We start from the raw sequence: 69,757 nt of genomic DNA, 5'->3' as shown, positions 1-69,757 counted from the left end.
TTAGGATGGGGCTATTTACAAATGCTGAGGATGACGAGGGAATTTGGGATGATAGAGTATACGGCCCACCAAGAGACACCCCTGGATTCTCATCACAAACTGCCTGGGAATATTTGACACATGCTAGGAGCGGGATTTTCAAAACCAGCGTATCAAAAGGGATCCACATCACCGACCATCTCCTCCGTTTCGCCCAGGAATTCATCGGGTACAATCTGATGGGCACGACCAGCTCCAGCATCACCACCACCGAGCTCTACTTTACATGGTGCATGTCTAAACACATCAAAGTTCACCTTGAGTATTGGTTAGCCCAGGCCTGCCATCAGATGACTGCCAACCCTTCCCGCCACATGTACACCTACCACCTTCTACGCGCCTATATAGAGCGCAACTTCGTAATGAAGATGGGGAAGGCAGAGCCGAGTGTTACAATGTGTGAGCCCCCGGAGCTATTCAGCATGGAGTACTTTTTCAACAAGGGGCTCCTACACATGGAAGGGCGGGAGTTGTGCTTCTACAACATAGGGGCCAATGTGGACAAAGTAAAGCGTGAACCAGAGCTGGTGGAAGATGTGGTGACTGTGGACGTGGCAGGGCTTCGGAAGGAGATGGCTGAGGTGAGAGAAGAAATTGGGGGAGTCAAGAAGGCGCTACAAGAGATTAAGGGGAGTCTGGATACCCTGGCTGAACGATCATCTGCCCAGAATGAGAGGATGACCGATGCGGTCAAGCTTATGAAGAGAATGACAGAAAGGTTGGGAGAGGTACTTCCCCAGACCCAGCAAAAGCTGCCCTCTGGACCCAGCAAAATGGTCCGGCAGCCGGGTCCAAGAAGTTCCTCCCAGCAGCAGCTTCCACCCTCCTCCAAGCCTTCGGTAGCCCTGCTTGTATCTCCAGCCCTGGCGTCTGTCTCTGTGAGAAAACCCCTGTCAAAACCCCCTGTAATGTCTAAAGAGGAAGTGCCGGTGTCGCCGACGAAGAAGAAAGTGAAGGTGAACCGCCCCAACGTATCACCTAAGTCTGTCTCCCAAGGGAGCCGGACCCAAAATTGAATTCCCCCAGTTGACCAAGTAAATTTTATATTTGAGTCATTTCATTTTATTTTTTTATATATCCATGTTGCTTGTGCTGAGCATGTGTAATTGTTTTCCTGTGTGTTCTCCCACTTAGCCCAATCTTTGGTCTAAGTGTGAGAAGTTTGTGTGTTTCATTCGGCATGTTTTTCTTGTCTCTGTGATAAGGTGGTTATCTCCCACTTAGCCCAATTCTTGGTCTAAGTATGAGAAGTTGTTGTTTAGATTCTGCATGTTATTTCATGTTTTATGTCTTTGTTTTCTCCCACTTAGCCCGTTGTTCGGTCTAAGTGTGAGAAGTTTTATTGTTTTTTTTTTTTATTGTGTGCACCAACTCCCTCATTTTTCCCCTTCACTAGGATAGCTTGGGAACAAGTTGGAGTGAAGTGGGAGGGGGTGGGAGAGTCAGTGCAGTGTGTGCTCAGCATGTGTTAGAGTCTTTAAGTCTAGGAATTAGTTTTTTTTAGGATCTATGTGTTAGCATGAACTGGTGATAATAATAAGGCAAGATTCCCTTAGTAAAAGTAATTGAGAATAGGATGCACGCAACTTTGAGGTCTCTCCTTTTAAAAGAATGAAATCGGTTTGGAGAAGGCAAGAACGATAGAAGGTGCCTTAGCTGACCTAATTGTGAAGCCCCACTACTGATGTGAGTTAAAAGCCTTAACATTGAGTGCTAACATTATAAAAGGGGCTGCTACCTGATGCTTAGGGAGAAGAATTTAGAAAGGAGATAAAAAAAAAAAAAAAAAAAGGGGGTTGCAAACCTGGAGGTATAAGCTGGACAAAGTCCAGAGGAAAAAATTAAAAATAAATAAATAATAATAAAAATAATCTGGAGGTATAAGCTAGACGAAGTCCGGGAAAAGATGAGGTATAAGCAGGACGAAGTCCAGGGGAAAAAGAGAAAAAAAATAGGAAAGGAGGATAGAAGGAGAAATTCTCATAACCCGAAGCATCAGTAGCAGGAGCTAACTAAGAGCAATCGATCCTAACATCCCTGGTGAGGAATGAGTGATCGAGCGAATCCAACAATTAGCAAGCTATAGGCCATCTTGACAAGCTGACAAACCGACTAGGTAGATAAAGGGAAGGGGAGGAATTGGAGTGTTTAGACTATTTGATCGACCTTAAGCTTGTGCGGACGAATGCTTTGAAAATTTGAACTAGTTCATGCCTATGTGTTTTATTTTCTTAAGTGTTGTTTTTCTTTTCCTTTTTCTTTCGTAGGTTAGTGTCTAGGTCTAGGAGTTTTCTTTGGTCAGGGAATATCCATGCATTGAAATTCGCCTTATTTCTCTTTTTCTTGTCTTTATACTTGAGGACAAGTATGTTTTAAGTGTGAACAGTTTGATAAGGCTAATTTCATGCATTGATTATGGAATAAAATTATGTGATTTCATGGGTCTAACAAGGTTTTGTAAGCCAGGTGTGTAGAGAAATCGCTAGCCCCAGGAAGAAGATGAAGATTGCCGAGGAGAAGAAGCTAGCAGGAAAAATGAGCGGAAAAAGGAAGAGCCACTAGACTGAAGAGCATCAAATTGGAGGGTAAAATGGAGATCACAGGAACAGTCTAGAAGCTCTATCCACTATAAATAAGAGCATGTGCTTAACATAAAGGATCATGACTTTTCGGCTCTATCCACTTCTCTACACACACTATCACGGGGAATTGGTGCGGGGGTTCACGTTTCAGTTTGATTGTGGGGCAACACCGTCTCTACGGAGGCGAAGAAACAATTATCTTTTGCTTTCCTGTTTACTTTCGTATTTTCCGAGTCCTCGCTGTTCGAGGCTCGGCTCTGTTTAGTTACTATCGTTGAATACTTAGTATTTTGCAATGGATATCACTACTTTTGTTTCGCTTATCTTATTGTGGTGTTGTTGGTTTGATTTGCTGATTATTGTTGGTTGATTTGAGTTTGGAGTTGGATTTTGAGGAATTTGTTGTTGATCGGTTGAATTTGTTGTTGATCGGTTGAATCTACGTAAACTTGTGAGGATCGGAGATGGAAATGATGTTTGATTGTTGTGGATGGCTTGAATCCGGAGTGGATTAAGCGTCCCGTGGATGGATCTGCTTGTTTTCGCTTGATTTTGTTGTTTAAGTTTTGCATTCTTGTTTTTCCTCGTCTAGTAGTCGTAGATCTGCTTTAGTTTTACCCGTTCTTCGTTTCTATCGGTTTAATTTCGTTCACTTTGCTTCGAACTTCGTTTTGCTCTGTTTTTCACTGGTTGTTTCATGATAAAAGTTGGAGAAGATGGTGTCGCTGTTAGTTAGTCCTTAGGTTAGTTATTTTGCAGCTTTTTCAGTCGTACTCTGCCGTTTTAGGGAATGGTCCCCACGTTTAATTTTTCCCAAGTCTAGGTTAATTTAGGAAGTTGTTCGCTCGGTCTAGTAATTGTCCTGCTCATTTCTGGTTTATACATGCTTAAAGGATCCCGTCTAGATCTAGCTGTTAGGATAAGTTCTTTAAATTCCCAAGTCTAGGAAGTAAATCTCAACCCCAAAAATTGCGTGGCGGCAGCCAAAAATAGTTTCCGGGTCTTTGAACATGTTTACTTACGCATTCATCTCTGTAGATTCGATCTCTGCTTCCCTGTACTAATTTTCTTAGCTAAAGCGGGTTGAGGGTTTTTGAAGGGGGAGTTAAGGAAGCGATTGTGTGCCCAATGACAGGTAGCTCAAGGTTCTCTGAATTCCTAGACTGAGTGTCTAGAGGATTTTCTGGATCGAGGATTTTCTTTATTAATCTTGAACACTCTTTCGCTGACCATTAAACTCTTAAGCTACTTCAGAAAACTTAACATATCTATACATATATAAAATGCATTTTGGGAGGATTTGAATAATTATTTTTTGCAAAGGATGTAAATCCAATAAATAAAAACTACTATTAAATTCTTTGACTAATTTTTAAAGCAATATAATGAGTAAGCAGTTATAAATTTTTATATAAGATAATAACCATTTAATAAAAGGCATAGAGTTGTTGATGAATTACACACCAACAAAAGCATTCTCCATTCTCTCTCATGCTCTCAACATTTTATTGTATATTTTAGGAATATTTTATTGCTCAATTTTTGGAGCTCCATCAAGTTCATCGGTGCCTAGCGGGTTTGAGATGTTATATACGTTAGGAGGAAGTCATTTTGTCTTTGGGGATAATACGTCAATTCGAGGAGCACTAACCGTGATGTAATTTGTCTTGCGGAAAGAGGGTTTTTCTCGACTAGATTTATGGTTCGGTTTATTTTATAATTTTGAATGTAGTTTCCATTTCATTTGTTGTTGTTTTTATTTTCTTTGATTACAATAGTTAGAGTACCGCGTGTATATGGTTCAAGAATTTTAACTTAATATTTCTTACAATTCTTATAGATAGAAGAATTGTAACATCCTTAACTTGAAATATGCATAATATTTATCTTCATATTTACACAATTTATTATTTTTGTATATTTATATTATCACTGGCGCTATAATTATATTAAGTGGTGTTACACAAAAAATAATATTTTTATCACTTATGATGAATTAATAAGTGGTGCATAATATATATGTATATTTGCAGTGAGATAATTAAACCTATCAAAATCGAGTTGATCAATTCATTAATATAATGGTGTTAATTCAACCAATTAATGTCATGTTTTTTGTGTAGTTTATCATTAGAATTTTTTTTATGGTCATAATTTTGACGTTTTGAATATTATGAGTTTCCGATTTTTATTTTATTAATAGTGTGATTTACATTATATTTAGTAGAGAAATATGAAGGATTGTTTAAACATATTTTCCAAAAGTGTCAATACTTGATATAGTCTCTTTATTGTTGTCCAAATAATTGTGTTTGTCTTGATTCCATTTCAAATATGTTTAATTTTATGTCTTTAGGTGTAAAATGAATTGGGGAGCATATATTTATTGAATTATTATTATATAGTATAATTTTTTATTTTTAAATATTATATAGTTATATTATTTCTTATTTTATTTAACCAATTAACGATTTAAAACTGTATGACGAAAACATATTTCGTCGTGCATCGCACGTGGGTTAACACTAGTATGTTAAAAATACGAAAATGTAAAATATATACAGTATATTATATGATCATAATTCACATATATTGCAATTAAAACGAGTCCATAATATAAAGTTCTTCGATAATGATTCGTAGAAATACTACTCTCTCCGTCCCACAAAAGATGTCACACTTTCCTTTTTAGTTTGTCCCACAAAAGATGTCACATTTCCTTTTTTGGAAAAAGTTCTCTCTCACATGAATATAAAAATTATATTTTCTCTCTCCATTTAACACACAAAACAAAACCTCCTAAAATCTCGTGTCGTCCCACAAGTATGACATCTTTTGTGGGACGGAGGGAGTATGTAATACTCCATCTGTCCTAGCTAAGATGACATATTTCTTTTTCGCACTTGTTTTGAAAAAATCATGCTAATAAATAGTTAAAGTGAAGAGAAATTAAAGTAGGAGAGAGAATAATGTAGAAGAGATTCTCCTCCATATTATTCACTCTATTATTTTATTTCTCTCCACTTTAACTATTTATTAGTATCATTTTTCTAAAATACGTGTAAAAGAAAAGTGTCTTCTTAACTGGACTGGAGAGAGCACATCCAATAGTTCTTCTAGTAGTCCACTTATTTAATTTGAAGTACTTCTATAATGATTTGTACGGTGTTAAGCATGTTCCAAAAAGAGAAATAAAATAATTAAAATTCACAGAATGATTATAGATCCAACTATAGTGCAACGCTCAAAATCATGGAAATCCTCAATTTTTGAAGTTCGATGGTTGAAATATTGTACGGATAATATATTATATAAAAATGATAAGGTAAAGCATGCAAATATGTAGGTTGATTGTCTCCTAAAACTCAAAATGAGAATAAAACTGGCTGCTATAATGGTAGACACATATGGTTATGGTGAAATACCCTTTTCAGTACCTTCGTAACATTTAGAATGATTTATTTCTTTTTGGATATCCATTTTAAAATGATTATGGTGAAATAGTATATTTTTCAAATGGTAGACACATATGGTTATGGTGAAATAGTATATCTTTTAAAATAAAAAATTATTATCTTTACTTTATTTTCTTTCACTAAATTTATAAAATACATAAAATTTTATGTCAAAAAAAATACGTTTCACTTTATGCGGACGGATGAAAAACTGAAATAGTAATGCTCCTATATGATTTCATCTTTTATGATCAATTTTTGAGGCCAAAGTTTTCAACATTTGACAATTTCAATGATTCTTTGGTATGAGACTGACCCCAGAGTCTCAAATTCATTGTGGCTGAAGTTGGTGGTTGTGTTTTCAATTCACGTGTGAGTTAAATGATGAGACAAACCTCAATTATTTTTATAATCAAAGAAATCTTTATTAGTACTCACAATATTTAGTTAATTAGTTCAAAAAACACGATAACACGAATGTGGTTGATTTTGCACATACTTACAAATAGGGATATCAATGTAACTCGAAATCTGCAAGTCGATCCAAATAATTCAATAAAATATTATGGTTAGAGGCTTAGAGCTATATTTTTGCAACCCGGATATAAAACGGGCTATATGAGCTAGTCCGAATGGGTTGACCTGTTAGGCGGGCTAACCCGATAGGATTGCGGGTCGGCCAGATGGGGTTACACTTTCCAATTAATATAGTAACAAATTTAAAATGTGTTTTCAATATAGATCCTACTTTCATAATTTCATTAGTTCTTCCTTTCATAAATTTTATGTATATAACATTTCAATATAAAATTTTTTTTAGAAATCTTAATGAAGACACAAGAGTTTGTTGACTTAAATATATGATTATACTTTTTAGAATACATTAGCTTTGAAATTATTCTTTTCCAAAGGTCATGAGATTATATTTAAAATTATTCTTCCTCATATGTTATTTGCTCTTTACATTTTCGGCTCTTTTCGAAACTACTTGCACTATTTATATTTTAATTACTTATAATACTCTCTTTGTCCCACTGAAGATGATCCATTTTTTTTTTGTCTTAACCAAGATGACTTATTGCTAAAAATGGAAACGTTTTTCTCTCTACTTTATTCTCTATCTCTTACTTTCCTCTCTCCACTTCACACATAAAATAAAATTGCCTAAGAGCATCTCCGGTGGCGGACTTCCCACAAAAACTTCCTGCCACGTCATCACCAGGACTTCTCATCCCACTGCCACATCACTAGGACTTCCCCTGCACTAGGACTTCCCACTTGGACTTCCACTAGGACATCCCGCAATAAAATTAAATTCACAATTATTCAATTTATGGAATTAAAATTTACGGAATTAAAATTTCGACACGAATACGAACAGGGAAATGCGAATATTTCATTAAAAAAAATATATATTATTCAAAAAAAAAATTATATAGTCAATAAAAAAAATTAACCACATCAACGTCCATCCCTCCGCGTCCAAACTTCTTCGATGATATCCTCCTGAAGTCGAATATGGGCATCTCTTTGCCGCATGTTGGCAAATGCGCGCAACCGCTCAACCTCTCCATGAGGTACCCCCATGTTCACATTCGCGCTGGCCACGTCGTGGCTTGGACCGACACCCGTATCATCTTTGTTGGTCCACTGAGTCATTTCGTCACCTTCACTTTCGACAATCATGTTGTGCAAAATGATACATGCGTACATGATGTCGCCGATGTGGGGAATATACCACATCCGTAAAGGACCCTTCACCATCTCCCATCGACTCTGGAGCACACCAAATGCCCGCTCAACATCCTTGCGCGCTGCCTCCTGACGGCTTGCAAAGTAGGACTTCTTTTGTCCGACCGCATGCTTGATCGTCTTCACAAAGACGGGCCAGTTTGGGTATATCCCATCCGCCAAATAGTATCCCATATTGTGTTGGTTTCCGTTGGCGACGAAACTGATGGCGGGACCAACGCCATTGCACTGATCGTTGAACAAGGGCGACGACTGGAGGACGTTGATGTCGTTGTTCGACCCGGCGAATCCAAAATAAGCATGCCATATCCATAGCCAGTAGTCAGCTACAGCTTCAAGGATCATCGTGGGATGCTTGGCTTTGAAGCCGGAAGTGTGTATCCCCTTCCAGGCGGCGGGGCAGTTATTCCATTCCCAATGCACACAATCTATGCTGCCCAACATCCCAGACAACCCGTGCACCGACCCGTGCATATTTATCAGCTGCTGGCAGTCTTCGGGGCTCGGACTCCGAAGATAGTGATCCCCGAATATCTCTCTAACGCCCGCGCAAAAATTCTGCAGACACTCGGCGGCTGACGACTCGCCAATGTGGAGGTACTCGTCGAACATGTCGGTCGGGCCTCCGTACGCCAGTTGCCTGATTGCGGCAGTGCACTACTGTAAGGGCGTGTGTCCGGGTTTGCCAGACGCATCCTCCCCGATCCTGAAATACTCGTATCTTCTCTCTAAAGCACCCACGATATGCATAAACAGCGGACGATGTATCCTAAAACGTCGCCGGAATAAGGCATCCCCAAAACGCGGCTGCGGAGCGAAGTAGTCCTGATACAACCGAATATGTGCAGCAATGTGGTCCCAGGGTACATGATGTCGCTGATGGATCGGCCGAGGTACCGCCGCCTGCTGCCGCCTCTGCTGCCTCTGCTGTAGCAATCGATCAATCGCCCCTTCCACAACGACATCCAATTCATTCTCACTATCACTATCACTAGCGCCCCCGCCACTACCACCCGCTGACTTGATTTATTTTAAACACGAGAATTACCCACAAGTGTACGGAGCTAGTGTAGCAATAAACAAGTACGAGTATCGTATCCACGGAGACAAATTGTGCAACTCAAGTACCACGAACCGATTTTGACTACTATCTAGAGAATCCGGAAATGTTGGTTTTGGTTTTGAAAAACAATTAAACATAAATGTGAATATTCAACAACTTCGATTACCCAATTGAAGTCTCTAGGATCACTAGGAAAGCCGCTAGTCTAGACTAAACCCTCTCTCGAGTGCACTTAACCTGTTGATTAATCATTAATATTGAAGTCTCCTTCTAATACGTCACAATTAACTCCTTAAAACGAAAGGCTCAAGCCCTCACTCTAGAATTCCTTCTCTCGAATGCAAATTATCTAGGTGTTGTTCATTCTTTTATCAATCATAATTAAGTATCTCTCGATTACTCAAAACTAGCTAAGCAATTGGATTGAAAAACCACAAGAATGAAACAAAGAAATCACAAGAGCAAAGGTAATCAAAAGTCCTTGAATTACTCAAAAGCATTCATTGTAGTCTTCACCAAAACTCTACAATAGATTTAGCTACTCGTATTCAACACAAATCCACAAAAGAAATCCATAGGAAGTGAATTGAACATAGGAAAACTAATAAAGATACTCCCAAAGGTGAATTGAATGGACAAATCGTCTTCGTCTTCAAACTTGTTGATGAATCGGACTCTTCATCACTTCAATCTGCTCTTAAACGTGGAAACTACTTCTGGGGCGTGTGGAAAGTATACTGGAGTCGAACCCTAGGTCCTATTTATACCCGGGGCGAAAAATAGAAGAAAATTAGCATACGAGTAAATCGCCCGGCCGGGCGATTTTAAGTAACAAAACGCCCGACGGGGCGTTTTTCTTGAATCGCGACATTACACAAAACGCACGGCCACAGTGGATACGCCCGGCCTGAGGGGCCAAACGCCCGGCTTCCTTCAACAGAACGCCCGGTCTTGTGCACTGAAACGCCCGACCTACGGTTTTTGGTGCCGTTTTCGTCCGTTTCCACCTGCTGTGACTACAAAAACTCGACAAACTTATCAGAACACTAAAATAAGGGATCATAGATGAAAACTCAAGTAATGTGCTATAAAACACTGAAATCTGCACTGTTAACTATCCTAAACACTTGCTAAACTACGAGTTTATCACCCGCACGACTACTAGCCATTCTAGATATACTTGAAAATAGAGTTTAGAGAGAGAAACTTGTCAACACAAGTGGTGTGAATGAAATGAAGTTCAACGAGCCGTATTTATAGAGTTTAAAAAAAATTAAATTTTAAGTCGGACGTCTGACCCTCGCCACAATGGCGGACGTCCGCCCGCCCGTCGCGCGGATATCCGACGTCCTCACGGGACGTCCGTGTCTGACGTTTTCCTTCTCAATGGTGGACGTCCGGTCGGACTTCCGCGACGTCCTACCGGGACGTCCGCCGGTGGAGATGCTCTAAATTCTCATGCTGCCCAAGGAAAGTGTCATCTTCCTTGGGACGGAGGGAGTATTAGAGTTAATTAAGTGTCTCTTATAAAGTGTTCCCTTATTTCATTTAAATTATTAATTTATTTACACTAATTACTCAATTCTTAATTTACGACCCAAAAAGAAAAATGTGCAAGTAGCATGGGACGGAGGGAGTACAATAATTGTATTGTTTACAAGATAAAGAAGATTAAGTAGATCAATTACTTTATTATATGAAGTAGTGGAAATGAATTCTAAGTTTTAATGAAACAAAAATTAGAAACAAATTAATGTCAAATTTTCTTTGGCCCGATTAGCCCGGCGGGTAGTCTCGAAATCAAAAGGATTAGGGTTAGGATTGAAAAATTATAACCGGAAAAGTCCACGTCAATAACTTGACAATCCGAACAAATTGGCCTGAATCTGAGAAAGTTGGCCCGATTGAAATCCCTACAAATCTTGTTTTCAAACATTTGTTATACTTATATTTTGTTAATTTTTTTCATAATTTCATTTTTTTATAAAATCAAAACAACTTGAAAATAAATGAATTAGTTGAAACACAAAACTATGCAATAAAAGTATGCCCGAAGCCAGGATGGCGTGTATACGACAATTCCAATCTTAAAATCAGTATATTTAAAACAAAAGTATTGATATAGTTTAACAACCGTTTAAATGTATAGTTAGAGAATGTGAATTTAATTAATTATAAGAATGATTTAATTTATTATAAAAGTTTTTTAGTTCACTATATAATTTTAGAATATAGAGTGAATTAAATATTTCATGGAGTAAATACTTAACTGTAAATTATAGTGAATTAAATTGCTTTTATAATGAACTAAAATCGTTGTTATAGTAAATTAAATTTGTGTGATCTTTAATTATACATTTAAGAGTAGTTATACATTAAACATCTTATTTAAAAATCATGTAAAAATCAAAATCGTAACAAGTTTGTATATGTCAAACCAACTGACTCAGTAATGAAAGTTGAAGATGATGGTTAGTGTATGAAGCAATTTTTGAGAATTTAAAAGCGTATATTGCAAGAAAGAAACCCTGCAAAAGCAAATAAATACTAATCCCTGCGTCTTACAAGAATAGGCACTCTTTTTTTTTTTTTGTCAATTCCATAAGAATGTTCACTTTCTAATTTTGGAAATTATTTTCTCTCTAATGAGGTGAGACTCATTCTCCACTAACAATACTTTAATTAAAAAAAAATTCTACCTCTCTCTTACGTTGCCAATATGCATTAAAATTTGTGTCAAACCAAAAGTGCATATCCGTGTGGGATGGAGGGAGAGTATAATATATTACGCCATTTGGCGATAAATAGGAAATTTAAAAGTGGGGTTCATTGATTAACTCATTTACGACGAGATATCGTCATACTGGCTTGAGGCAAACTGACTTGATGCGGGTTGAACAACGACAAAAAATCAGAGGTAAAGTGGTGGCGAGTTGAGCACATACTAAGCTATCTAAGAGAACTCCGAACTTAATATTGAAAGCCTTAATATAGAGTCTCCTAAAGCATGGAGAGAACCCTTTCTTCATTTTCATTTCTTCTATTTATAGTGCGGCTCCACTTCAATCCCTAGGGTTGATCTTCTCTGGTTTGACATATGTGGCATCCAAAAAAGCTTTCTATTCGAAGCCCGTCCTTCCTCTTGGCTGACCTCTTACTTGTGTCTCCTTCTAGTCAGTTTGGGCCACTTTTCTCCATTTTTGCATGTTTTCCTCTCGACACCTCTTAGAATATAGATCTCCATTTTCCCATGTTTTCCTCTCGACACCTCTTCGTCATCATTTCCTCTCTTTTCCTGCAAACTTAGCAACTTTTTGGTGCATAATACCCGTGAAAGCCGGTCAAACTGACCAGTAACCAATACACTAAATATGATTAATCAATTACCAAAAGTAGTAAAAAATAGGTTTGACAATTATAGTCGGACGAATAGAAAATGAAACTAGTGACAAGTACTTACGGATGAAGGAAGTAATCATTTTCACACCTCTCAAATATTCTTTCTCGGTTTTCCTTTATTCATTTAAAATGAATTCGGGTGTCAGAGGCCACTCAATCCGAATACGGAGACGAATATTGTCACATATGCTCGTACTCTGGGCTAGGATCCAAGATTACAGTACTTGGAACATGGCGCAAATGCAAATGGCACACAAATAGGCACACCAGATACTCACGGGTGCGGAATACATGTAGATGGCTACAAACCTTAAATGTGGTTCTATCACATCCGATGCAACCATCTACTCCAAAAGTTGGATCTGCTTCGAAAGCGGCTAGGATGGGCAAGGACAAAGTTCGATTCAAAGAACGAAAAATGTACAATCAAAAGGAGATGAATGTGCTTACGATGTACTCATGTTTCTGATGATCTGATGATAGAGAATCAACATATATGATCTGAGTATTTTGAGAGAAAATTGCTTCCATTTACAATGCAAAAAAAAAAAAGGAGACCATCTTCAGAAACATTGGGCTCATGTCCAGACAACGTTGCCAAAATTATGAAGAATAGTCGATAATCTACAAAAGAATTGGTCGAGTGGTTCAAGTTAGGGACGATATTTGTAGCATGGCTCACACGATGTTCTACAAGGACACAAAGACTTTTGCACCTGACCATAGTTTAAATATAAAAGTGAGGTGTTTTTAAAAAGACAATAGGAAAGGTCTAAAAATTTGAAAATTCGTTTACAATAATAAAAATCATTTAGTAGGAAATGTTGAAAGAAATTTATCGATCATAAGTACACTGGTTTTACTGAAAATGATTGTACTGTGACTGAAAAAAGCGGACATGCCTGTCCAAGATGCCAACAATAAAGTCAAGATGCTAACACAACATAGCTCCACAATTTCCATATCAAATTAATTTTCTCGACTCCCCACACTACAAAAATTCAAAATCATGAAATATCAACGTACCCCACTTTTTAAAATTAGTGCAACTTATAAATTGAAATTTTTTTTTTTTTCCCAATCTACTCCCTAAAATAATGTTTTATTTTGGCTATTTTGAGATGTGTAATTTAAAGTCTCATTTATTTTTATTTTTTTCATTTTAATTAAGGGATCCACCATTTACTTAATTTATATTCATATTTTATTATAAAATTAAAATTGTGCTAAGTCAAAATGAGATTATGCACCACGGAAGAAGGGATCATGAAAAAAGGAAAAAGTGAGACGAAAATTAAAGACGGATGATGCCAATATAGCTCAAGAAAAAGGCAGTTTGGGAGGAAGATATTTGAGGGGAAAATAGTGTTGTTTCTTTTATGCGAAGCAAGGGAGAGAGAAAGGAAAAATTATAAAGAAAACAAGTAAAGCTGTAGTAAGAGGTCGCTTTCAAAAAGGGAGGGGTTGTGGTGCCATTTTGGAGGGATCTATATTCTAATCTAACCCTTCACACACAAACACGCACACAAATTAAAAAATTAGGGTTCTAACCTAATTCAGTAAAAGAAAATGAAAAAGGAAAAGGGGGAAAATCTTGGAAACCACCCAATGGTATGGGACAGAGTGGAATTGAGTGGGAAATTTTGAAACAAGTAGCCATGAATGAATTGTAATAATAATAAAAATATGATCTTTTCATTTTATTTTATGTTGGTTAAGTTGGTATATGTGTTTTGTGTAGACTGTACAAAAACAGCAGTGTTAATATCACAGAGATCTTTAATCTCCTTTCAGACCCAAACACTGCCACCCTCTTCCCTGCCATCCAGCCCTCTTATAGCATAGAGAGAGAGAAAGAAAGAAAAGAAAGTTTTGATTTTTCTCAGATTTCTTGAATTGTATCAAAAGGTTTGAAGATGGGTTAGAGGCTTTGGTGGTGATGGAATTGCTCAAGATTGCAAAAGCTGAGAGGAAAAACACAAGGGTCTGAGTCTGGATCCTCAGAGGAATCATCACCTTCATCTTTCTCCAAATCCAAATCCAAATCAAGAACAGCAACAACATCACAATTATGTAGCGGAGCACTCCTCCAATGTGCAATTTCACCAGCTTTTCCACCAGAACCAGCTCCTCTACGGCGGCGCCGCCCGACTAGACTCCAATCCCCCGCCGCCGCAGCAGCCCAGGAAGAGGGCGCCGCCGCCGGAGGAGGAGGAGCATGCGAGATTGCGGGGGAAGGTGGGGGAGAGCAGCAGCCGCCAGCAGCAGAGGGTGTTAGGGGAGGTGGTGGAGGTGCAGGGCGGCCACATTGTCCGCGCCACCGGCCGGAAAGACCGCCACAGCAAAGTCTGCACGGCGAAGGGACCCAGAGACCGGCGAGTCCGCCTCGCCGCCCACACGGCCATCCAATTCTACGACGTCCAAGACCGCCTCGGCTACGACCGCCCCAGCAAAGCGGTGGATTGGCTCATCAAGAAGGCTAAATCCTCCATCGACGAGCTCGACCACCTCCCCTCCTGGCACCCCACCGCCGCCGCCGCCCCCTCCCAAGACTCCGACTTTAAGCAAAACCACCCCAATTCCACCGCTCCCAGCTCCTCCACCAAACCGCCCACCTCCCAAAATCAAGTCTCCAGCTTCCTCCCTCCGTCCCTAGACTCCGACGCCATCGCCGACACCATCAAGTCCTTTTTCCCGGTCGCCGTCGAGCCCAGCCACACCCAAGACCTCCGTCTCTCGCTGCAATCACTCCAAGATCCAATCTTGCACCACACCCAGGCGCCGCCGCCGCGCCAGATCCTGCTTAGCGGCACCCCATTGGGATTCGACGGCGGCAATTGGGTCGACCAGGCGGCGGATCTCAGCCGGCTCCAGCGATTCGCCGACGCTGGATACTTCTTCAACCCGCCGCCGCCGCTGCCTCAGCAGCTGCTCGGCCACAACCACCAAATGGTTTCAGTTTCACAGAGGGGACCCCTTCAGTCCAGTAACACGCCTTCAATCCGTGCTTGGATCGACCCAACCGTCGACCACCACCCGCCTTTCTTCTCCGGCTACGGCGGATTCCACATCCCTGCACGGATTCAAGGTGAAGAAGAGGAGCACGACGGCTACTCCGACAAGCCGTCCTCTGCCTCCTCCGATTCCCGCCATTGACCTCTCTCACTACTCACCTTCACCACACCAAAACCCCCAAGTGACTTCTCTCACTCTCTCATTTCTGTTGATTAAAAAAAAACTCAATTTCAATGTAAAATTAAATGGCATTTGATAATTGATATGTGTAGGTGATGGTGGAGGGAGTTTGAGGAGGGCTCGATGGCGAGGCAACCGCGGCCGTGAGACGAAGAACGAGCCAGGTTTCTCGTTGTTTCCGGTTCGCTACTACTTGAATTATTACTATTGTGTGTGTTGTTTTTATGTACCATGCCTGAATGAGCCACCTGAGCTCCTCACCAGATTGTTTTGCTTTGTTTTGTTTTGTTCTCCCTTTGCTTTGTGTTGATGGATTGACTGACTCTACCTTGTTTAGTTTAATCCCTTTCTCTGTTGTTATGTGATTCAAGATGTTTGTTTAATGATGTTTGCACATTGTTAGTTAGATAGTGTGTATTAGAGAGCTCGGGTAGAGTAGTAGGGATCGGTTTTGGTGTGTGGAGTGCATCGAGCACTATGCACATGACGTGTACTGATGAAGCGAAACCCAAGCCGATATTCGAAAGGGAAGGAGGAGGAGGAGAAATAGCCTTTGGATCTACCAAAAATTGGGCATCATCAATTTTGATGTTGGTCCCCTCTCCTCTCCTACAAAATGCCTCTGCTTCTTAACAATTCCCAGTCTAGCTGGAAAATATTCTTCTACATAACCCACAGATGCAATAAAAGGAAATACACCACCAAAACATTTAATCCAAGATGTTGACAACTGCTTCACGGTTGTTGTTGCTTATTTATGGCTCAACCTCAACCATTTCTACCTTTTTACCACCATATTTTTCAAACACTTCTCCCTGAATCAATTTCAAAACTACAATCTAGGGTAATTCCATTTGAAATACTTCCAAGCCAACAACTAAAAGACAAAAGATACATTGATTCATAGTAGTAGGTTTTGTTTATTGTTAAGATAGTGAGAAAATGAGTTCATTATATATTTAAACTTTCGTTTTCAGATTAAGTAGAGATTGTGATCTTTCTGTAGAATAGATACAAAGTATACCAACAAACTGCATAAATCCAAGCAACAGTAGATTCAAATATTATACAAAAAAGCAATATTTCATCATATTATTAGCTTCCCTCATGCCTCCTCTTGGGAGACTTTGGACGACTTTCTCGCATGAGGCAGGGCCACCTTAACGTCACCTGTCTTCTGTTTTGTCTCGGCTTTCTTGATAGGGGAAGGGCTCGTCTGGCACGGCTTCTCCCATGGCCGGACAGCCACCCATCTCTCCTTCCAGCTCCAACCCCAGCTCTCTTTGCTCAGATCATAGTAAGACTGCCCGAAATACTGATTCGTATTCGCCCTCCACTGCCAAAAATCAAACCCAATGAATAAACAGAAAGGACTTAAAGAGCTGAAAATATCTATCCACATGCCTGGTGGGAGAAAGCATAAGCCATCGTTCGTTCTCGTTTAGCTGATGCTGCCTCTCTCTGCTGTATTCTGTTGAGGATATCGTCCATGGTTTCTGGGCCGCTGCTCCATTCCACCTGCGTAATCAACCAAACGAAACCGAACTAAACATCTCTCACAGTTTCACATTCAATATCTTTAGAAACATAGGGATCTTTGTTTAGTCAGATACCTCTAGTTCATGGAGCTTAGCATCTAGTTTGAGCTGGTTATCGAGCTTTTTCTGACGCGCCCGGCTCTCAACCACCATGCCAAGCCATCGAGCTCGGATCTCCCCCTGAATCCTGCTCCAGAAATGGATGTGATTCAGAGCAGAAATTGTTTGATTCCCAATACAAAAAGTGCCTCGTACAACTCCCTTGAATCTATCAACGCCTTTTAGGCCACGCAGTGCCTTCCTCGCCTACACAAAAACCAGATTCAACCATGAAAATTTCCATCTCGGTGAACAAGATTCTAACTCTAACCTTGTACGCTCGAAAAGCAGTCTGAATTCGTGTAGCTGCAGAGTCTCGTGTTAGCTCCCGGAAGTTGCCTTTCTTCTTCCACGAATCGCCACTAGTGAGAATGCTGCCTTCCCTGATGGAGTGCTTGCTTCTCCTCCCATTTAACTTCAAAACCAGATTTTGCATGATTATTACCAAAGATTTATGTTCAAAGATTTGGTTAATTTAGTCTACCTTTGGCCTGTTTAGGCTAAATATGTTCTTGAAGCAACCCATCTCTGCTGCAGTTTAAGGATTCAATCAAAATGAATGTTATATAGTGGAAAGTGTAATTACTAGAAAATATTAGTAGTATCTAAATAATTAAGCCCCAGAAACCAATCAAGACTCATTTTTTCAGTGCCCAATAAATGCAAGTAGAGAAACAAAAGATTTGAGAGAGACCAAATTGGAAGAGCTTTTATTTTGGTAAATGAAATCAGCAACATAAATATGCAGTGAGAAAAGGGCCCATTATCACAATTGATAGTACCAATATACATAGGCTGCAATATATAGTCACAATTAATTCAGAGGAAAATGGGAAAAAAAATTGATTACCTGATAAAGCTAGGGAAGAGAATAATGCATGAACCTTCAAATCTGAGATTTGTGAATAAGCAATTGACAAAGCAACAGAAGAGAAGGTGAGGTGGTGGGAGTGTGATATTTGATCAAACCATCAAACACAAGATGGGATTCAACTATCAATCTCCAACTCATCATAACTTTATAATTAAGCTAATTCTTTCTTTCGGTTTAAATTCCCCAAGAATAGTGATCGTGTAACTATAAATGAAATCAATTTGGCTAAATAAAAAATGATAAATAAAAAATAAAACTAATAGGAATTTAATAATGGTCCCAGCGGGGCTCGAAGCCGCGACCTTCGGCTCATAAGACCAACGCTCTAACCAACTGAGCTACGGGACCTTTTCCACCCATCATAATTCACATAGTAAAGACTATATTTAAGAAATAGTTTATTAAGATATGACTTTAGAAATTTTATATTAGTCCAACATTAGCCTTATGCAATTATAACACTCCCAATATCTTTATGGATATAGAAACACATATTCTATGAGATTAGGGATGAAGGGACAAATCGGTGAGGATAGGGTCATTATTATCGAGTTAACCTGATTATAATCCAATCCAATAAAGTTTAATTCGAATGTGATCTGTTAAGGAAATTATCAACTCGAACATAAGAGCATCCACAATGAATGCCCGATCTCACGCCCGATCACCCGAGATCGGGCTCGGGCGTCCTCGGGCATCCACTGCAGGCACCCGAGATCGGAATGACCGAAAGATCGGTCATCCCGATCTCGCGCCCGATCCATCGGGTGCTTGATCGGGCATCCATTGCAGCCCAGCGCCCGAGCCCGATATCTTCGGTTTTTGCGTTTTTAATTTATTTTTTATTTTTTAAGTTCTTTAAACCCTATTTAAACCACTATAAATGTCCAATCCTCATTCATTTTTCACACACCAATACTCTCTCTACTCTACTCACTTTCTCTTCTCTTTTCTCATTTTCACACTTTCAAGAATGGATCCGAGTCAATTCCTAAACCCCTATAGTGTCGAGACGATATGCTGATGTTTGGCGGCGGAGGCGGTGACATTTGTGTTGTTTAATATAGTAATATATTTGTATTTTAGTAATGTAGTTTTTTTTAATTAAGTAATGTAGTTTTTTTTAGCGTTTGTGGTGTTTAATATAATATATTTTGGTATTTTAGTAATTAAAACCAAAATTAAAAAATAATAATATTAAAAATTAAAAGCAAATAGAGTTTAATTGATAGGGCACCACTAGGGCTCTACCATTGCAGAAAGAAGGGGCATGCTGATGTGGCAACCACTGGGGCATCCATTGTGTATGCTCTAAACCCGACTGGATACCTTCAAACTTGAATAAGACCCAATACTCGACATGAACCCGTTAACGACACGGTATAATACGTGTTGACACGCCACGATAGCAACGCTAAGCTGATTCTACATAATTAAAACCATATATATTACAAGATCATACATAATTTACCTATTAAAAATCTAATAGTACACGATTAAATGTAATTTTTTAACCTAATTCACATGATAAAAACTCAATCTACATGAACATAGAGAATAAAATTAAAGTATAATACTCCCAATGCGACTAGAGTGAACCAAACTCATTAATTTTGTGCGTATTCGTGTTGGATTTTCGTGTCGTGTCGAAAATTGTTAATCCTATATGGGATTAGTGTAACATTTTACTCCCTCCATCATTATGTAATAGAGACATGTCTTTTGGCATGATATATAAGAAAATTGTGTATTTGTGTTGAATGAATTAAATTAAGAGACAATAATGTAAAGAAAATAATACGGTAAAAAGATTAGTTGTTTTTAAAAAAATATATAATAAAATGACTCCATAGTCAAGAAAAAATACTAACTCTAACTATACATATATGTAATTTACACATGAATAATGGTGGTGAATTGAACAAATTGATATAGTTAGGTGGGTTTATGAGTATAATTTAGTAGTAATAGTAATATTTTTTTTATCTCCATCATGAACTATAGTCTATATAGTAAATGTGAAAAATATGGATGGCGTCATGGTGGGCCCACCGTCCTTGCAGTGTTGATAGGGGTTTGTTAGAGAGTTAGGGCAAAAGTGGACCCAATCTTGAAAGCCAAATCCATTACCATAACATTTGAAAGATTTTATTTTCATAGGAATTAATCTTTTCTCACCCCCTCTTTTAATTTTTCGTTTTGCCTTTCGGTTTTGTCTGTGTTAGTTGGATCAAACCTTTCCATTTCTGGCTTTTAAATGTTTTTTTCGAACAAATTCGATTTCCTGTGGTCCATACAATATTTCCAAAGATTTCAGAATTTAATACACAAATTCTATTTGCTATTTTTATTCGGTTCACACCTTCAATTCATTACATATCAAATTCGGCTGCCTCCCAATTTTTTAATTATGGTACTAAATCTTCTTCACTTCATATGATCTTTTAAATTATTTATAGACATATATATCACTTTGGAACAATAATGGTAATATACTTCACACAAAATTTCAAACTAGCAACAGCTGTGCGTAATGTTTACTATACTACTTATAATTTTTTTTAAAAAAAACTTGGGATTTTACAGTAGTAGATTTTAAAATGTAGTAGAATCTATTAAAATGAGTAAATGACTTATACATATAAAAATAATTGTAGTGTTGCAGTGCCAAATTGAGCTATAATCCCAATTTAGTGGACCACGGTATACCTATATTAGGTGAATATTTTTTGGTTTTATTGTTGAACAATTTTCTTTTCGAATTGCTAATATAGTAGTAGCCCAGTTTTAATCAAAATTCTGTCTTATCTGTTTTATATTTGATCTTATTTCATTATGCATTTAAAAAAAAAAAATGTAAATGTAGGATTCCAATTTTTTGAAAAATGCCTGAAGCCATATGTATCGGGTTTGAGTTTTCTTTAAATATATGTTCATTCATTTATTTATAAAAAAAAGCATTTGACATAAATACATGGACAAGGACAGAAATTATATCCTTAAAAGCTACAAACAAGCCCTTTGTCTTACTCCACACACATTTTTCTCGTTTGGGAAAATCCCATTTTTACTGTCACACAATTCAAAACTCCTATAAATAAAGTGTTGAAAAGTTAAAAAATATTTAAATAAATAAAAAGAGAGAGATCCGGTCAGGAAGGGAAAGAGGAGTGGAGCGAGGATTTGGGCGATAAATTTGATTGAGATAGAGAGACACAACATTGTCTTAGATTTGCATTTTAAAGTTTGAATTTTGAGCAAGAAAAATAATTATAAAAAAAAAAAAGTTTTAAAGGTAATTTTAGTTTTCCTTATGTTTCGGTTATGTGAAATAAGTGATCTGATCTGACAGCTTTGAGCAAAAATCTCACTTACTTATTTCTGAGTTGTGTGTGGAGATATATAAATGAAGAAATAATAAAGTTGCAATCTTTGTTGAAATTATGCGAGGGGTGTGTTTCTATATGAGAAAAAGTTGTGCAATCTTGACCTCATGAGTGCGGAGATTTTGTGTAATCTAAAGGATGGAAATCTTGGTTGTTTAAATTCTTTCCAATTAGGCCTCAGATTTTATGTTTTACAGATTTCGGGTATCTCAAGAATTTGATAGGGGATATGGAGGATGACTTGCCAATTATGATCATCACTACTCCTTTAAATCCCAAGATTTATTCTTGATTTTCATGGATACAAGGGAGGATGGCTCAAGAGGAAAATGCTTTTGGGTGCACCTATAGTGGCAGCAGTGGAGGAGGAGGCGGCCGGGGTGGCGGTAGTGGTAGTGGTGGTGGTGAGAGTAATTGTAGGTTTAAAAAGAGTAAGCCCAAAAAAGTGCCTCAGAGAGGATTAGGTGTGGCTCAGCTTGAAAAGATTAGAATTGAGGAAGAGCAAAAGAAAGTGATTGCTAATTCTTCTTCACTTAGTGATGGAGCTTTTTTTGGGGTTGAGAAATTTACAAGGCCAAATCTTGCACCTTTTCACAACTCACCACCACCTCCATCACCAAATTCAATGTTTAGGCACACCCAATCTGCCCCCAACATTGAGATTCTTCAAGATAGTTGCTCTGTCTCAAATGGGGAGATTGGTTTAAGGCCTATGTTGTGGCCTGGTGACTACAACCATCATCATCATCCTTTTGTGGCCTATGAGGCCCCCGCTTCCGCGGTTTTGCATCAGAGATCACACCATTTTCAGCCACCATCTTCTTCAATGGTTAGTAAAGTTACCATACATGATGTATTGTTGTTGAATGTGTGTGTGTTTATGGTTTTTTTTTTGTGGTTATGAATTATTGCAGGTGAATTCCATTTCACCATCATCAGTTCTAACTTGTCATTTGGAGCCCCCTTCAAGCCAAAGTTCACTTCCTAGCAACTATGCACCTCAATGGGAAGAGGATGGCAAGGTATTAGTACTATTAATTTTGGTTCAAGAAAATGATGTTTGGATTTTGAGTTACATTGTTTCCAATTCATAATGTTTGTAGATGGTTGGAATGAAGAGGTCTTACCCCTTGTCTCTACAAAGCCCCCCGCCTCCTTGTTTGCCTGCGCCACAGCACGACTTAGTCTTACATAGTAGCGGTTACACACAACCAAGAAAGAAATGCATCATAAGGTTCATAAATCATACTAATATTAATTAGTCCTTTTTTATGTTGTCAAAACTCGTCCTAATTCTTGATTTATCGTCTCAGAGGAAGCGACTGGAGTAGGCCAATTGAAGTGGTCGGAGATGGTGAGGCCCTAAACGGGGATTTCCTAACGTTGGCTCCTCCGTCCTCCTCCCATCCCAGCCAGGTGCGATCAACGATCAATCTCAACTCATCGTCTCATTTACTAGTTGTTCTTGCCTTTTGGTAGAGTCTTTTTAACTCATGGTTTTCGTGTTTTTCGCAGCCTGAGTCGAGTGGATCGGTGAAAGAGTCGTTTAACTTCTTCCCGGTTAAGCTGTTTGAGAGCAATGGAGAAGAAGAGGGTGGTGATCATCATACAGTTGATCTCAATCTTAAGCTATAGAAGAAGGTTGGACAGCAATTCTTGATATTGTGTGTAATATATTTTACTTTACTTTACTATGGAACATATTTTTTTTCGTTGTTAATTCTCTGTATTGTGGTTTTATCAAACACGAAATTTGTCTCTGGTTTTGAATTTGTCTCTGCTTTAATTGTAAAACCAAAATGAAATGAGGAAAAAGGCAAGATGCTTTGCTTGGCCTATTTGTTTTGGTTGCAACCACCTACTATTTGCCTGCCTACTCTTTTCATGCTATATTTTCAGGCTTTTGCTTCACCTGTAGTGTTTCATTTCTAATTTAAAGAAAAATCTTTGGAGACTAGGGAAAAGAAAAATCATAGGAGTAATTGTACTTTATTGGGACTAGCCAGCTTGGTGCACCACCAATTTTCTAAATTTCAATGTTTATTGATACTATTATCTTTTCAAAAACATGTATAAAAACTATTATAAGCAATTTTACGAAAGCATATACTCTTCCCGTCCAAAAAAATTAGTTAGTCCCATTTACGACGGTCACGAATTTTAATAAAAATTTGATAAAATAAGGGAAAAGGAAAATCAGTATGTAAAATAAGAGATATGAAAAAAAAGTGGATAAAGTATCAGAGGAAAACTTTCTAATTTTAAAAATTAAATTATTTTTTGTGGACATCTCAAAATGACAAAATAATACTACTATTTTTCATTAACGGAAGAAAAATTAACAACAAATACCTTGAAATTAAAGGTGTTGCAAATGTCATCATATAGGTAGACAGCCAAGAATTCAATGATCATAAAGTGGGGATTTCGGGATTTTTATTTTTTTTCATTCATTATGTTAATTGTAGAATAATTTATGTGAGCTAAATTATTGGTCAGTGCAAAGTTGAATTTTGTGACTATACATACATAAATGTATAAATAAATAAATAAATAAAATGTAATCTAAATTTCGCAAGAGAATTTGATATGTAAATCCAAAAAGTGTCAGTATCGCGTTTTAGTTTCTAGTTTTATAAGTCGCTTCAAATTGACCACGTTTTAACAAAACAAGAGATTCACAAACCCATCAAAAACCCATCTTCCCTCTCTCTCTCTCTCTCTTTGTCGATCGATCTCGCTCGCGTCGGAGAAACCAACAATGGCATCATCAGCTTCAATCTCTTCCTCTTCATCCACTCTCTTCAAATCGCGAACCTTTCACCTCCACTCCTCGTCTTCCTTCCTTCCCTTCAAATCCAAAAACCCTATTAAAATGCCGTTTCTGATAAAACCCCTGCGAGCAGTGAGAGCAGAATTCGACATGTCCTTTTTCGCAACCGATTTAGGCGCACCGCCGCCAATCGAGGGGTTCGCCGATCTGGACAACAAGGAGGAGCCAGAGTGCCCGCCGGGCCTCCGCCAGTACGAGACCATGGCTATCTTACGCCCTAACATTTCCGAGGACGAGCGCCTCGCCTTCATTAACAAGTACCAACAGGTAACAATTTCTTCTTCCTTCACCTCAAAATGTGTGTATTTCTGCTGCTGCTGCTGCTTGGATATTTTTTAAATTATTGAGAATATTGCGTGCTTGTTGGGATTTTGGAGAGAAATTGAGCATTATTTGTTTGTTTATTATCGTTTAGAATTGATGATCACAAGCTAGTTTTGAAGTAGAAGTAGATGTGGATGGAAAAAATTCATCAACCTAATTAGGGTTTATCAATTACGAGGAATAATATGTTGCACTACATACCTTACGTGAGCATCGTTCTCGTTTGACGTACATTTAGCTTTGTTCGATTTTATATATTTAGTTTGATTCTAATACATTAAAAAATGTTATTGAAATTTTTAATTTCTTAAAATTCATAAAATCAAAGCTTGATTTGTTATTTTATTAGTAATTTATTTGAAATTATAGAGAAATGAGCAAATCAATCTTTGAATTTTGTGAAATTAAAATTTTCAATAATATTTTTTAATGTATTAGAATTAAACTAAATATATAAATCGAAACGAAAAATGTTAAACGTGCGTCAAACGAGAGTGATGCTCACATAAAAATCTCACATAAGGTATGTAGCATATCATTCCTCTATCAATCACACCGTAGATTGTATATTGATGAAATACTACTACTTTGTATGTATTGTGAGGAAGAAGATGGATTGTGGTGTAGGGATTGTGGTGTAGGCAGTGTCCGTGAGTTGGCTAGTGGTAAATTGGTAATGTCCGATGCCAAAGGTCTCGGGTTTCTATTCATTTACCGATAAAAGAAAGATGGATTGTGGTAGGCAGTAATCAAGCCGTGTAAGTTTCAACATATCCAACATTCTTCCAAACTTTAATCCTCCATACTCAGCCATAGATTAGCCCATACTATTTTTATCTATCCGAACTATCGATGGGCAATATGACTCAATGTACAGGATAGAAAATCGAGGTGCAGCTCCCAAAAGTAAACGAAATAGAGAAAATTGTGTGCCAGTGATCAGCAATCAAGTTGAGGCAGCTGAGTGAATTTATCTTAAAATGGGATGAAATAGTGGTTCCACTCCCGCGAGTTGGTCTTGTTGAATGTGCAGATCAAAGCGGAGAATCTGGTAGAAGGGGACTGAATTGCTCTGTGATTTCTCAAGGATATTAGATCAAATTATTTTGTGTATTGGATTCTCACTCTGTTTTCGCGCAGTTGCTCTCTGCCGGTGGCGCTATGCATGTGGAGTTTTTGAACAAAGGGGTGCGCCCACTTGCTTACAGCATCAAGAAGAAAAACAAAGCTGGAGAGACCAACATTTACTTGGACAGTATTCAGATTCTTGTCACTTTCTTCACCAAGCCTGACTCAGTCTCAATTATCGGGGAAACCCTACAAAGAGACGATGATGTTATCCGGTCATCCACTTTCAAGATAAGGAAGAGGAAGTATTAGGGATCAAGTCAAGTATGCTAGGTTTTCATGTGAAAGGCTTCGTTTTTACTCGTTTAGATTTAGCATAGTTGGTGTTTGTCGTGTGAAAGGTTTATTCATTTTGTTCTCGAATCTCCACACCAGTTTGAGTTTGGCTGGATATAGAATTGAATGTTAGAATGTTTAGAAGGTGCAAGTAAACTCAATATTCGTTTTATAGTGATAAACTCAATTGTCTATGCAACTTTTATAAACTCAGTCTATAATTGATTATTGTAAGATTAAAAAAAGTAGAATTTTATAAAATAAATTGCTCGACGTTGTAGTGATAAAATTTGTATATTTATACATCTTTTTTACAAAATATGCACATCAATCTCATTTTGTTACTTCCAATACAAGACCATTTTATCATGGCTTATATTGATTTAGTACTTTCACATTTAAGTTAGTTGATTCTCAAAGAAAGTAAATATGAATGGTTTCAGGTGAAAATAACTAGAGAGAGACCAGAGATTAACAACAGCAAGCGCCTGAGAAACCACAGGCACTAAACTTATTAATAAACAACAATTACTACACATCCACCATAGATGAATTTTAAATAAATGTGTAACATGTCCCCTTGCACATGGATGCAAATTATATGGGAAAAATGGTGGTGGAAGCATCATCATAATCTACGACCACCCGAAGACGAAGTCGAGAACATATACAAGTGCGAGGGAGATTGGATAGAGCATGAACGCTACCAGAGATGTCCACAGTGGGAAAGTGGTGCGGGTGCTCGCAAACACCCCCATCACAATGCACACCAACAGGATCACCAGAACCTCTGACGAGAAGTTCCACTCCAACCCTCTCACGTAAACCAGGGCCAAGAACACCGACAGGCACAGTACGTTATTCATTGTCACTGCTCCATACAACTGGAACAAAACCAACAATCTATCCGTGTCAGGAACAAATCACAGTACGCAGATACATTGATCAGGGTGTCTTTTACCATATACTCCCTCCGTCCCTTAAAAATGAACATTCTTTCCTTTTTGGTCCACCCCTAAAAATAGTAACTTTCCTTTTTAGGAAATCTCTCTCTCTCTCTAACGAGGTGGGACCCATTTTCTACTAACTCACACTTTTCTTTCTATCTCTCCCTTACTTTACCAATTTTGCATTAAAACTTGTGTCATTTCAAATGGTTCTACTTTTAAGGGACGCATGGAGTACTAGTTTTACATAACGGGTGCTGGATATCTTTATCAAGGACATTGATTCTCGAAGCAAACAAGTTGGTACTCCCTCCGTCCCAGGATATTAGAGCCCTTTTCTTTTGGGCACAGGAATTTAGGAGATGTTGTTAAGTGGTGTAAATGGAGTTGGCAGTAAAGTAAATTTTTACCATAAACAGAAATGGCTCAAATATGTTGGGACACCCCAAAGAGGAATAAGGGTCTAATATCTTGGGACTGAGGGAGTATTAGCTTATTGTAAGTATCTATCGCGCATTTATCAAACAAGACCCGCCTCACATAACACATAATGCTGCAGAGAATGAGAACTCAACATACCTCTGAGAATGTCAAAGAGGCAGATCTTAGCTTCTTTCTGCTAGCAAATATAATTGCAGACACTGCCTCACTTGAGTTGGTAGCCAACGGCAGCGCAATAAATGAGATGAAAAAGGTTGGGATGCTTGTGGCTGCAGAAAAACTGTTTACAGCGTCCACCAGAGGGTCGGCAAATGAAGCTGCAATAAGAGTTCCCAGAAGCAACAGAAGTGCAGCTTTGATCGATATCCATCGAGCATTCTCAATGGCCTCACCACTCTCGTCATCTTGGTTTCCCAAAAGAGCATGTTCTCTCCTTGTTTCCTGCCAAAGATGAAAGCATACCATGAGATAACAACAGACTAAATCGGGAATCTAGATTAAATGACACCATACTTCGTGAAAATCGTCTATTGAATTTCTGGCTTCTTGCAGCCATTTCTCAACTCCAGCGACGAACTCGTTGAAATCAATTTTTGAGTCGAGAGAAGTATCAAAATCTTTGAGCACTCTGTCCACTACTTCATTCTCATCAAAAGTTATCTCATTAAAATGGATTCCAATAATTAGAGCCTTTAGCTCTACACGTGATAGGATTCCATCATTGTCATCGTCAATCCTTGTGAAGATCCTACAATACCAGATCATATATCAATCAAGGGGAAGAAGCAAAATGCTAAACCACAAGTGCTGAAAGAGATAGCCAGCACAACATGTGACGATCCCAAACTTACTTCTTCAGTACAACTTTATTAGCTGTTCCATCTGCATTGCATAGCTTTCCCAAAGGACCCGAATCCAAATGCTTTAGGATTCCTGCCATGACATGCTTATGCTTTACATAAGAAAGCTTTCGCTTCTGAATCCAGGGCTGGAATACCTGCAAAACAGGTTAGCTGATTTTCAACAAGCATTCAGTCTAATCATTTAGCAACAGTAACCCTTATAAGTTTCAACAGTTAGTTGCCATGTTATGCAGTTTTCAGCTCACCATTAGCCTCTAAAGGCTCCACAGCATGTGTACAATACAGTGGCTCCCAGAGAACTTAAAATAGTGTTGTTTTGGGATCCAGAGATTAGAAATTCACAATGAACTTTTAGATTGAACTCTGGCAAACATTCTTCAAAATACTGTTATTAATTGAAAATACACCAACTGATCTTTTGCTATGGTTTCAATAACTGTGAGATGTCACAGGAAGCCTATTCATCCCACATTTGGGTTGAAGTAAAATATAGAACATGATGGTTCTGAAATTTAATAAGTTCTTGGAAGTTTCATCAATCAGAATTCGGTTAATCAACTCAATGAAAATAAAGAACAACAATTTTAAAAGTTTTCCCTAGGATTTTGAAGCATGGTCGTGAATCCAGACTAAGCCCTTGCGACAATGACTGCCAAATTGGAAACTAGTATGATATGCTATGAAGATGCAATGAGAAAAATACCTGGTAAAGGCAATAGGAAAGTAGTAGCCCAACAGAAACAATAAGGGCAATCAAAACAACCAAATGCCTTCCGGAGTTAATGTTCAAAACTTGCGGCAGTTGGACAACTACAAAGGGGATAACGGATATAGCCATGATAATCCCTGCGTAGCTTGTCCATATATCCGTGCAAACACCAGATCCTGTATGGACCAATACATCATCGTATGATGCATGTGTTCACGAAATTGCCCACAAATGACACAAATGCTTATATCACAACTTTTGTGTTGATCAGCATATTTTATTTATTGGATTGAAAGTATAGTTCTTTCTCTTTCTAGTTAAAGTACATTCTTCTTATCCTTTGACTTATATTTCACAGTTCAGTTTAAAAAACATGTGTATTTCTTGGTTGAGAAGGTGGGTGGAATGTCCTGACGATGATAGTGGATCCCAAAGTGCCTGAATGGTTCGCAAAAGATAAAATCCCCTGATTGTTTTTTCTTATTAGAAGAAAAGAGACACTTGAGTGTGTGTGTGTGTGTGTGTGTGCATGAACATAATTGTTGATTTCCGGTTGAAGTTTATGGTTTTTCATTTCAGGGCAGGGCATGCACACTACTATAAAATATGGGAGCCACAAAAGAAAGACAAAGAAACAAACCAGTTAAGCTGAAGCCTTTCGTGTCTGTGGAGTCAATGGCCATAGAATTCTCTAAATCGCACTTTCCAACAATTATACAGGTACCCCAAGCTAGAGTAAGAAGCATGACAGTTGAGCCAGCTAGCAATCCCATTCCAACCGATACCTGGCTTTGAGCGACTTCAGGGGTTCCAGAAAGCCCAGAGACTGGATAAGCAACAGTATTATGAGTAGTCAGAAAATACAACCACACTACTCATATATGACTGATCTGTAAAAGTGCAAAGTCTGCATAAAGCTGGTATGCAAACAAAGTTTATCAATCTTAATTAGGATTTGATGATCATTTAATACCAATTTCAGCCTGGCTAAATCTGAGTTCCTGTTCCTCAAACAAAGGGGAAACAAACACATAGAATCACTCAGTACTTGCACACACGTGCTATCTCTTCAGTTATTTTTCCTCAAATAGGTAATACTAGAAGTTGGTACCAGTTCACCCCTCACATGTTCAGTTTTTTCGAAGTCAGTCTTATAGTACTCCATATAATAACTTTCCCTTGTGTTTTCTTGAACAGCTGTCATCCAAATGATTTCATATCCATCAATTTTGAGCGAAAAATTACCCACACATCCAAGCTTCTCCAAAATGCTAAAATAATGTCATATCTGCAGGTGGTGAACCTTTGAATTATTGTATTAGTCTTCGTTGTTGTCTTGATAATTGAATTCAGAGTTATTATTCTTGTTGTGCTACTGAAGATTATTCGTCTACTTCGCTTGCAAAAAATATCTATCACAGCTACATATAATAGAGTACTAAATTAAAGTAAAAAGGTTAAAAAGGATAGGATAATAAGAACACGAGCCCTAGTGGTATGATGTAAACATCCGGAGAAAAAGTAGACACGCAGACAGTGCATAATGTTTTTGTATTTATGTATCATCGTCGATTCAGCATAGAGATGTGATATTTCGAAGTAGATCTGCTCCGATTTTCTTTGCGACAAGTGGCTGCGGTTTTCGCATCAGAGAAAACCGGCCCCGCACCTTGCAGAAGAGGACAGGTCCATAATTTGTGGGCCGGCGAGTCATTAAATTCGAGAAAATAATTTAAATTTTAAATCTATAACGATCACAACGCATGTTGATTACGATTACGATTAGTTCAGTAAAAATCACACTCACCAAACAAAATTTCATGAATCGGCTTTGTAAAATTGAAGCTCGAGTAAAAAAATTGAAGTTACCGAGAATAAGCAGTGCATCTGGAAGCGCTCCGAGAATCGGGAGGAAGAGGCCGCCGACGATTCCAGGTCCGAGCAGCTCGAGCAAGAGCTCACTGCCGGCGGAGAGATAGGTCGCAGCGAGGAACATGAGGTATCCGTAGACGAGAATGAGGAATAAGCTTCCGATCCCGGAGGTGGTGCAGGGCATGAAGCCGTAGGTCTGCTCGCAGGCCTCATCGGCGGCGTAGAGGCGCAGGAACGGGGTGGAGGAGACGCCGTCGGAGATGAGATCCGATGGATCGGAGATGAGGCGAGCATAGGCGCAGCCGCAGAGGAGTAGGAAGGCGAGGGAGGTGGTGAGGATATTCGGTTTAGGCCTGAGCTTGAGAGCAGCAGCCATGGCGGTTCGATCGGAGTGTGTGAGTGTGTTGTGTGTGTGTTGGTAGAGCTGATTAGAATGATGGATAAAGCGTTTTTGCCGTGTTGTTGAATTTAGTATAAAAAGGCGTTTACTTAAAAAAATTTCAAGATTTGGACGCGCGTAAATCATCTAACAAAATTCCACAATTAGTTAATTCAGCTGCCACATGGCATGGGATACCTCTACTTGATACATCTACTAAATCTCAAATTTCAATATTGAGCAACTAAAATAAAATATCTTCCCACCTAAAATATCATTTTGAAGACGAATGTCGATTTCATTGTTGATTTTATTTCAAAATATACACTGCTATTTTTTCCTAAAAATGATGTGCCACCATCCAAACCATTTCATTGCCTTCGGATGTCTTTATCAGTCAATAGAGTAGAGGTTTAGTTCCCAAGCTACCCGGTCAAGTGAAACCCCCTGTCTCCATTGGCGTGTTATCAAAACAGGTGACCATAGGGTCACCCAATTGGGTAATGTGTGCTGTCTTCCATAACCTTCCACTAGATTGGGTGGTTTGTCTGGTGTGGTGTCACTCAGTTGGGTGATATCCTCTGACTTACAATGTCGCCCTCTTCCACTTGATCTCTCCTCTTGTCCTTCTTTTAGGGCTTCTGTCAATCTATGATCCTTGAATCTGGCATTTCTCTCGGCATTGAAATTTGAATGATCAAATTTATATCAATATATATTATCGTAATTGCTAAATTTTATTTGAATATGTAGAGAATTATCCTATTGAAATTATAATCATAATGTATCAAGAGGTTAGCAGCAAAATTTCCAACTGCCGACTCCTTTTTTGAAAACAAAAGAGAACGTATAATTTTACTAAAAAGTAATGAAAATTAAAGGTATAGATAGAATCTAAAAATAGAAAATTAAATTAAACGTGCTGGCAGGCTTTGCCTGCTTTTCTTTTCAAATGGAGTACTAAAATAAAACTAAACGTGCTGAGGAATCGGTTCAATTTTGATAAGACAGTGGTTGAATTAATTATGTATACTTATAATGATTAAATAAATTTAGATCATCGATTAAAGAATAATAAATAAGTCGTTTGTCTATTGTAATACACAAAAGTTACCATTGGTTTGTAAATATTCATTACTATGAATATATTTTAACTTACCAAAAAAGGTAAGTTTGACTTACGCCTAGTTTATTCAAATACAAATTGTGTTTCGACTGAAATTGATAGTAGTATAGTTGTAATTTTTTTTCTAAGTAACTTAAATCCTCAATAAAGAAAAGAAATGCTGATGTGGATAATTTCATTTTTGCTTTTTACATGCTATGATTCCTTTTGTCAGCGAGCTTTATAAATTCTTCCAAATAACCTTAGAAAAACTGGAAAGTTCATAATCTCCGTAAATATAAATATTATATTACAAATAAATTTTGCCAATTATAAATTCAATTTTGGAGAGAAGGAATTCATAATTTTAAATTGCTTTGTTTAAGTTATAGCTTTTCAATTCTGGAAGAGCCAGCTAAGTCGTATTAGAAGTTTTCTCCCCGTGATATTTTTTTGTATTTTTCCGTATTCATATTAATTGATTAGGCCTACATTAGTTTCATGATTTTGCTTTATCACTCTCATTTTTATTCTTCTTGTTTTTATTTTTTATTTAAATAAGAAGTCGTATTTTATCTCTGTTATCCTTTTTTATAATGAGAAACAATTTTAAAGAATTGAGTCGAATACTTGAACCAAAAATAAATAGAATTGTTTTTTTTCACTTCAAACAGAATTTCATTCCGAACTCAAATATGGAACTTTTTTTTTTACAATCTTAGAATCCAAATTTTTGTATTGTAAATAAAAATGAATCGGAATCCAATGCGTTCATTCATTAACACTTGGTTCCATATAATTTTTACAATTAACTAATGTATTTAGTTCCTATTTGAATATAAAATGATATTTTTAAGAATGAGAAATGATATTTTTTTGAAACATTAGCGGAGAGTATATCACAAAACGTCACAATCACAATTACTCCACAAAAATACATAAAACTAGTTCAACACTTAAATAAACAAAATAAAAATATAGTTTACATTATAATTGTGCTTGTTTATACTTAGGGACTGAGTTTACTGGGAGAAGATGAACGTCCACTCTTACATGTATTATTTTGAAATATTCAATCTTCTACATAATAAAAATTGCAAAATTTTACTAATAATCTTAAACCTCAAGAGAATACTAGTAGTATATTTTATAGAGTGAACTTAAAAAATGGTCCATGGACTATGAGTTTATCTCGAAAATGGTCTTTGGACTTTAAAAATATCACCAGTAATCCCTATGAGTTTATAGATTTAACACTTTTGTCATCCTTCACTTTGTTTCTTCATTTCAATATTAGATTTAATTTTATAAAATTAAATTTTAAATTTTAATTTTTAATTATCAATAAATTTTTTAATTATAAAAATTAATAAATAACAAAAATTAACAGTTATAATCAATATTTGATAGTGTCTAATATTTAATCAATAAGATATGACAACCCCTTAGTTTTAATCAATATTTAATAGCTTTAATCATAAATAGATCATATAACACGATTTATTCTGAAATAAATATGCATCTAATGCAAGATTAATATAATTTTCGTTTATTAATTTGAAAACAATCAAATGACTAGAAAATTTCAACAAAAATAATCCTATATAAAATTTTTAGTCAACTTTATAATATTCAATCACAAGCAATTATAACAACTGAACGAAGGCTAAATAGAATAGCTTTTATTTTTCCATCGTAATTAATATTATTTTTCTGTACTTCTTCAATTCAGCTGAATATTATATTAAATAACAAAAATTAATAGTTTTAATCAATATTTATAGTGTCTATGAATTAATAGTTTTAATTAAAAAAAATTATTGATATTTAAAAACCAAAATTTAAAATTTAATTTTATAAATTAAATCTAATATTGAAATAAAGAAACAAAGTGAAGGATGACAAAAGGGAAGATGAATAATAATTTTGAAATAATATCAGAGTTAGTACATAACTGAAATAATATCATATTTAAAATGTTAAAAGTGTAAAAAGACCAAATTGCCCAAACCCTTCAAAACTCCTCAAAAGGGCATTTTCGTCTCGAAACAGTGCAAAAGGACTGTTTTTGATATTAACCCTTAGTCCAGAGACTACTGGTGATATTTTTAAAGTCCAAGGACTATTTTCGAGATAAACCCATAGTCCAGGAACCATTTTTGAATTCACTCTATTTTATATTACTTTCTCTCTTTACATCTCTCTTAGAGCATCCGCAATGGTCGGCTAGCGACCGGCTAGCCGATTCGTCGCGCTAGCCGATCGGCTAGCCGAACCATTGCAATCGGCCAGCGCGAAATCGGCGAGCGCATCGGCGTGGGCTGGCCGATCGCTCGTCGCTGGCCGATGCGCTAGCCGATGCGCTGGCCGCCATTGCAGAGGCCAAATCGGCTAGCGATCGGCCAGCGGGTTTTTCCATTTTTTTTTTTTTTTTTTTTTTTTAAAACCTATATAAACGCGATTTTCGTTTCATTTTCATTTACACCACTTGTTTTAACGAGTTTTCTCTCTCTCTAACTTTCTGTACAAGAGCATTATTGAGCGATGGATCACAACAACGAGTCCAGCCCGGCGACGAGTGGCTCTCAGACTCCCACAGTACCTGTGGGATCTGGATGGGGGCAGATGGGCCCGGGATTTAACATTCCTTGGAATCAGATGATGGGGATGATGGTTGGTGCGCCGGGGGGGGGGGGGGTATGCCTGGTGGGATGCCGGGGGGTATGCCGTGGGGGATGACGGGCGGCCAGGGGAGCGGCGGGCAGTTAGCGCCCGGGTGGGGGGTATGCCCCAGATGCAGCAGCAGATGATGCTGCAGCAGATGATGGGGATGATGTGACAGGGCGGGGGGCAGGGGGGTGCAGCATGGTATGTATCCCGGGATGCAAGGGGGGTTGCAGGGGCAGGGGTCACCGGGAGGGGACCCGGTATATCGGCCGTCTCTTGATTTTTTGACGGCGTCGTCTCACACTTCGACCCCAGCGGAGACGCAGTTCACTGGCGATGGCGATGACCTTCTGTCGTTGCATGACATGGGGATCGATCTCGATGATCCGGATACTCCCGTTCCGGCGAGGCGGGCCGCGCCGAAGAAGAAGACGAGGGGGAAGGCGAAGGCGGTTGGCGAGTCATCGCAGCCCGCGGTTGACCACACCCCGACCCGGAGGAAGTGGACGGAGGATGAGTACGTCGGGGTGGCCAGGGGCTGGTTGGAGGTGTGCGACGACCCGCTGGTTGCGAACAACCAGCGGGTCGTCAACATGTGGGCGAAGATCAGAGCTGCCTATAGGAGGCACTGCCCGCAGGGGAAGGACTTCAGCAACGAGGAGGTCCGGAAGGGGTGGGAGCGCACCAGGGCCGCGGTGGGCCGTTTTGCGAACTTGTACGCCAACGCCCTCCGTCAGCTCAAGAGTGGGCAGACCGAGGAGGACGCCCGGAGGATAGCCGCGGGTCAGTTCCCCGTGGAGGGGAAGTATAAGGAGTTCACCTTCTGGGAGTGCTTCTTGTTGCTGAAGGACTCCGAGAAGTTCCGGGCGGGGTGCGACGCTGGGTGGCCGAAGAAGCAGCGACTGAACTATAGCGGCGACTACAGCGGCAGCAGCGGCGGATCCCACGACCTCCCCCCGGATGTCGAGGAGTTTCCGTCTCCTCCTTCATTTACAGGTCGCCCCCGCCCGATTGGCCAGAAGCGGGCGCAGCGAGCTGCGAGGGGCGGATCCCCCCTATCGCCCCGCGAGGTCCAGTCCTCCGCCCTCCCACCCGCCCCACTCGAGTACACTCTCCATTCGCGTAACCATACGCGGGATCAGATGTACAAGGTCTTACAGGAGTGGAGGGCCGCCACAGACCCCACGGAGAAGATGTTTCTTCAGGAGATGCTCGAGAGCATGCGTGCCGATTTAGCCGCCGCGAGGGCACGGCTTGCGGGTTCCGACGTGGGCTCAGATACCACGGGTGGCGGCAGCGGCAGCGGGGGCGGCGACGACGACGGAGACGGCGACGAGGAGTAGAGATCGGCAGGGCCCGTGTGTTGAAGCCCTTTTTTTTTTAAAAGAATCATGTATTTTTTTTTAAAAAAAATTTGTACTTTTTTTTAATGGAATGGATTATTTTTCCCGTATATGTGTCGTAAATTTAATTCCGTATTTTAATTCCGTAAATGTAGTGTATTTTGAATTATTTTTATTGCGGCTGGCCTAAATCTGATGTGGCAGGGGGTTTTTTGAGTGTTGCTGACGTGGCAGAGGAGAGAATGGCTGGCCTATGGCTGGCCTATAGCTGGCCTATTTACCATTGCGGATGCTCTTACTTTATCAATTTTATATTAAAACTCGTACCGAATCCAAAGTGAATATAAAACATTGGAATATAAAGGCAAAATCTCCAACCCCAATACCACAATAAAGTTAAAATTAAGCATAATAGAAAGGGCAAAAAGAAAAAAATTGAACACACGGATTAATTGATTGCCTCACAAAATAATCTTTTCAATAAAACATTTCCATTTTTTCGAACCCTCAAGTGAATATGAGCTTCGCGTAAGTCCAAGAAACAGAAAAATGCTCCCATTGTTGAAGCGACGCCCGTCTCATCGTCGAGAGATTCGGTACAAGAGGGATTGTAGTCGAAATTTGCGAAGAGTGAAGCGTTCTTTGATCATTCTCTTTATCTTCACAAATTCTCTTCAACACTCATTTACCTTCTCAAATTCATGTTTTGATTAAGCATGATCAGTTCATACAACTCACTGTTTGTTGCTGCTAAGCACTGGATTTTTCAATCGGTCAACTCTGGACAGTTGAGATTTATAAATAAAACTTAGTTTCCTATTAAAAATTTAATTCGATAAATAAAAACTTGGTTTGGAAGAAAAGAGTATGAAATGATTGAGAAAAGAATAGAAATAATTTATTAATTATATTTAAATATTAGGCATGAATTTATATATTAATTGGACTATCAAAAAAATGTGATTTTGAAATTTGTAAATAAAATAATTAATTATTGTTGTTTTAGTGCCTAATTTGGTGAATTGGTAATATTAACTGAGTAAAAATGGAATGATCATTCATTTTTTTTAATGGTTTTGTTAAAATCGGGTAAAAAAATAAAGTAAGTTGATAAGTTAATGACACAAAGATATTAAACATACAGTAATATTTTGACCAAATTTGTAAAACGACAATATTTTAGGATAATATTTAGAGTTCAGTTATTCTCAATTAAGAAATTGGATAAAGTGATTATATGAATCTATGAATAATGGAGCATACTAATTCAATACTATTATTCATATTAATTTAGATTTATATTAATACCAGTAAGTTATAGAGGGGCGGATGCAAAATTAATTACTAGCAGGGGTTAGATTTTCGAAATTTTAATTAAAAATATATTTTTAAGTAGAATAATATGGAGTATAAAATATAAATAATTTATAGTAAAAACAAATTTGAAAATGAATTTATTTGGGGTAAAGCCTCGTGTTTACAGACCGCATCCTCACCATCACCAATACCGTTTATCAAGGTTTTGCTTCAATGACGGAATTAGGGCTTTAGCATTCCCGCTCGAAATTACAGAAATCTACTATGGAGTCAGCCGCTTCAGTGCTCTGTTATAAGGTCACCCCTTTCGCCTCCACTTTCTCGCAAAATTCTCATTTGATTTCTCTCAGACCTTTCAGCAAGCAGGTTCCGCGCAATATTTTCTCTCTGAAAACCTCACTGAGATGCTCTCTTCCATTTCCCCCCAATTCCTCCACTCTATCGCCCTCCAAATCCACTTCTAATTACAAAATCCGCTCGCTCAAATGCTCTTATTCGACCTCGCCGCCGCCGTTAGATTCGGATTGGCTGAAGCCACTCAAAAATTTATCCTTCGAATCGCTAAAATCATCCCTCGCCCAATTGACCCCCCTCGACGTGTGCAAATGGTGCTTGGCGCTCTCCGCCGCGATCGCGGCGTCGAAATCGGCGGCGAATCTGCTCCTCAGTCCGTTTTTCTGGATGTACTTCAGTTGGACCTGGGTGTTCTGGCCGTGGGCGGCGGCAATTGCGATCGGCGCGTACGGCCTCTACAGCCTGGGAAGACACCTGAAGGGCGAAGCCACGGTGGTGGAGCAGCTCAGCATCGTGACATCGGCATTCACGTGGCTGACGCTGGTGCCGCCGGCACATTTCAACGGATTCCTCGAGGGCTGGCCGTTCGTCTTCTTCTTCATCTACCACTACTTCTTCTTCCTCCACGTCAGCGTGCGCAAGCGTCTCTACGGCGACTACTACGCCCGCGATCACGATGCGAAATGGGACATCGTGCTGCCGAGGTGGCAGCGCCTTCTGTTCTGCGGCGGCGTGACGGCGGCGCATTGGGCGGCGGCGTTTGAAGGGGTGGAGCTGCATTTGGTCCCGGGGGGTTGGAGCAATGTGGCGATTTGGGGGATGATTGGTTTGGCTGTGTTTATGCAATACCATTCCACCTTGTATTTGGCGAATTATTCGGAGAAGGTGGTGGTGCCGACTGCGGTGGTGCAGTTTGGGCCTTATAGGCTCGTCCGGCACCCCATTTACGCGTCCACGATGCTGCTGTTTGTCACTTATTTTGCGGCGTTGAGGGCTCCGGTGAGTGCTCTGTTGGTCGTGGTGGTGTGCTTGTTGTATTATGGGCGGAAGGCGGAGGCCGAGGAGGCGGTGATGGTGGAGGCGTTTGGGGAGAGGTATACTGAGTATGTGTCTAAGGTTACTTACAAGTTGATTCCTTTTCTTTATTAGTTGTGTTGAAGAAACTCAAGATTTGATCATATTTTGGCTTGTTTATTTTAGACAATGTTGTAAAAGATCAATATGTTTTTGCAATTTCATCCAAACTCATACACCATTCTTGTACTATTTCATATTGGGTTATCCAAGCTTGCTTAGTAGTCATTTCTTGGCAAAAAAATAAACATCTTACTCCCTAGTCCACCAGTTAAGGACAATTTTATGCACGGATTTTAAAAAATTGTTTGATTTTCTAAAGAAAAGTAAAGGGAGAAAGGGAGTGAAATGCGGATCCACTTTTAATACTTCATCCATCCTACTATAAATAACACATTTTTAATAATAAAAACATCATTCTTTACTTTTTCCTTTTCTCTTACTTTATTTTAACTACTTAGCTACAAAATAACAATACACAAAATCTCGTGGCAGAAAAGAAATACTTCACTTAGAATGGATATGGATGGAGTATTAGTGTTAGAATGATCGTAAGTGTTAAAAGTTAGTGAAATATAATGTTTGCATCCTAAAAATGGAAAGTAAATGGTTTTATAAATCATAGACAATCAAAACGGTAAAGAGACTCTTTAAATGGCAGACAGAGGAAGTACTATTCTCCTATTTCACTCACTCATTTTTCTCACTTTATTCTCTGTTAGTATATAATTTAATTTTATCTTCATTTAATTTACTAAACATAACTTACATAAATCTTAACCCAAAAAAAACTTTCCCAAGCAACAAGAATGAGGGAGATTAGGTTAGCACTTAGCACATGATTCCTGGTGGACTTTTCCAAAGGATTCAACTTTATAACAGCATCATCATATCAGTGGCTCCAATACAAGAAGTCGTAGCCATTCTGTTACATCACACTAATGGCACTGATATTTTTGAAAGAATTAAGTCAACATAATCTTAATCATAACAATATTAAAGCTCTGACAAATGCCATACAACTAGAAGACTAGCTAGTAATTAAGCACTACATGTCCTAGGTAAACTTCCACGGTATGCAACAGTGTGGTGCTTGTTAATAATAGCCTCTCCCTCGACCGCGTCCCCTCCAACCTCCTCTACCTCTTCCACCGCCTCTCCCCTCGTTTAAACCCTTGAAAGCTCGGTTAACGAGTTGGTTTTGCACACCTCCAGCTCCTCGGGCCTTCTTCATTGCATTCATGCCAGATCCGTTACCAGCATTAACAGATCTCTTTTGACTGCAATGACAAATGGTTAGCTTAAACCATCAAAATCAAGTATAGCACAAGTAAAGATGAACGTATTTCGCTATACCCTGCAGCACCAGCAGTCGTTGCAACTTTAGTAGCTTCTTTCCATGAAAAGCTGATCTTCTGGCCCCCAATAAATGAAGGTGCTTTCGAATGCAAAGGCTATATCCAACCACAATCATGTTGTTTTAGTATAGCTCAGTGTATAGGAAAGAAGAAAACAAGTCTACTAAACCCAGATTAGTTATTTACCTATGAAATTATATCCACTCGTGTGATTTCAGAGAGTTCTATAATCAAGTCAAGTTGGAGAAAATTACTCACCTGTGTCATTGCTAGTATATTGTTGCACGTACGGAGCCCAGCTGTAGCATTCTGCTTTTGTTTCTTCTGTAGGATATCCAGATAAAAAAAGGAGCAAAGTTAATCCAACTAAACCCAACGCGTCAAAGATAATAACATCCTCGCAGCTAAATACTACAACAATTTAAGTGGATTAGAAAAACGCACAATTGTTTCTTTTTCTTCTTCTGTTTTTGCAGCTGCCATTGCTTTATTATGCTCCGCCATGCCCTGTGTCAGCTTCTTATTCATTGCCTTGGCTAATTCCTCAGTAGTGCTTAATCTATTTCACCAAAAGAACAAGTCAACTTTATGAAATTCCACAGTGAAACCAGGTTTGAATAAACATGAACAATGTACTGAATTGCAATATTCTTTAGTCATAAATTACCTCTCAGTAAAATCTTTATATTGTTCTGTGAAATCTTCCCCAAGCCTATCTGAAGGTTGTCCGGTAACAATCTTGTAGCCACAAAGACTATTCGTGGTATTGGGAGTCTACAGAATCGAAATATGTAAGGTACCTGGTTCTAAGATATCAAATATGTAGACAGAACAACAAGCACATGATTATTACCTTGTGAGCTAAATGGTGAAATGCATACAACAAGCACTCAATACTTGTAAAATCAATCTCTTCAATCTTTCTCCGGACCATGTATTTCTGTGACATGTATAGAGAGCATCCATAAGATCACTGAATAGAAGATCATAGATCAAGTTGCCAAATCCATGGTTCAAAATCTGTCAGTGGATATACAAGTACATTCATTTTATGAAAATATTAATTCACACCCATCCAACTTTATTTAACAATCAATACGGAAAACTGATAGTCAATTATAAAGCAGGATTGACTGCTAATATGCAATGTTATTAGAAGATGGTGTCTATATGAAACAGACACCAATCCATGGGATGAAAAGTGAAGATAATAGGATGAAAATCAATACAAGAATCATGTCAGAAAGAAAAAGATAAAGGCATCCATCTCAGTAGCTAAATAGTTAACTTAACAGCAGCACGCATCTTCTTACCTACTTCAAACAGAAAGCATACCTTTAAAAGTTGCACTACTGATGGAAGAAGCTGCCTTGCCTCTTGTGGTCTTGCATATAATGAACATTCAGCAAGATTCTTTAGCAAGTCCAATTTTCTTTCGTCAGGAAGCTGAAAGAGATGTATATAAAGATACAAGAAAATCCTCAATCAAATTCCAAACACAAAAGGTCGGGAATTCGAAATTATAAAAACAATATACTAAGAAATGTAACTACAGGTCACAACGCCCTCTTGTTAGTAAAGTAACTACATTTCATTTCTATGTTGAAACAGAGCTGAAACAAACATCAGAAAAGTTTGAATGACATTGGATGGCACAAAAGATCTAGACATTCATATAATAAGAAGTCTTCTTAGCAATCATGATATTTGTAGTACACAAACAAGAATGTGGAAAAAAAATTGCAAAAAAATGGAAATAAGAGCATTCCATCTAAAACAAAAACCAGGGATTCCCAAGCCAAGGTAAATTTGGATTGGACATGGACATGCATCGTGAAACATAAAAGATGACAAAATCAGCACAGCTAGCTAAATGTTTTAAGAGACTCATTTTTAAGAATGGTAGATAGTAATTTAGTTTGAGCGTATTACCTTGTCAAAAACAGGGATGATTTGCTTAGTTAAGTAATTGAAGAACTTGCTACTTGAAGCACCCCTCTGAAATCACATATATGCTTATGTCAACATATGCTAATAGATCTACAGTTCTTCAAATATCAGATTTGTGAGTACCATAAAAAACGGAAGGGCCATTTGTATGCAGGATATGAATCGATTAATGTGATCACTGTCTGAAACCTGCGGACAACCATGGAAAAGCAAAATAAAATATTCGAATACTTTCCCAGTAATAATTCTACAATAATATGGATCACCATTTACATGAAGACAATAATTACTAGAAAGTAGGAAGGTATATGTATGGGAAGTGGCAACAAATTTGACAAGTAACCAGATTGGCATTCTAGATACAAAAGTTGAGATACTATATGAACTTGTGGAACAGTAAACGTCAGAACTTTTAAGGGAGTGGTGGTGGTGGCCATGGCGCGGGTCACACTATCATTTAATTCTATTATTTTTATTTTTGTAATTAAAATAACCTTTTATGGCATGGTCGACTAAAACCTACAAACATGCCTTAAACATTCATATCAAAACAAAACAAAGGAGCTCAAAAGCTAGACTAGGCTCTATCAATATCGGATAGACAGATACAAACAAATGCTTAAAACCATTATGCTTTTGGACCCATAAATCTATATTTATTATGATTATACTCAACATTCAAAGCCGTGCTCCTCAATATCATCAAAGAATACTCTTTAGGCCAGCCAAACTGTGTATGTCGGGTCGTTATCGTGACAACATGCTAACACAACACAACACGACACGATAAGGACAAACCCTAACACGATAAGGAAACCATCAGCACTAGCATAGGGTGACTCACACAGACATGGACACAACACAATAGCAACACAATTTAATTCATTCTCACACAAGCAAGCTGATAATGACCGAACAACACGACATGATAGCCATACAAATTCTAAATTCTCTATGTTTAAAAACTAATACGAAAATAAACCATAATAGTAAACTAAGAATAAAATAATAATACTAACGATGAGTTACACAGAATTACCATGTCTTTATCACGTTGACACGACAAGGCTTGACATTAACCTATTAATTTTTATTTTTATTGTGTGTGTTGTATCCGAAAATTTCCAGGCCCAATTCTCTTCAACCAAATAGACCAATATCATTGGCAAAAAGAAATAACAAAAAACAGATTTTAAGTTTTAACATACATTAAACTGAGCATCAAGATCAGCCTGGCCTTCAATAATCTCAACAAGTTCTTGAACATGCTCCACGGGAGCGTCCTTTCCAAACAAGGTCAAGCTTTTCAAGAAGTCAAGGAACAATTTAAATTCAGCAGCTGTTACATCTTGCATATTCTGAAACAGGAAGACATCAGAATTATATTCAACTGGAAGCATCGGGTATTATAAACGGAATTTTAGATATAGAGGTACCCGCCATGAAGAAGAAAAAGGTCTCAACACTATTGACAAATTTGACATTCGAAAAACATAATTTTGATCAGATGCCTGATGATATGAATGTAATACCTGCTTTACCAAATTAGTTATATGCCTCTCCATTTCATCTTTAGGCTTCAACAACTCTTCTTTAAGGGAGAACACCTGAAAAATGTACACTCCTATAATGTAGGACACCTTATCCATAATATGTTTAGGCTGAAAAGTTATTTCATTAATAAATTTAGAAATGTCTTACCTTATCCCTAATAAAGCAAAGAACCTTCTCACGTATGCTCTCACAAGCAGTGAGGTCCTCTGCACTTCGATCATCAGTGCTACCAATGTGCTTAAACAAAGCTGTTAAAGATGCTGAAACAAACATAATCAACAACAGTTTCAGAATTTGCAGTCTGAATGCACAGTGTACATGTAGCCATGATTTAGGTGTCCAGTTTATTAATACACACAAAGAGATAAGCAATGAAGCATACCAGGGGAATTTTTAAAATGACTTATGCTGATGAAGGTAAATATGAGCCATGAGGTCAATGCAGATTAGTGGAATCCTCACAAGACAGATGACACAATATATCCCTTCTGACAGATTAAAAACTATTTTCCTAATCCTTTCCAATTCATTACCAAAAAAATTCTGAAATGTGATGCACAAGGCATGATGGAAGTTTCAAACAGACAGCTATAATTATGATTCTTATCTGAAACGTATGTTCATAGAACACATCTCGGCATCATCTCTTTTGCCCATGAACCCGTTTTACTATTTGAAATTCCTCTTCACTGAAACTCCATTTTAAGGTCCATATAAGAATAATAAGTGACTACAAGCATTTAGCAACTGAGATCACATAGTTTCAGCAAAGCATAGGAGTCTCGAGCCACCTACAGAAATTTGATAAGATTTTCCTACCACTGGCCACCAAATAACTAGGCTTGGCTCGCAAAGTTGTGCTCAACTTCCTCCGGTGCTTTTTCCACTGGCAAACCCCATTTGACTTAAAAACCAAATTTCATAAGAGACTGTAACACAGCAGCTATAAATTTTCTGGAAATGACACTCAGCCACTGACAAACATATCATTTTCATCAGATTCTATTAATGGTCCATGTCCCAAGAAGCTCCACGTCATCCTAGTTTTTCTAAACTCAAGAAATGAGAGTAACAGGTGAAAGAAGCAATTTATATAACTGTAATGGCAAGGGTAAACCACCAATCCATTTATCCAGATACAACTTAAGTCTTTTCTATTATATTAAAATCCTGTAGGGAGATTATCTGAAAAGGAAAAGATGCAGCTCTAAGAACTAACATATCCACCAAGGTATGCATGTAGCTTTCCTTCACAAAAATGGAAACAATTTCACATCACCGTCTAAGCATCAGAGTGCAGTTAGTCATCCAAGTATAAAGCTCCAATTTCACTTCATCGTTTTTACCTAACTTCCAAACGTCACATTTAACAACCTAGAGACAATTACCTCCTGCTATGACTCAAAATCTCAAATTCTACCAAACCAAAATATGTTCACTCAATCTAATGGTTAGAAGTACAATTTAGGTTTTCCAGGGAATACCTCCTATAAAAGTCAGTGTCATCAATGATTCAGCCAAAAAAGTATGAAAGAACTGAAAGTACAATTTATTTCTAAATAGTGACTTATCAGGCTTACTCTTAACATCCTGTCGCAACAGGGACATAATGGCTTTGTGTACTGCATCACGCTCCACATTATCTCCTAATCATAACCAACAAAACACTTTATTAAAATTAAAAATTAAAGAGGTGAAAACATCTGCAAAAGAACCCCAATTATGCATCAAAGACCTAAATTACCAGCAATAAGAAGTTGGGCGAGGATGTCAACAATTTTTGTCAGATGTTCAGGAGTATCCTTGCAGAATAGAGGAAGCCCACGAATAGCTTGTACACGCACCTTCAGCAATTAAACAAAGAAAATACCTCAGAGTCACCTAAATGTGTGTAACTCAAAATCTCTGAAATGTGTGTCTAATGTCTTGAGGATGTATAACATCCGCCTAATCAAACTCAGCATGCGCAATATGTGTAAAGCACAAATTGTGCTGCACAATACAATTACTCATATGAAAAATTGATGTTTCAACGTGACAGTGGCAAGACACCCATGAAAATAAAAAGGAGAGACAGAAATCAAATGCATGGTGCCATTCTAATCTCAAGTATTTTTAATATCAATTTCCACACCGAGAATCCTCTTTTATGGTGAAATTTAGCACAGAAAGGCTACTTATGATTCTCTTGAAGAACTACTACATGTTGATATTCCCCCATGAAACCCTCTAGAGAAAGCAAAAGGATTTGATATATACAACTCATAAAGCACCAACATTGTGATACTGTTTGCCCGAACATCGACATAAAAATACAATTCAAGGCCTTCAAATTCCAATATGTGCCACAAATGCAAATGCGAGCTCCTTCAGAAAAACCGTAAAAGTAACTTACACCAAGCTCCTCGTCCTCGCACAAATACAGATGCTGGTCCAGAGCTTGCTCGGCAAGCTCAGGGAAATACTTGAAGAACTTAGGTATCATTTGCGCCGACAGCTGCTTCGCTTTCACACTGCCATTCGCAGCAGCAAGTATCCCCTCGTAATCCTTCCTATTCTGCTCACGTAATCCAAACATACAGAAAAAGAGTTGAGAATGTCCCCAATCCTACCTCCAAAACGACTGACCAAAAGCTCGAAACCACGGAAAACTTGAAATGCACCGACTAACCTGGGATTTATCTTTGGCTTCATTCAGTCTCTCGCCGTACTCGTAGAGCTTCTCGATGTCGCCGACATCTACGGTCGCTTCCGCCATGATTTTGATTGAATTTGTGGGTGTGGTGTTGAGGAAATCGGATTAGGGTTTTGACGTTGAAGGAGGGAAGGGAACGTCTCAATTTGATTTTAGATTTGATGAGGATTAGAAATTCCGTCTGGGTTTTCAAACTATACTCGATCCCATTTAAAATAACATTAATAAATAGTTTATCATTCACAATTTAAAATCTCTTTTATCATATCGTGGAACTCAATTTATATTAATGTTATAATAAAATGTGATTGTTTGATTTAGTGAATTGTAAGATTTATTATTTAAAATGAAAAAAAATGAGATTTTACATTGTGGATGTATAAAATGGTAAATTGCGATATTTTTTTTTAGATCGAAGAAGTATACATTGTTTTGTTAAAATACAGTAGTTTCGTTCGCAACCAATAGTCATACGTATTTTTCTAGTAGTGTTTATAAAAATTGTTTCATTTTTTTGTTTTTACTAGTAATAAATTTCCAATAGTAATTATGTGAGCATCATTATCTATTAAGTTCTGTCTTGTCTTCGTCTCCTAACAAAAAAAACTTTTGAAATGTTACAAGTTTTTAATGTGAAATCGGTAAAGTGTGAGAAAAAAAAAATTGAAATAGTATTTAATAGTGTAATTTATGGTGAAAAATTTTAAAAAAGAGAAAATGGCGTTATTTTGAGAGATGGAGAGGGGTTTGGGTGGTTATCACCGTATAAAAATCATACTTAGTATTTCTTTTACCAGGGGTGTGTTATATTGTTAACTTACCTTTAAATTGCTAACTACAACTAAATGAGTGACATTGGATTATTAAATCAAGGCACAAAATCATTCAACTACGAGTATTAATACACTGTACAAAAAATGTCAATAGGGGTATTAATGTCAATTAACAATAAATTAGTTATAACTAATTTTTAAAAAATATCCAAAAACTTTAAATGCATATAACTATCTCAATTTATATTATTTTTCACAACATATATCATATTAAAGACAATTTTATAAGGATTCCAACGAAATCTTACATGCATATGCTTCGATGTCAAAATTTGATAATATTTTCGTGAATTTGCATATAATTCGTGAAACAGTTTATATAAATCCAACTTGAAAAATATGCCAATAAAATACATGGATACTGTAAATATGAAACTATATTGCCATTTTCATGTATTCATGCATATACAATATTGACATAATGTTCCTAAACCCTAAATTTGGTAGTTATTCCTATATTTTTAATATGAAAAAATAAAAATGAAACTACACATGACAATTTATTGACTATTGGATCTCAAAATTCTTATGGTCTTAAATTAGTTGTAGTTAACAATTAAGGGGTGAGTTAACAATTAACCACACCCCTCTTTTAGCATATATGAAATTATGTTTGTACTCAATAAAATGATATTCTTTCTACATGTATAAAATGATGCTAGTAATCAATAAAATTGATATTCTATTTGTATAAAATGATATATTTTGTCCATGAAATATTAGTTTCAAGATGATGTAAATTCATTTAGCAAAAATAATATGTTTCGTCCATAAAATGATAGTTTCGGAAGAATTATATGTTAGGGTTTAAGGTCATGTTAGGTTGATAATATACCTTAAATTGATAACTACTACCAAATCTCTGATCTGAAAGTGAAGGTCAAAATCAATTTTCACGCGATGTCAACTAGTTATTACAATAATGTCAACCAGAGTATACACGATGTCAACTAACTGTTTGACAATGTCAATCACGAGTATTAATGGAAACTAAATTTGTTAGTTATAACTAACTTTTTAAAAATATCTCAAAGCTTAAAACCTCAAATAACTATTTCAATTTAACTATTTTGTCATGAAATATATATAAAAATAAAGGTATTAAGGTAATTTTATAATGATATTAGCAAGATCCTAATTATATATGTTTTGATGATAAAATTTAATAATTTTATTTGAATTTTTAATATTTTCAAAATCTAAATTCATGTCAACACATAGTTCACGTATTCAAGGCATTTAGTTGACATTGTTTCATGTGCAAGGAATGACAGAAATGTTGGGGTTTGGTGCCCCTTCACAGCGGAAGTCATGTATACACAAATAAATCAGATATACATATCTATTTGACCGATTATGGGATCAATTAATCACACGTTATACAGTCAATTGCATGCTAGAACACATATAATTCACGAATAAGGAATCAAAACCCTAATTCATGAATTCCAACGGTTTAGAATTAACAATCTGATTCTCCGAAGAATCGACGATTGCTTGCGCCTTCCCAACGGATGTTCTTCATACTCAACCACGAACCTTCTAATCTGTATCCCAAACTCAGATAATGACCTTTGGGTGGGCAAAAGTTGTCAGAATTGAAAGGACTGGACTAGAAAAGAAGACAGAATTTCAGTTCTGGGAAGAAATGAAAATATCGTTCACTCCTAGAGGGGAGCACGAAATTTTGAGGTAATTTTATGATAAAATTAAATTATTTTGTATTCTATTTAGTCTCCTTTATATAGAGTTATGATGACCAAATTAGTGATTCATGGAGGTTGGACTTGGGTCAAACCTATTGGACTTGTACTAATTAAATTGAGCCCCAATTTAATTTAAATCCAAAAGGAATATTATATCATCCACTATAGTATAATAATATTGACTACACGTCTAATCTCAAATGACGAGTAATCCGAGCTTTACCTCTTTAATTTATTATTTCCCGTGTTTAAAATATAAATATCCATTAATTAATTTAAGTATGCTATTTGACTTTAAATAATTAATAACTTTTTCTAAGAGTTGTCTAGTTCAAAATCTTTATTTATTATTCCGGAATAAATTCCAACCGACCGGGTTTCTGAATAATAAAATCTTTTTCGAACACCTCTTGAGGATATTATCAAATTGGACTCACCCAGCACACGATTCATTGCAATAACAATACTAGCACCTCTAGACATTGATCACCACTACCCAAGATATCAGGATTCTTGGATTACAAAAAATCCGCACCATTTGATAAATCAAAGTAGGGCATAATCAATATCGTATGCACAATGTTATGTCAACAATGATTAAGAAATAACAATCACCGAGACCTCGTCTTTCAGTAAATAGCAAGAAAGACTTGTATCAACTACCACACCATTGTCGTTTATATCCTAAGGTAAGGAAACATACAGTCTGACACTGCAACCTTTCACGATTGGTAGCCAAAGCCTATCTAGGTTGTGAAATTCTATTTCTCTTCTACAAAGAACCGACTGCATCACCTTCTGTGAACGTCGTTCACGACCAGTCTACTATTGCAGAAGAATTAGACTTGTTTGCTTCTTATACATTTAAATGTTTGAGAAACATCTTATAAATGCATAAGTAAACACCAATGCGATAAAATTATTTCTTCTCGCCTTTAAAAGTGGATTGTAGAGTTTATTGTATACAAGCAATTCCATCCGTGCAACATGCTCGAAATATGCTTTTTAAGTATACCAATCCTAACAGAAAAGACCATATTCGAATTAATTAATATAAAATAAATTTCCACGTGGCACCACTAAATCATTTAGATCTAATGACTAGGAATTGAAGGGTTTAATAGTCGATTAGGTTCAATGTTGATGACAGAATTATTTGGGCAAGCTTTTAGAGCATCCATAATGGGTTCCCCTCTAGCATCCCCCAAGCCATCACTTCAAACCATCACATCATTATTCTCGTCTTTTCTTGCATAATAGGAATCCTATTTGGTTTGACACGAATTTTAAGAAATATAATGAAAGTTGAGTTGAATAAGTTAGTGGAATGTGGGTGATAAGTCGTATTCTAAGTCTTGGTTACTGGTCAGTATGTCATGATTTGCATGTATTATCTGCAAAACAGTTGCTTAAGTGTGCAGGATAAAGGGGTCCAAGTCAGTAGGAGACGGTTCGGACGACGCAGGTGAAAAGAGCGCAAGAAGGGTGCAATACTGACCAGGATGCATGCCAGAGAAAAGGCTCGAGATGGAGAAGAAGGATAGCTGGGATGATCATAAACAAGGGCAGAAAGGTCAATTCGCAAAGGAAGTCTACCCTAAAAGCAAGGGCGAGCCTCCCTATAAAAGAAGCCACTTGGAGAGAGAGAAAGAGTTCGGAGTTCAAAAAGTCCAACCACTACACTTAGTTAGAATCCTCTCTAGAAGATCAGTTCCTTCAGCATTGTCCAGTTCTTCTCGTTCCTCGCCACAATCATGATCACCTGAAGTTCCAGCCGTTCACCGGAGAGTCATTATCCCACCGTTCCAGCCAGTTTGTCGTCGTAGTATAGCAGTTTCATCGCCTGGAGTGGCATAAATAATCTTTAATCGCTTTCCTAGTTTAAAGTTTACTTGCTTTCTTCGTTGGATCTGTTGCAAACATTAAATCTTGTTGCCTGTTGAAGTATTTAGTTACGATCCAAACAGTTTAATTATGAAGTTTCTATTTCGCATGTCTCTTTGGTTTGAAGTTGCTTCGTTCTGCCTAGGAAAGTTAGATCTAGTTGTTGCTTTTATTTTCTAAGTGTTTGCATATATTCTCGCTGAGTATTCTAGATCTGGAGTTGTTGATTGAAGTTTGAAGTTATGTTTCAGTTAAGTTTTCGTGCATGAGTTTCCTATTTTACGTTGTCGTCACCACCTTGCATGTTAGCTAGTAGGAGTAATGTGCAGTTTAGCCGTTAATCTTAAGTTTAAGCTTTTTAATCGATGGATCTTGTGTTTAAATTTGTTGATCTGAGTTCATCCATGGAGTTTGAGTTCGTGTAATTTATGTTGATACTTGTTGAAGAAGAAAACATCACAATCTACTTTTGCTTTGGACCACTTTTGCTTTTTGGTTACTTTTTGCTTTTGTCTTGTACTTTTCAGTTGTACTTTCCAGACCTGTCAGAGTAGCCACTCAGCCACTCAATATACCCTGCTTTCTAGTTTTCTCATTTAGTAACTGTCTACTTTCCACATGTCTCTGAGATACCTTGTCCCTTATTTCCACAAACACAACCACATGTCGGTCACTTTCACGCCCACTAGTCAGTAGAGTACCATCTTTAAATTCCGTCTAGGTAGAATCTCAACCCAAAGCATGGTAGCTAACCAAAACCACCCAGGAGTATCACCACAGTTATCCGAACGTGTCCATCCTTGTGGGATTCGACCCTTACCTCCACTATACTAGCCAGTAGAAGTGGGTTGAGGAATTTGTTTGATATGTGAGGTTCCGGTTGTCGTGCCAACGACTCAGATAGGTTGGGGTTTTCATCCTGATCAGTTGGACGCACTCTCTTTAATTAACACGGAATCCTAACCCGTGGAAACCTGAGCATCAAAATGGCGCCGTTGCCGGGGATGGATGGTGTTCATATCTGTTATTGTGTGTGATATTTTGGTGTATATATTGTTTATAATTTTTCCTTTTCTTTTTATTTTAGTTTATGAGAAGTAGCTCGGTTCCTGGCCAGTGGAGACCAAGGATACTTCCCCGAGGAACGATACTCGTAACCACTCGTTCTGGCCTGTTGACAACACTGTCTGACCTAGGCACGAGTAGCGACGAGGAGAAAGAAGACGTAGAGTACCAACTCCCGGAGCTTCCACTCCAACCAGTAAGAGCACCAGTGAGAATGACCGACCAAGTTGAGGACGACCCAGAGCTCGCAACGCTTACTGCGCATGCCGACAGAGATCCCCCACAAGCCATAGTGGTCACCCCAGGCCAAACAGCCTGTGATGTAAAACCCCACGTTATTGCAATTCTGCCAACGTATTGTGGGAAGAGTTACGAGGAACCCTACGAGTTCCTCAATGAGTTCTGCAACATCTGTAAGGCACAGAGGAGACCAGCAGGAGCAAGCGAGGTTGACTACATATTGAAAGCCCTGCTGTTTGTCCTAAAGGGAGAGGCCAACACCTGGTTCATGCGCCTACCAGCCGACTCCATCAACACATGGGCCGATTTCAAGTCAACTTTCCTAGCTGAGTTTTTCCCTTCTCTAAAGACAAGCGCATTGAAGAGGAAGATATCATGTATAAAGCAAGAGTACGATGAGACCTTGACGAGTATTGAGAGAAATACATGAGTCTTCTGGAGTCATGCCCTAACCACCGCATGAAAGAGATAGAGGTGCACCACACCTTTTATGAGGGGATGAATGATAAGGCTAATTTCATGCATCGGTTATATGGTGAAAAGCACTATATTTTACTGGGTCTAACACAGTTTTTAAGCCAGGTGTGTGACAGAATCGCTAGATCCAGGAGAGGCTGGAGGAAACGGACTAGCGAAGGAATGAAGGAAAAGTGAGCAGAATTGAAGGAAAAGGAGGCTAGAAGAAGGGAGTCAATAGCTGAGGGCAACAAAGACTATCTATACCTCGCTGGGCCCCACTTCAACGCCTATAAATAAAGGAGCATGCAACACAGACGATATACGATTTTACGCTCTTAGCTCACACATAACACACACACTTGGGAAATAGGAGTTCAGGGGTAGTTTAGGGTTTTAAGGGTCTCATCTTCAGAGGAAGTCCGTCGTAACACCGTCCGCGTGAGGGCGAAGATACAATCTATTTACTTTCGGTTCTTTTGCACTTTATTTCGTTCGAACTTCACTTTTGGAAGTCGATTTGGTTGTTGCTGTTACTGATTATCTATGCATTCCTTTAGTTTTTGTTATATTTGTGTTATCTCGTGTTGATCTACGTTGATCCTGTTGTTTGAAGTTTTATTTCGGCAAGTTACATGTTAATCTCTGTTTTTGTCACTATTGGTGCTTGATCTGGGGAATTTGGCGGTAGATCTGTGGTGTTGTTATTGATCGGAGGTTGTTTGGTGATTTTGTAGTTATGGAATGTTTTTGGCCGGAGTTTGTGTCGGATGCTTGGATCTGGAGTGGATTTAGCATTCGAGGTTGGATCTGAACAGGGGAAGTCGAGTTGTGCATGGATTTTGCGTTTTCTATTTCCTTTCTGTTTTACTTCGTCTAGTAGCCGTAGATCTGTTTAGTTCATAATTGTTCTTCGCTAAATTGTTTAATTCCAGTCTACTCGTTTTCCGATTACGCTTCACGCCTGTTTCTTCTGAGTTTTTGTGCAATTTGAATTGGAGAAGATGATGTCGCTGTTAGTTAGTACTTTAGTTAGTTGTCTTTCTAGCTTTTCGTCCGTACTCTGCTTTTCCAGTCATGGTCCCCCCGTCAGTTTATTTCCCAGGTCTAGGTAATTTAGAATAGTTTCTTAGATCTAGTGATTGTCTCGATTCCAGTTTACATACATGATTTCTGTTTTGCCTAGATCTAGCTGTTAGCGTAGCAGATTTCAATTCCAAGTTTAGTCTAATTTCCTCAACCCAATAAAATGCGTGGCAGTAGCCAACCCAAAAATAATTTCCAAATCCTTGAGCATGTTCATTACGCATTCTATGTGGGATCGATCCCTACTTTTATGTGCTAAGTTTTAGTATAAGTGGTTGAGGGTTTTTGAAGAAGTATTCGGTGTGTCCGACGACCGAGATTTTCCAACGACCAGTGAGCTCCTAGACCTTGTGATCTAGTGGATTTGCTGGACCTAGGAATCTTTTTATTCTTTTCTGTGCACACAGTCGAACAGATACCAAGTCTCAGTGGAAGACCTAAAGAGGCCTCTGCCTCGGATGGAGGATCCGTTTTTTCTAGACGAAGAGCCTACCGGAAGGCGGAAGAAGCACCGCCTGGGAATAAGCATCCTGAAGAGACAATACCTACGTCGGGGCCTCGAACCCAGGAGGCACCCAAGGAAAATCCGAAGAAACTTGTGGAAGAAGCTAAGGGAGAGAAACCCTTTCCCTATCGGTTTGTTACGAAGAAGAAGAAAACCCTATGGATTTCATGTCAATCTTTGGGAAGCTGGATGTTACCATACCATTCCTCCAATTGTGAGACTATCCCCGTTGGGGAAATTTATCAAGGAGTTCATAGCAGGGAAAGCCCAGGAGGATGGAAAAATCATGGTGGAAGGGATAGCATCGGTTATTGTGCAGGAGAAGCTACCACCCAAGAGAGCCGACCCAGGTATGTTTACTTTGCTCATAACAATTGGAGATGTAAAAACCGAACATGCAATGTGTGATCTGGGAGCATCTATCAATGTTATGCCTTTATCCATTTATAATCGACTGAAGGGGGTAAAGTTGTCAAACACTAGGGTGTTGATCCAACTGGCTGATAGGTCATGTATAAATCCTGAGGGTGTGTTAGAAAACGTGTTGGTCAGAATACAAGATTTTACTTATCCTGCTAATTTTTATGTGATTAAGATGAGTGAACCAGAAGCTAGAAAGTCTAGCGAGATATTGTTAGGGAGACCGTTTTTAAGAACAGCTAAGACAATTGTAGATATGGCTGAGGGGACAATATGCATTAACTTTAATGGTGAAAAATTTGTTTTTGTCATCAATGAGGCCATGAAAAAACCGATAGATTCTGATAACCTATGCTATGTTGATGTTATTGACCCCCTAGTCCAAGAATTTCTTGAGACCGAGTTATTGTAGGAGAAACTCCAAGCCTTGGATGTGTATGCACATGCTGATGTGGAAGCAGCTGCATGGTGTGATCTGATCAGTAACCAGGGGTTAACTGATGAGGAGATAGAAGGAGCAATCAGGGAATTCTGTCAGAAATCGGAAGTCGCGGGAGCCACAGGGGTTTTATTACCAGCCAGTATGGAAGAAATCTCAGATGGTGAAGTAGAGCAAGAGGGGAATTCTACGAAAAACCCTCTACCTATAGACACACTACCCCGACAAGTGGAGTTGAAGCAGTTGCCAGCAAACCTTAAGTATGCCTACCTCGGGGAGGAAGACTCGTTCCCTATGATCATCAATAGCGGGCTAACTGAAGAGCAAGAGGCAAGGCTACTGACCGTGCTGAGTAAAAACAAGAAGGCTATTGGATGGAGCCTTACGGACTTGGTGGGGATAAGTCCAGATGTCTGCATGCACCATATTAGGTTGGAGGAAGGAGCCAAGGCAAATAGAGATTCGCAGAGGAAGGTGAACCCCAATATGCGCGAGGAGATACTGAAGAAGATCTTGAAGTTGCTCTCGCTAGGCATCATATACTCGGTGCCCGATAGTGAATGGGTCAGTCTGATCCATATGGTCCCCAAGAAATCAGGGATCCAAGTGGTTAAGAATGAGAGGAATGAGCTAGTGCCCACCGGACTAGTCACTGTTTGGCGAATGTGTATAGACTACCGAAAGCTGAACACAGCAACCAGGAAGGACCATTTCCCCCTGCCATTCATCGATCAAATGCTGGAGCGACTGGCTGGGAGGAAGTACTTCTGCTTTTGGACGGGTACAGTGGCTACTTCTAAATTTACGTGAACCCCGAGGACCAGGATAAGACCACGTTCACCTGCCCGTTTGGAACCTATGCGTACAGACGTATGCCCTTCGGTATTTATGCAACGCCCCGGGGACGTTCCAACTGTAGAACAGTAAATTATAGATATATGCGGAGAAATATATAGACATAGTAGAGAATAGTTGTAGGTGTAGGTGTATATCATTAGTCAACATAGGCCACATATATATAGCAACTGTAGCAGAAGTGGCAGATGCAGGGTAGTAGTTACAGCTGTAGCAGGGTAGCAGCTGCAGGGCAGTAGTAGTAGACATGATAAATATCATGGAGCAAACTCTAAACTAATCGGTCAGAGTTGCCGTAACCCTAATTTGGGCAGAGCGTCGGTTGGACAAAGTAAAGCAGCAGTAGCGGAAACCCTAATTTTGGCAGAGAAGAGCAGCTGTGCAATAAGGCAGAGTAGTAGTAGAAACCCAAATTGGGCAGAGTAGAACAGCTGTGCATTAAGGCAGAGTAGTAGTAGAAACCCAAATTTGGGCAGAGTAGAGCAGCAACACCCTAAACCCCAGATTGGGCAGAGTAGCGCGGTAGAACAGAACAAAAAATAATTCGGGTAGAATGACGGAAGAGCAGAGTGGGGATAGTAGAGCGGGCAGCAGCAGAAACCCTAATTTCTTTAAACCCTAATTTTCTAGAGACGGATTCGAATCCGCTCTGATACCATATAGAATAGTAAATTATAGATATATGCGGAGAAGTATATAGACATAGTAGAGAATAGTCGTAGGTGTAGGTGTATATCATTAGTCAACATAGGCCACATATATATAGTACAAGAGACTAAGCTAGGCTATGTCACATCTCCGATGTGGGACAGAATACATAATATACTTAACACTACTAATATTCTTAACACCAACGATGTATGATGAGCATATTCTCGGATTTGATTGAAGATTGCATAGAGATCTTCATGGATGATTTCACGGTCTACGGAGACTCTTTTGACTCGTGCTTACAACATTTGGAAGTCGTGCTAGGAAGATGCCAAGCAAAGAGTCTGGTTTTGAACTTCGAAAAATGCCATTTCATGGTTACAGAAGGGATTGTCTTGGGGCACGTGGTATCAGAAAGAGGGATCCAAGTGGATCAAGCCAAGGTGGACGTTATATCCAAGCTACCTTTCCTTACTGAGCAGAAGGGGATAAGAGGTTTTCTGGGGCATGTTGGGTTTTATCGGAGATTTATCAAGAATTTCGCCAAGATCGCCCAACCTCTTACTAGACTCCTCCAGAATAAGGTGGAGTTCGTTTTCGACGAGCATTGCAAGGCTGCCTTTTACCTTCTCAAGGAAAAGTTGATATCTGCACCAATCATCCAAGCTCCTAACTGGGATCACCCCTTTGAGGTGATGTGCGATGCTAGTGACTATGCCGTGGGAGCCGTACTGGGTCAGAAGATCGATGGGAAGAGGTACGTGATATTCTATGCATCTAAGACCTTGAATCAAGCCCAACGGAACTATGACACCACCGAGAAAGAGATGTTGGATGTTGTTTATTCAAACGAAAAGTTCAGGCAGTACTTGTTAGGATCCAAGGTCATCGTCTATACTGACCATGCGGCCATTAAGTATCTTAGATGGGTACTTCTATTGCAAGAGTTTGATTGGGAAGTAGAAGACAAGAAGGGGGTCGAAAACAAGGTAGCAGACCATTTGAGCAAAATAGTACAAGAAGGGAATAGTGAGGATGTGCAAGATCGATTCCCAGAAGAGCATTTGTGTGAGGTGATTTTCTCCGCAAGGAAGATCGATTGGGAAGAAGTAATGAGGCTTACTGGTCAGGATATAACAACCAAAGGCAAAGAGAATATAGGGCAGGAACCCTGGTTTGCAGACCTAGCCAACTACCAAGTAACGGGAGAACTTCCAGGGTTGCTAAACGTTACAAAGGCTCAGAGGATGAAGATCAAGAGTGAAGCAAAGTATTATTTCTGGGACGATCCATACTTGTGGAAGGCAGGAGCCAACCAAGTTATAAGGAGGTGTGTTCCTGACTGGGAGCAATGAGATGTACTAATACACTGCCACTCCTTGGCATGTGGAGGACATTTTGGACCAAGGAAGACCGCAAGGAAGGTACTGGACAGCGGATTCTACTAGCCAACTTTAAAACCAAAGCCAGTCAAGAGGAAACTAGTGTTGAAAAGCGACCCCAAGGCAGAAAGGCAGAACTCAAGAGAGTGTCACAGAGATGCTTAGGAAAGTGGACGTCCAGCAAAGCAGGAGCAAACACGGCAGCAGACGCAGTGAAAATCTCTAGTGAAGATGAGGGGACTACTCCTACAAAACTTGGGGAGGAGCCCTCGACAACTATCCAGGAGGACGCCCCAACGGCAACAGGGATGGTTTCACCGACGCCAACTGAACAGGAGGAAGAGGCTGACAAGGTGGCTGAGGGTCTGGACCTTGCATCGAAGTCAGTAGGTCAGGAGGAGGCAATAAATGACGATACCAGTGCCTGCATGGTGGCCGAGCCTACTGCCCAAGTGGAACCTTCAACACTAGCGGACTAGGAAGCTAAGGCAGACGAAGATGAAGACAAGTACCTCTAGGAGAGGAAGCGAAAAAGAAAGGCCCCTGTGAAGAAAAAGCAGGCCGTAAAGAAACAACGCACAGCCAACACCAGCATAGTGATCCGAGAGCCAGAAGAGAGAAAGGGGTTAAGTGACAGTGACTACACTTCCAGCGAAGAGTCGGAGTCAGAGAGTGACATCTCTCTAGACGGTGAGGAGTACCATGAGCAGCAGCTCCCCGACAACCACCAAGAGCTAGTCCACCCTCCGGTGGAGAGGGTTGTGTACCGACGGTGGCGGGTGGAGCTCACTGATGAGCTAATGGAGGATATGGAGCACTACAACACCAAGAAGCTTCAAGACGTCTTTGACGACAAGGAGGATAGTAGCAAGCAAGTTAAATGCGACAAGGTACTCCACATACCATCTCTGATTGAGTTGTCTGTGCGTGACTCTTTCCTGGCCAGTATGGAAGCATTAGGTTTTGAATGACTATTAGAAAATAGAGACCCACAGATATCAGTGAGGCTACCCAAGGAATTTTTCACTACATTTAGGTTCCAAGTCACAACGGACCCAGACGAGGTGTCAATTTCTTTCAGTGGGGAGTTGTCCATGAGTCTGATCGAGTGGACTGTGCGATTGGGGATGTGTAGCCTGGAGGAGGCTATAGGACCAGAAAGGAGAAGCCGAGAGAGGGGAATACCAAGAAGGCACGTAGACTTTGACCCTGAGGAAGGGAAGATATGACCCACCTGGCTGTTGGCCAGTTCGCCTTCACCATATCCAGATCAACCCATTTCAGCAACCCCATGCTCCGACTGGTGCAACTTTACTTGGGCTACAACCTACTGGGCCAGACTAATTCAGCCGCCAAGACATCTATGACCGAGTTGTACCTGGTGTGGTGTGCTAACCGCAGAAGGAGGCTGCTGATAAGGCTAATTTCATGCATTGGTTATAGGGATAAATTCTGTGATTTCCTGGGTCTAACAAACCTTTTTGAGCCAGGTGTGTAGAGAAAATGCCAGCCCCAGGAAGAAGATAGAGATCACCTGGTGAAGGAAGCTGGCAAGGAAAATTAAGCAGAAGGATGAAGAGCCACTAGACTGAGGAGCATAGATTGAAGGGGCAAAATAGGAATCACAAGAACAGTCTAGAAGCTCTATCCACTATAAAAGGAGCACGCAACCAACATGAGAACACACACGATCGTCACCTTTTCCAGCTCCTAGCTTAGTTTTCTACTTTTCTACACACTCATTTGGGGGAGATTTTCTGGGGGGTTCTCGTTTCATAGGAAGTTTGGGTGCAACACCGTCTCTACGGAGGCGAAGAAACAATTATCCTTTATTTTCTGTCTATTTTTGGTACTCGCTGAGTCTTCGTTGTTCGAGGCTTGGCTTTTGTGTTGTTTCTATCATTGGATATTTCGTATTTTGCAATGGATATTTCTGTTTATGTTTCGTTTATCTTGTTGTGTTGTTTTGGGATCGATGTGCTGATCTTTGTTGGTTGATCTGAGTTTGAAGCTAGTTTGTGAGAAATCTGTTGTTGATCGGAAAAATCTACGTAGATCAGTGAGAATCTAAGGTGGAAATGATGTTTGGTTGTTGTGGATGGCTTGGATCCAGAGTGGATTAAGCGTCCCGTGACTGGATCTGTTTGTTTGAAGTTTCATTTAGTTGGTTAAATTCTGCATTCTCGTTTTACCTCGTCTAGTAGCCGTAGATCTGCCTTAGTTTTAATTGTTCTTCGTTTTACTGCTTTTAATTCCGTCTGCTTCGTGTCGATTTACGTTTTTGCTGTGTTTCTTAACTGGTTATTTCCTGGTAAATGTTGAAGAAGATGATGTCGATGTTAGTTGGTCCTTTAGTTAGTTATTTTGCAGCTTTTCAATCGTACTCTACCTCTTCAGAAAATGGTCCCCACATTCAGTTGTTTTCTTAGATCTGGGTAATTTAGGGAATAGTTTTCTTAGATCTAGTAATTGTCTCGCTTGTTCCAGTTTACATTCGTGTTCCTGTTTCTGCCTAGATCTAGCTGTTAGGGTAACATATTTCTATTACCAAGTCTAGGAAGTAAAGCTCAACCCTAAAAATGCGTCGCAGCAGCCAACAAAAATAGTTCCCGAGTCTTTGAACATGTTTATTTGCGCATTCATCTCTGTGGGATCGATCCCTACTTCCCTGTGCTAATTTTAGTATACTTGGTTGAGGGTTTTGAAGAGGTATTCTGTGTGTCCGACGACCGAGATCTTTCAACGATCTGTGAGTTCCTAGACCCTGTGATCTAGTGGATTCGCTGGACTTAGGAAGCTTGATATTCCTTACTGTGCACACAGTCTAAACAAGTGACTTCAAATGGCGCCGCTGCCGGGGATGGATGACGTAATTGTTTACGTGTTTGAGGATTTGGTGCATACAGTTTAATTTCTGTTATTTGTTTTTCTTGACAGTTTATAAGCAAGGGCTCACGATTTGGGAACTGGAGCAACCCGTCTGGATCAAAGGACGCTCAGGTTAGGTGGCAGGTTAAGGAATCGGCATCCACCATCACCACCAGATCAGGGTTTACGACAGTAGATCCATTCCCATTCGAATCAGAAAGTGAGAAGGAGTGGTACTCGTCAGGAGGAGAGGACCCAAAGTCGTCTACAGAAACAGAGCACTCCGAAACAGAGGAAGACGTACATATGGCACACTTGGAGGATCCCGATCCGGAGATAGGTTCACTAACCGCGCATTTGGATGGTGAGCCCGCCCATGCCATAGTTTCGAACCAGCGCCAGAGGTCTATTGATATCAAGACAAATGTGCTGGGTGTTTTACCTACATTCTCTGGACGAAGGAATGAATGTCCCTACGAATTTCTAAACGAGTTTAGTAAGCTGTGCAGTATCCAAAAGCGACCCAACGAGGCTACTGAGGAGGACTACCGTTTGCGTGCAGTCCTGTTTGCCCTAAAGGGGGAGGCTAACACTTGGCTGCTGAGGCTCCCACCAGACTCGATCAACACATGGAAGGATTTCAAGCTGGAATTCTTGGATTATTTTTTCCCGTCCAACAAAACAAATGCCCTGAAGAAGGAGATTCAGGAATGCAAACAGGATTACGATGAGTCCTTGAGTCAATACTGGTCTCGATTTAAGGGGCTACTCGACGCCTTTCCCAACCATAGGATGATGGAGGTTGAAACTTTTTACTTGTTCTATGAAGGAGCTAATCCAGAGTCAAAGGACCTAATGAATTCCTCGAGCGGGGGGAATTTCACAAAGAACAAGGCAAGTGAAGCACGAGAAATTTTGGGAAGGTTGATCGACGCAAAGAAGGCCTATGATCACCCGCGTATCATGAGGAGAGGTTCGGCAAACGCGATCAAGGAACAAGAGGGAGAAGGAGTGGGGGACAGGATAGATCAGTTGGAGAAGGCACTTCTTAGTGCGATTGAGAAGAAGAGTTCCCAGACCTCGCAGGAGAAAGAGAAACCGCCAGGCCCAGAGGAAAATCAACTCCAACTCTATTACGGTCCACCGCCCGATGGAGAGTTCCAAGCCCAGGCAAATGCAGTGGAGGAATTGGAATCAAGGCAATCAGAATACAAACTGGAATCAGTGGAAGATCAAGGAGGCACCCTGGAGAGACAACCCTTGTTTTAGATGGGCAGACAGAAATCAACAGCCCCAGCTACAGTACCCAGGTCCAGCAGAGACCCTGTAGAACTGGCCTAGCCGAGGTCAGGATGGACCCCAGCATAATTCGAACTGGTCAGGGAAAAACCAGGAAGGACCAAACAACTGGAGTTATCGCAACCAAGGGGACCGGTCCAGCTGGAACAACAGGAACCAGAGTAATCAAGGGAACTCTTATGTGCCGCCACATCAGAGGAACGCCACCGAAAACAATCAGAATTTTCAGCATGCACACCAAGGGAATCAAGGGTCAGGGAACAAGTTCAACAACAGTCAAGGAGGTCAGGGTAATTATCGCTCAAATCAGGGAAGCGGACCGAGCCATAATCAGGGGACAAGTCCAAACCAGTCGAACTACAAACCACCGAGGAACTTGGATGAGATGGTACATGACCTAGTCAACTCACAACAACACATGCAGAATAATATGCAAGCAAACAACGATGTGGTGTATAAAATCCAAGATGCTCAACAGGAGCATAAGTCTGCCATGGATATGTTAGCCAAGCAAATGTCGCAATTGGCCACTTCGCTGAATGAAATGAGGGGACATGAAGGAAGGATACCAGCTTCAGTAAAGCCACCCGACCGGGAAAATATAGTCAGATAAATTTGAGGTTAGGACGGGGCTATGAGGGTCCGGCGATGAGAAAGGATGAAAATACACCTCCATCAATGGGCAAGGAAGACAAGACCCTCGATCTAGAGGGGCCTGAGGTGAGCAATGTCAGGATGGAGGACGGTCTTCAAAAAGGGGATTTGGAGAAACCACTACCTCGAATGGCCGATCCATTTTTCTTAGACCCGGAGCCTGAAGTGGAGATTGAGGAAGGAAGGAAAGAAGTCTGTGAGCCATCCGTCTCAGGTCTGGCAGGGACGTTGAAGCGTACAAAGCCATTCCCTCATCGAGGGGAAGCCAAAAAGAAGAAGGACGACACCGAAGACTTCATGGAGATTTTCGGCAAGCTGGAGATCAACCTGCCCTTCCTACAAGCTTTGAAGCTACCTACATTCAGTAAGTTCATTAAGGAGTTCATAGTAGGAAAAACCAAACCCGACGGGAAGATAGTAATTGGAGAAAATGTGTCAGCGGTGATACAGAAAAAGAGGATGCCATCAAAGTGCACAGACCCAAGTATGTTCACTTTGCCTATTTCTCTTGGTGACATAAAAATTGAGCATGCTATGTGTGATCTAGGGGCTTCGATAAATGTGTTACCACTTTTGATATATAAGAAGTTGATAGGAGTAAGTCTGGTGGATACTAAAGTGGTAATTCAGTTAGCCGATAGAACATGCATTTCACCCGAAGGGGTGCTGGAGAACGTGATAGTAAAGGTGCATGATTTCCTGTACCCAGCTGATTTTCATGTGATAAAAATGAGTGATAATGAATCTGCTGAGTCTAGCGGAGTGCTATTAGGGAGACCATTCTTATGCACCGCTAAGACTATAATAGATGTGTTTGATGGAACAATATGCCTGGATTATCATGGGGAAAAATATACATTCCACATCGATGAAGCCATGAAGAAACCTTTGGATGTTGAGAATTTGCATTATGTTGATATCCTTAACCCCCTGGTCCAGGAATATCTTGAGACTGAATTAATGCAGGAACAGTTTGATAATTCGGAGCTGAGCCAGTCTGTTGATAAGGAGGTGGCAGGATGGTGTGAAACCCTTTTGACTCGGAACCTGACAGATGAGCAGATAAATTAAGCGATCATGGAATTCTGCCACCAACCACTGTCATTCGAGTCTACGGGGTCTGTTCAAATGAAGGGTCCAGACGAAGGAACCAATTTGGAAGAGATAACAACAAAGAGTCTGGAGAAAAACCCCCTGCCCCAGGAAGCCATCACACCAAAGAAGGAGTTGAAGAAACTACCCGAGACACTGAAGTATGCCTACCTTGGAGAAGATGAAACATTCCCAGTGATAATCAACAGCCACTTGACAACGGAACATGAGAATGATCTATTGGAAGTAATCCGGAGGAACAAGAAGGCCATAGGGTGGACGCTCTCCGACCTGGTGGGAATCAGCTCTGATCTCTGCATGCACCACATCTGACTGGAAGAAGGTGCGAAGGCGCGTAGAGACCCACAACGCAAGCTGAACCCAAAAATGAGGGAAGAAGTTCTGAAGGAAGTATTGAAGTTGCTATCCTTAGGGATCATTTACTCCATTCCAGATAGCGAATAGGTCAGCCAGTTCATATGGTACCAAAGAAATCAGGAATACAAGTTGTGGAGAATGATAAGAATGATAAGAATGAATTGGTGCCTACTAGATTGGTAACTGGATGGAGGATGTGCATTGATTACAGGAAACTTAATGAAGCCACTAAGAAGGATCATTTTCCCTTGCCATTCATTGATCAGATGTTGGAGAGGTTGGCTGGAAAGCAATATTTTTGCTTCCTAGATGGATACAATGGATACTTCCAAATATATGTGGATCCAGAGGATCTGGAGAAGACAACTTTTACCTACCCATTTGGTACTTATGCATACAGAAGAATGCCGTTTGGACTATGCAATGCACCAGGAACGTTCCAGCGCTGTATGATGAGCATCTTCTTAGACCTGTTGGAGGTATGCATTGAAATTTTTATGGATGATTTCACGGTGTATGGGAATTCCTTCGATGCATGCTTGGCAAATTTGGACCTGGTATTGAGAAGATGTCAAGAGAAGAATTTAGTCCTGAACTTTGAAAAATGCCATTTCATGGTACCAGAAGGAATAGTCCGTGGTCATGTAGTCTCCGAGAGAGGGATTCAAGTGGACAAGGCTAAGGTGGATGTCATCTCAAAACTACCCTACCCCATAAATCAGAAGGAGGTTAGAGGGTTCCTGGGTCACGCAGGCTTATATAGGCGGTTCATCAGGGATTTTGCAAAAATCGCCCAACCGCTAACGCATCTCTTGCACAATGATGTGGAATTTGATTTTGATGAAGGATGCAAGAAGGCATTCCAGATGCTGAAGGACAGACTTGTCTCTGCCCTGATAATCCGCACACCAGACTGGAACTACCCCTTCGAAGTAATGTGCGATGCCAGTGATTTTGCAGTAGGAGCAGTCCTAGGTCAAAGGATTGACGGGAAAAGCTATGTCATTTTTTATGCCTCAAAGACTCTCAACCAGGCTCAGAAGAACTATGATACCACAGAGAAAGAAATGCTGGCAGTGGTGTACTCATTCGAGAAATTTCGACCATATCTGCTAGGGTCGAAAGTGATAGTCTACACTGATCACGCTGCGATTAAGTACCTCCTGTCCAAGAGGGAATCTAAGCCAAGGTAGATTAGATGGGTGTTGTTGCTGTAAGAATTTGATTGCGAAGTAAAAGACAAAAAAGGAACGGAGAACAAGGTTGCAGATCATCTGAGCTGAATTTTCCAAGGGAATACGGATGAAGCCATACCGGATGCTTTCCCCGAGGAACATCTTTATTATGTACGGAAGTCTGCTGGTCTATTGACTGGGAAGCAGTGTTCACAGCAACAGGTCTAGGAACATCGGACAAAGGGAAGCGCCTGATGAATGTAGAGCTATGGTTCGCTGACCTGGCGAATTACTTAGTCACTGGAGAACTACCAGGGTCCCAGAAATTTCCCGGGCCCAGAGAATGAAGCTGAAGAGTGACACCAAATACTACTTCTGGGATGATCCCTACCTCTGGAAAATGTGCTCAGACCAGGTTATCCAACGATGCATTCCGGAGTGGGAACAGAAAGATCTCTTGAACCATTGCCATGCTCTAGCCTGTGGAGGACATTTTGGGCCTAGGAAAACCACCAGGAAAGTCTTGGACAGTGGATTTTTTTTGCCGACCCTGAACAAGGACTCTTTTGAGTTTTGTCAAGTCTGTGAAAGATGTCAACTGACCGGGGGAATTTCCAGGAGAGATGAAATGCCGCAGAATCTGATAATAGTTTGTGAGATTTTCGATGTTTGGGGCATGGACTTCATGGGCCCTTTTCCACCTTCATATGGGAACACATACATTTTGGTTGCTGTGGATTACGTCTCCAAATGGATAGAAGCAAGGGCTACACCCACATGCGAGTCAAAGGAGGTAGCTAAATTTCTACGGGCCAATATTTTCAACAGGTATGGAGTGCCCCGAGCCATCATCTCAGATCAAGGTACGCATTTTTGTAATCGTACAATAGAAGCTTTGATGAGAAAGTATGGTGTACATCATCGATTATCCACACCCTATCATCCCCAGTCGAATGGTCAAGCAGAGATTTCGAACAGAGAAATAAAAAACATCATGGAAAAGACGGTGAACACCACAAGGAAAGATTGAAGTAAGCACCTCGACGATGCTCTCTGGGCATATAAGACTGCTTACACAACGCCCATCGGGATGTCACCGTACAGATTGGTGTTCGGGAAGATGTGCCATTTGCCCGTGGAAGTGGAGCATAGGGCCTACTGGGCTGTGAAAGAGATGAATATGAAGGCCCAGGATTGTGAAGAGGAACGGAAACTGCAACTACAAGAATTAGAGGAACTAAGACTGGAGGCATTCGACTCAGCCATGTGGTATAAAGAAAGAACAAAGCTCTGGCATGATAAGAATCTTCGAGTCAAGGAACTTCGCGTAGGGCAGAAAGTACTCCTTTTTCAATCCCGGCTGAAGCTAATGCATGGTAAGTTGAAATCCAAGTGGATTGGGCCATACACGGTCGTTGGCCTTCGAGCAAATGGAGCTATAGAGATACAAGGAAGCGCCCCAAACTCAGTTTCTTTCCTGGTAAATGGGCACAGAGTGAAGGTATACAGAGATAATACAGATGTGCATGTGGTGGAAGAGACGCCACTACATGCATCGGCTATTATTTCTTAAGATGGTCAGACAAGTGAATATCCTTAATGAACTCCTAGGTCAGGTAAAGTGGGAAACAAAATTTATTTTTGCACTGACCTAGGGGATCTTGAGGATATTCATTCGCTATGTAAATAGTTCAGTTGCTTTCTAAAACCCAAGAAAATCCAAACAAATTAAAAATTCAATCTTCCAAAAATATTCTCGAAGCACCGAACTCCTTTGGGAAATTGCTTTGTCACTCATAGTCTCCGACCTAGGAATTTGGTGTTTCATTTCTTTTGTTCTACATTACTAGGGGGAGGAAGAGCCTTGCAGACAAGAGAGAAGGCGATTGCCTTTTGAAATTTGAATTCCGCTTTTCGAGGAACGTACGGTTGCTTGCATCATATGGCAACCGTTCGCCTGCCACTCTGAAAAGGCTAGAGATATTTGATTCTCAATCAAAATCAATCGTCCACTCTCTCTCTCTAAATAATTTTCCCCAAAATCGTTTGAAACCCTAACCCTATCTACCCAGAAATTGTGAGTTGCTGGTGACAATGAAGAAAGTACATGGAACCACCGTAAAGAAGGGAGACCCAACCACCAGACCTCCGTTCGGCGAGTCGTCCGGACAACCGCCGTTCCAACCGACTCTTTCGGCGCTCGATATCCTTTCAGAATGGAACCCAACTTCTGTGCAAGGTTCCTCTACCGTCAAAACTCTCGATGAGGAAGCATTTCTGAAGGAACTAGAAGAGAAGTTTGGAAGTAAAGAAGAGGCCAAGAAACTGTTCTCCCGTTTCTCGATGTTTCATCAGCAACCGCCAACAATTCCTGAGGAACCAAAGGCGCAACCACCGAGTTCAAGCCCAGGGGTTTCCAAAAACCCTAGATCAGTCGCATGCAATTAAGCCAAACCCAAACAGCGAACTCGAGGAGGAAGGTGTCAGTGGATTTGCAGACGAAATCGACAGAATGGTGGTGGATTACTCGGTGGATGTACTCGCGAGGGAATGTAATGTTTCTGCCATACAATTAGTGAAGGGGGAAACCCCCGGTGGTTGAATTTGTGAGGGGGGAAACCCCAGTTTCTGAGAATATGGAGGGGGAAACCCCGAATGTGTATGTGGAGGGGGGGACCCCATATAATCTTGAGGGGGCGATCCCGAATTTGCTTGTTGAGGGGGAAACCCCAGTTGTGTCCGAGGGAGAAATCCCTAAAAATTCTGAGGAGGAGACTCCGTTTGAATCTACGGGGGGAACCCCAGTTATGTGTGTTGAGGGAGAAATCCCTAAAAATTCTGGAGGGGACGAGGTCCCCGTTTATGTTGAAGGACAGAGGCCCGAAGAGGAAGGGCCGATGGAGGTAGTGGATCTAGAGGAGGAACCAGAGGACGCACCCGCTGATCCGCGGGCGTCAAGGAGGATGGTCCGGCGAAACTTGCTGGACGAAGTGGATGAGGATGACCAGACGAAAGGATCAGGATTCCCGGCCCCGGGGGCGACAAGCATGCAGGAGGGAGAGACTCCTGACTCTGAAGAAGAGGTAGACGCCGAGGAAGAGCGTCGAGTGGCCAAAGAACGCAAAAGCAAGGGTAAGACAACTGTCGTCCCTCGGCCTAGGAAATCTCAGAGACTTATCTCCGTCGGGAAAGCTCCCCGCCCACTCCCCAAGGCCCCTGGACCTGTTAATGAGAGTAGCGAGACCGAGGAAGAGACCGAGGAGGAAGAGGAGGTCCCAAACTTCGAGCGAGAAGAAGTATGGATCACGAAGAAGCTCTTAGGAGCTATGTCTAAGTTCAATGACTCGAAGAGGACTCAGACGTACAAGGATCGGAGCGCAGTTGGGAAATTGGCCAAATCAGGGAAAAGGTACGATGCGAACGCGTTGAAGGAGATAGAGTATGACGAAGAATTCCTTGGCCACATTAAGGGAATGGCTTTGAGTGGCCCCTGAACCACAGTGAGCAGGAGGTGCCAGTTGAAGCGGCCCGTGAATTCTTCTCTACCTTCAGGTTCAAGGCTACTACCGATCCAGATGCGAACTCCATCTCTTTCCGCCTCTTCACCATCGAGCATACCATGAGTGTGAGGGAGTGGTCTTTGAGGATGGGGTTGTTTAGAAACACCAAGGATGGTGAGGGCATTTGGGACGACAGAGTATATGGCCCACCAAAGGACACACCCGGATTCTCACCACAGACTGCTTGGGAGTACTTGACACACGCCAGGAGAAGAAATTTTAAGACCAGCGTATCAAAAGGAATCCACCTCACCGACCATCTTCTCCGTTTCGCCCAGGTATTCATAGGGTACAATCTGATGGGCACGGCCAGCTCCAGCATCACCACCACTGAGCTATACTTCACTTGGTGCATGGCTAAACGCATCAAGGTTCACCTTGGATATTGGTTGGCCCAGGCCTGCCATCAAATGACTGCTAACCTCTCTCGCCACATGTACACCTGCCACCTTCTAGGCGCCTACATCGAGTGCAACTTCGTCATGAAGATTGGGAAGGCAGAGCCGATTGTTCCAATGTGTGAGCCCCCGGAGTTATTTAGCATGGAGTACTTTTTCAACAAAGGTCTCCTACACATGGAAGGGAAGGAATTGTGTTTCTACAACATAGGGGCCAACGTGGACAAGGTGAAGCGTGAGCCAGAGCCGGTGGAAGATGTGGTGAATGCGGACGTGGTAGAGCTGCGGAAGGAGATGGCT

General features: G+C 39.9%; 6 protein-coding genes, 1 non-coding gene and 1 pseudogene across 12 annotated transcripts; 4 read left to right on the top strand and 4 right to left on the bottom strand.

The window, feature by feature from the left end:
- Positions 1–14,206: 14,206 nt before the first annotated feature.
- On the top strand, positions 14,207–15,868 carry LOC125197393 (transcription factor TCP4 pseudogene; annotated as a pseudogene). The gene is made up of 3 exons (XR_016128892.1): positions 14,207–14,210; positions 14,260–15,486; positions 15,578–15,868. The product of XR_016128892.1 is annotated as a transcription factor TCP4 pseudogene (transcript).
- A 533-nt stretch (positions 15,869–16,401) lies between these two features.
- Positions 16,402–18,078, bottom strand: LOC125197392 (protein IQ-DOMAIN 10-like). Of its 4 annotated transcripts, none has more exons than XM_089056472.1 (6): positions 17,973–18,078; positions 17,607–17,650; positions 17,394–17,537; positions 17,099–17,329; positions 16,890–17,003; positions 16,402–16,821 (listed from the first exon to the last, which is right to left on the bottom strand). In XM_089056472.1, the coding sequence occupies exons 2-6, from the start codon at positions 17,646–17,648 to the stop codon at positions 16,591–16,593; spliced, it is 762 nt and encodes a 253-aa protein (XP_088912598.1). In that variant the 5' UTR covers positions 17,649–17,650; positions 17,973–18,078; the 3' UTR covers positions 16,402–16,590. The 4 variants fall into 4 exon arrangements, with proteins under 4 accessions (XP_088912598.1, XP_047952088.1, XP_088912596.1 ...); XM_048096131.2 differs by having other exon boundaries at positions 17,607–17,653; positions 17,973–18,070; XM_089056470.1 differs by lacking the exon at positions 17,973–18,078 and adding an exon at positions 17,817–17,920 and having other exon boundaries at positions 17,607–17,653.
- Positions 18,079–18,270: 192 nt separating this feature from the next.
- TRNAI-UAU (transfer RNA isoleucine (anticodon UAU)) lies at positions 18,271–18,344 on the bottom strand. Its single transcript has one exon. It is a non-coding gene; the product is annotated as a tRNA-Ile (tRNA).
- A 2,831-nt stretch (positions 18,345–21,175) lies between these two features.
- On the top strand, positions 21,176–23,236 carry LOC125197391 (uncharacterized). Its single transcript, XM_048096130.2, has 5 exons — positions 21,176–22,211; positions 22,297–22,404; positions 22,486–22,616; positions 22,696–22,798; positions 22,898–23,236. The coding sequence occupies exons 1-5, from the start codon at positions 21,696–21,698 to the stop codon at positions 23,015–23,017; spliced, it is 978 nt and encodes a 325-aa protein (XP_047952087.1). The 5' UTR covers positions 21,176–21,695; the 3' UTR covers positions 23,018–23,236.
- Positions 23,237–24,048: 812 nt separating this feature from the next.
- LOC125197394 (small ribosomal subunit protein bS6c alpha-like) lies at positions 24,049–26,142 on the top strand. Its single transcript, XM_048096133.2, has 2 exons — positions 24,049–24,482; positions 25,680–26,142. Exons 1-2 carry the CDS (start codon positions 24,144–24,146, stop codon positions 25,917–25,919), a joined length of 579 nt encoding a protein of 192 aa, XP_047952090.1. The 5' UTR covers positions 24,049–24,143; the 3' UTR covers positions 25,920–26,142.
- Positions 26,143–26,414: 272 nt separating this feature from the next.
- LOC125197388 (sodium/calcium exchanger NCL-like) lies at positions 26,415–31,247 on the bottom strand. Its single transcript, XM_048096127.2, has 7 exons — positions 30,773–31,247; positions 29,544–29,729; positions 28,898–29,079; positions 28,183–28,328; positions 27,845–28,079; positions 27,470–27,772; positions 26,415–26,827 (listed from the first exon to the last, which is right to left on the bottom strand). The coding sequence occupies exons 1-7, from the start codon at positions 31,149–31,151 to the stop codon at positions 26,579–26,581; spliced, it is 1,680 nt and encodes a 559-aa protein (XP_047952084.1). The 5' UTR covers positions 31,152–31,247; the 3' UTR covers positions 26,415–26,578.
- A 6,484-nt stretch (positions 31,248–37,731) lies between these two features.
- LOC125197390 (protein C-terminal S-isoprenylcysteine carboxyl O-methyltransferase) lies at positions 37,732–39,146 on the top strand. The gene has a single exon (XM_048096129.2). It carries the CDS (start codon positions 37,851–37,853, stop codon positions 39,027–39,029), a length of 1,179 nt encoding a protein of 392 aa, XP_047952086.1. The 5' UTR covers positions 37,732–37,850; the 3' UTR covers positions 39,030–39,146.
- A 662-nt stretch (positions 39,147–39,808) lies between these two features.
- Positions 39,809–46,699, bottom strand: LOC125197389 (apoptosis inhibitor 5-like protein API5). Of its 2 annotated transcripts, none has more exons than XM_048096128.2 (16): positions 46,488–46,699; positions 46,212–46,373; positions 45,561–45,660; positions 45,397–45,462; positions 43,964–44,076; positions 43,795–43,869; positions 43,471–43,620; positions 42,386–42,451; positions 42,245–42,310; positions 41,648–41,758; positions 41,166–41,252; positions 40,980–41,086; positions 40,757–40,871; positions 40,571–40,636; positions 40,311–40,408; positions 39,809–40,234 (listed from the first exon to the last, which is right to left on the bottom strand). In XM_048096128.2, exons 1-16 carry the CDS (start codon positions 46,572–46,574, stop codon positions 40,051–40,053), a joined length of 1,653 nt encoding a protein of 550 aa, XP_047952085.1. In that variant the 5' UTR covers positions 46,575–46,699; the 3' UTR covers positions 39,809–40,050. The 2 variants fall into 2 exon arrangements, with proteins under 2 accessions (XP_047952085.1, XP_088913561.1); XM_089057435.1 differs by having other exon boundaries at positions 43,964–44,064.
- Between the last annotated feature and the right edge of the window lie 23,058 nt (positions 46,700–69,757).

This window comes from Salvia hispanica, chromosome 4, assembly GCF_029641045.1.
Source record: "Salvia hispanica isolate PSC_SH4W2 chromosome 4, Shi_PSC_v1, whole genome shotgun sequence".
Taxonomy (NCBI): Eukaryota; Viridiplantae; Streptophyta; class Magnoliopsida; order Lamiales; family Lamiaceae; genus Salvia; species Salvia hispanica.
The sequence above is the reverse complement of the archived record's forward strand: the minus strand, read 5'-3'. Positions and strand labels throughout refer to the sequence as shown.

What these genes read in the sequence shown, in the direction of transcription:
- LOC125197392 (XM_089056472.1), bottom strand. Translation starts at nt 17,648, where the DNA reads ATGGGTTGCTTCAAGAACATATTTAGCCTAAACAGGCCAAAG. An exon ending in CTGCTTTTCGAGCGTACAAG is followed by an intron (nt 17,330 to 17,393) that starts GTTAGAGTTAGA and finishes GTTTTTGTGTAG; the next exon opens with GCGAGGAAGGCACTGCGTGG. An exon ending in CTTATGCTTTCTCCCACCAG is followed by an intron (nt 16,822 to 16,889) that starts GCATGTGGATAG and finishes GATTTTTGGCAG; the next exon opens with TGGAGGGCGAATACGAATCA.
- LOC125197391 (XM_048096130.2), top strand. Translation starts at nt 21,696, where the DNA reads ATGGCTCAAGAGGAAAATGCTTTTGGGTGCACCTATAGTGGCAGCAGT. An exon ending in AATGGGAAGAGGATGGCAAG is followed by an intron (nt 22,405 to 22,485) that starts GTATTAGTACTA and finishes TAATGTTTGTAG; the next exon opens with ATGGTTGGAATGAAGAGGTC. An exon ending in AGAAAGAAATGCATCATAAG is followed by an intron (nt 22,617 to 22,695) that starts GTTCATAAATCA and finishes TTATCGTCTCAG; the next exon opens with AGGAAGCGACTGGAGTAGGC.
- LOC125197394 (XM_048096133.2), top strand. Translation starts at nt 24,144, where the DNA reads ATGGCATCATCAGCTTCAATCTCTTCCTCTTCATCCACTCTCTTCAAA. An exon ending in TCATTAACAAGTACCAACAG is followed by an intron (nt 24,483 to 25,679) that starts GTAACAATTTCT and finishes GTTTTCGCGCAG; the next exon opens with TTGCTCTCTGCCGGTGGCGC.
- LOC125197388 (XM_048096127.2), bottom strand. Translation starts at nt 31,151, where the DNA reads ATGGCTGCTGCTCTCAAGCTCAGGCCTAAACCGAATATCCTCACCACC. An exon ending in AGATGCACTGCTTATTCTCG is followed by an intron (nt 29,730 to 30,772) that starts GTAACTTCAATT and finishes TTGCTTATCCAG; the next exon opens with TCTCTGGGCTTTCTGGAACC. An exon ending in GAAAGGCTTCAGCTTAACTG is followed by an intron (nt 29,080 to 29,543) that starts GTTTGTTTCTTT and finishes TGGTCCATACAG; the next exon opens with GATCTGGTGTTTGCACGGAT.
- LOC125197390 (XM_048096129.2), top strand. Translation starts at nt 37,851, where the DNA reads ATGGAGTCAGCCGCTTCAGTGCTCTGTTATAAGGTCACCCCTTTCGCC.
- LOC125197389 (XM_048096128.2), bottom strand. Translation starts at nt 46,574, where the DNA reads ATGGCGGAAGCGACCGTAGATGTCGGCGACATCGAGAAGCTCTACGAG. An exon ending in TTTGCTTTATTAGGGATAAG is followed by an intron (nt 43,870 to 43,963) that starts GTAAGACATTTC and finishes TACATTTTTCAG; the next exon opens with GTGTTCTCCCTTAAAGAAGA. An exon ending in TTCACCATTTAGCTCACAAG is followed by an intron (nt 41,087 to 41,165) that starts GTAATAATCATG and finishes TCGATTCTGTAG; the next exon opens with ACTCCCAATACCACGAATAG.